The sequence below is a fragment of the Spea bombifrons genome, chromosome 1, assembly GCF_027358695.1.
Source record: "Spea bombifrons isolate aSpeBom1 chromosome 1, aSpeBom1.2.pri, whole genome shotgun sequence".
Classification (NCBI taxonomy): Eukaryota; Metazoa; Chordata; class Amphibia; order Anura; family Pelobatidae; genus Spea; species Spea bombifrons.
Window position 1 is genome coordinate 124,811,524 of NC_071087.1, and position 59,916 is coordinate 124,871,439.

At 39.6% G+C, this 59,916-nt stretch overlaps 5 protein-coding genes across 6 annotated transcripts; 2 read left to right on the forward strand and 3 right to left on the reverse strand.

Annotated features, from left to right (window-relative positions):
- Positions 1-4,344: 4,344 nt before the first annotated feature.
- On the forward strand, positions 4,345-7,377 carry LOC128502324 (uncharacterized). The gene is made up of 3 exons (XM_053472091.1): positions 4,345-4,771; positions 6,070-6,369; positions 7,118-7,377. Exons 1-3 carry the CDS (start codon positions 4,424-4,426, stop codon positions 7,250-7,252), a joined length of 783 nt encoding a protein of 260 aa, XP_053328066.1. The 5' UTR covers positions 4,345-4,423; the 3' UTR covers positions 7,253-7,377.
- A 414-nt stretch (positions 7,378-7,791) lies between these two features.
- On the reverse strand, positions 7,792-16,788 carry GTF2H3 (general transcription factor IIH subunit 3). The gene is made up of 13 exons (XM_053472068.1): positions 16,539-16,788; positions 15,596-15,675; positions 15,403-15,509; positions 15,144-15,304; positions 14,542-14,607; positions 13,685-13,714; positions 12,894-12,922; positions 12,697-12,771; positions 11,168-11,221; positions 9,888-9,956; positions 9,395-9,530; positions 9,001-9,037; positions 7,792-8,037 (listed from the first exon to the last, which is right to left on the reverse strand). Exons 1-13 carry the CDS (start codon positions 16,546-16,548, stop codon positions 7,968-7,970), a joined length of 924 nt encoding a protein of 307 aa, XP_053328043.1. The 5' UTR covers positions 16,549-16,788; the 3' UTR covers positions 7,792-7,967.
- A 30-nt stretch (positions 16,789-16,818) lies between these two features.
- EIF2B1 (eukaryotic translation initiation factor 2B subunit alpha) lies at positions 16,819-21,385 on the forward strand. Its single transcript, XM_053472079.1, has 9 exons — positions 16,819-16,956; positions 17,867-17,968; positions 18,270-18,409; positions 18,833-18,949; positions 19,617-19,729; positions 19,860-19,928; positions 20,010-20,085; positions 20,282-20,407; positions 21,201-21,385. The coding sequence occupies exons 1-9, from the start codon at positions 16,944-16,946 to the stop codon at positions 21,354-21,356; spliced, it is 912 nt and encodes a 303-aa protein (XP_053328054.1). The 5' UTR covers positions 16,819-16,943; the 3' UTR covers positions 21,357-21,385.
- Positions 21,386-22,030: 645 nt separating this feature from the next.
- DDX55 (DEAD-box helicase 55) lies at positions 22,031-29,328 on the reverse strand. The gene is made up of 14 exons (XM_053471990.1): positions 29,184-29,328; positions 28,456-28,506; positions 27,963-28,049; positions 27,536-27,627; positions 25,788-25,850; positions 25,265-25,414; positions 24,987-25,176; positions 24,303-24,385; positions 24,078-24,209; positions 23,864-23,956; positions 23,223-23,337; positions 22,931-23,099; positions 22,554-22,837; positions 22,031-22,399 (listed from the first exon to the last, which is right to left on the reverse strand). Exons 1-14 carry the CDS (start codon positions 29,289-29,291, stop codon positions 22,241-22,243), a joined length of 1,776 nt encoding a protein of 591 aa, XP_053327965.1. The 5' UTR covers positions 29,292-29,328; the 3' UTR covers positions 22,031-22,240.
- Positions 29,329-33,748: 4,420 nt separating this feature from the next.
- On the reverse strand, positions 33,749-39,489 carry TMED2 (transmembrane p24 trafficking protein 2). Of its 2 annotated transcripts, XM_053472117.1 has the most exons (5): positions 39,164-39,489; positions 36,302-36,494; positions 35,812-35,832; positions 35,134-35,241; positions 33,749-34,455 (listed from the first exon to the last, which is right to left on the reverse strand). In XM_053472117.1, exons 1-5 carry the CDS (start codon positions 39,341-39,343, stop codon positions 34,331-34,333), a joined length of 627 nt encoding a protein of 208 aa, XP_053328092.1. In that variant the 5' UTR covers positions 39,344-39,489; the 3' UTR covers positions 33,749-34,330. The 2 variants fall into 2 exon arrangements, with proteins under 2 accessions (XP_053328092.1, XP_053328102.1); XM_053472127.1 differs by lacking the exon at positions 35,812-35,832 and having other exon boundaries at positions 39,164-39,486.
- Positions 39,490-59,916: the final 20,427 nt, after the last annotated feature.

The window sequence follows — 59,916 nt, forward strand, 5'->3', positions numbered from 1 at the left end:
GATATTGAAATGTTATGATATGATATATGTGATATGTGTTGCTCTGCTCTGTTTTGAAAGTGGGCCAGAATACTTCTTTGTGTTATTGTTGTACTTCCAATCCCATGTATAGCGATGGGTTTCCTACACAATCAAGATGTTTAGACATCACTTAAACCCTAACTAGATTTAAGTCAGGACTTTGACCAGGCCGCTCCAAAACCTTCATTTGGTTTCCTACAAGCTATTCACAGGTGGGCTTGCTTGCGTGCTTCAGATCATTGTCCTGCTGCATAACCCAACTGCGCTTGAGCTTTAGCTCTTGAACTGATTGCCGGACATCACCCATCAGGATTTTCTGTTATAGAGCAAAGATCATGCCTCTATTAATTATGGCAAATTGCCCAGGCCCTAAAGCAGCACCAGACCATCGCACTACCAGCACCGTGTTTGACTGTTGGTATGATGTTCTTATTGTTGAGTGTTGTGTTAGCTTTACTCCAGAGGGTACAACCCATGTCTTTCACTTTTGATTCATCAAAACACAAAATATTAACGCAAAAGTCAATTCTCTCTTGGAGGAATTTCGGTAGGCCGGCCACTCCTGGGAAGGTTCAGCACCGTTTCAAGTTTTCTCTGTTTGTAGATAATGGCTCTAATTGTGATTCACTGGAGTCCTGGAGCTTTATGGCTTTGTCATACTTCCCAGACTGACAGATTTCAGTGACTTTGTTTCTAATCTGTTCTTGAATTTCTTTAGGTGGAGGCATCATGTGCTGCTTTTTGAGACCCTTCACCCTACTTCATTATGCAAGACAGGTTCTATTTATTTAATTTTAGATTCTCATTGCTTTTAATAATAATGCCTGGGTCTGTCAATTGAACACAATTATCAGTTTCCTTGCACAATGTGCAAGCTCCACAGCGTTAGGCTGAATCCTAGGATTTTGCTCATATGGCAAAAAGATGCTACAAGGTGGGTTGAAACCCACGCTGAAATGACCCATTGTACATACACCTTCTGTTGTAGATGAGATTGGAGTCCCCTCGAGGAATAACTAGGCTTATGCCAAGATTTCTTTTAGTAGTTCTACAGAAGGCACTGCTAACTATGCCTTTTACTCAACATTTCTAATTTCCCTTGTGTTCTGCAAAGCCGTTTTACAAGAATGGCAGCAATAGCAGTTGGGCTTAGGGGTACCGGAATGAAAATCTAACCTTAGTCATGGAGCATGGAAATTACAGATTTGTTAGATAATACATCATGTAACAAAGCTCGTGAATATCTGTATCCTTAAATGACAGATGCTCTGTTCAATCACCCTATCACACACACACTCATTGTTCTATAAATGGAACCAGTGATCCATTCACGTACATTTTTTTTTTCCCATAAAGGGGATTCTGCCTCTGTTTCCTGGTACAAATAGTCCATTGTCAATACAAAAGAATGCCAGTGTCCTTGAAAAGACACCCTATCTCTCCATCGTAGCTCATCAATAATTATTGCTAGGCTTTTGGTATGTGAAATTAGATACAACACATGCTTTTCTTGAAACTAGGTGTTTTCTTTCATACACTTTTTTATGGTGCCTGGTGTTAAGTGTTATATGACTTATTAAAAAGTAATTTGTTTTGGAAAAGCAACACCTAATAAATCAGGGCTCAGAGCTTTGCAGATTTTATTATTAGTTTTCTCCATGTAAATAAATAATGCAATGTTTTATGAGAGTTTTGATGTAAGATCAGGGCAGAGATCAGGAGTTTGGAAAATGGGCTTATGTGTTTATAACAAAAATGCTTTGTATGTTTGCATGTTACATTGCGGATATGTGTAATGCAGATGGATTCGTGGAGGAAGAGAGATGCAGAAACGCTACTCTTTCCCCTCGAATCCACCTGCAATGCCCTGGGTTCTTGGAGTACTTCTGCACAATCGTGTATCCTCGTCCTTTTGAGGAAGCGCTCCAGGAGGCCTGGTTAACGAAGCTAATACCAGGGAGTAGTTGAAGAAGACAAAAGAACAAGAAGAGGCAAGAGAGGAAACAAAGCTACGCAGAAGGAGACAGGGACTCAGAAGCGGTCGGTGGAGGAGGTAGGGAGACATTGAGAGAGAAGGTTAGAGAGAGAGTGTGGATCAGGGATATTCTTGTATGCATCATGGAGGTAATTCCAGGAGACTCCTGGAATTTCTGGGACCTCTGGATCAGAGTTATTTGTTTTCACATGTCAGTTACTGAATTGTTAATATTTACTGCTTATTATAAGCGGAGTGATCAATTGTCCATGCTGCTGAAAGATTACCTTGAAACGTAGGTTAATCTATATCTATAATACCCTATTTGGTATAAGACATCCCTGATTATAAGACGACACAACAAAATTTGAATATTAATTTAGGAAAAATAGAAAAAGTCTGAATATAAGACTACCCTATAGGAAAAATGTTGTACTAGTAAATATTCACATGTTTTTTCATATTTAAAAAAAAATGCATTTCTTGTTTTTATTTCCTTTTAATTGCCAACCTGCCCCCCAGCTATGCACATCTGCCCCCAGGATTGCCACTCTGCCCCCTAGATATGCCTTATACCCACCTATATGCCAACCTATAAGACAATAGATGTGCAACAAACTTGTGCCAGTTATTGACTATGAAGAGGTTGTATGGATACCAGCACCACAAATCCAACTTGGCAAACTCAGTACTTTGTATTGCTCAATTGCAGCTTTGTTTTCCAATGTGGTTACAGTACTCATCATATGCTTCAAGATCTAAAGTGACTGACGCGTGATTTTAAGTGTACCCCTCACCTTTCTTGCGTGTTGTGCAATCATTTCTCTACGGCTTCCTGTTCACTTCTAATAACTTACTCTAGGGCTTCATAAACATGGAACGCCTTTCCAGACACTTTGTCTTTGAGATCCATGAAAATGTCAGCCTCCTTTGATTTGGAGAGTCTCAGGATTAGCTCATTTAGAAGGTTGTGAAGTATAAAAAGAAAAAAATATGTAAAGTTATATAAACTTTCAAGACCAGAGATGTCTCCTTTTTAAGCCAAATTGTAAATGCACAAAGCCATGAACATATGTAGCAACCAGCCATATGATACGGTGTTGAAGCAGTAAAAGTGGTATCACTAGTTAAACCTGTACCTTTCATTTGTCCATTCCATATTGTTAATCCTCCATCCTTAATCCTATTTTATCCTGCAATATTTCACCTAATCCAATTTCAATTACCCCTACTTCCATCTCCACCTCTACTCTTAAACCCTGTTATTCCCCACCCCATTTCAGGCCCTTGTCTTGTCTTAATACCCCTTTTTCATCTTTAGCTCCTGCCTTCTCTACCCTTAATAACCCATCCTATATTTCTAATCTCCTTCCCAACCTTAATCCTATTTTATTTTCCTGGTTCCTATATAAGCAAAGTTGCTAGGAATCGGTAACACTCCTCTTTAGATCTAACATTGCAAATCAGTTCCACCATTTAGAAACAACACTTATTTTATGAGTCGCCTCCTACATCATACCTACATTAGTAGTAGTAACCATTGGGAAGAAAGATCTACGCCTTCCCTGACACTGACCTTTCTCACATTTCCCTCACTATTCACATCTCATGGAATATGCCTTCTGTCCAGAGGGAAGTGCCTTTTATGGCTTCTGATGCTTGTCACCACCAACAATGGACGATGTATGTCAGGGCACCCTTCATGGTGGCACTGAGCAGTGACGCGTGATGCTGTGTTAATATGTTGTGTTGAGGCGGATTTACTCGAAAGGGAAATATATAAGAAAATAACTTGAAGAGGGGGCTACAAGTTGCAAAAGGCTGGGTATTTTATATTTTATTGCATCACAGATTAGCAATACTGAAAAGTGGTCCTGGCATTTATCCACACCAGGTTAAGTAATATGTTTTCTGAAATTTGCCCTGTTTGATCTGTCCATTTGTGTATTTGCTCCCTGTGTGTCATACTTCACTGAGCGTAAGTCATCAGCGATCAAGCAAGAAGCCGAGCCTACGCAGTGCTAAGTGACCCTAAGATGGGGTAACTAAGTACCTCTTACAAAACATTTCCCCTTTTATATATGATGTTTTTCCAACTCAGTTGTGACTAAGTTTATAATTGGTTCCCTGTAAGTCAATACATTCGAATTGTAATTGTATATTTTTTCTTTTATGGAATGCTAAACCGCGGGAAACGCTGATTAATATTTAGCACAAGCCAGGGTGTGTGACGCCGGATTGCTTACTTAAATTGTTTACTTCCTGATCCCAAGGTGGCAAAAACATCTGATGCAGAAGAGAGTTGCCAGGAATTCACTGTTTGCTGTTAACGTGAGAAATGTGCATCATGTAGGGCTGCCCTTCAGTAATCAGATCCTCTGCTTCACTGCTTTTAGATGATTGCTTTACCTCCCAAAGGCTTGGTAAATGTTTGGCTTAGTGATGGAAGCAGCCAAGTCTAAGACAACTTTCCTGGGAGGTAAGGCAAGTTCCCACTGGATTAGACCGAAACAGATAGAGTTTCTCACACACACCCCCCTGGATCAGCTGGATACTTCTTGTTGTCTTCTTCAGTTAGAAGGCTGCCCTCTGTGCAATGCATTAATGAATGTAGCTCGTCGTTGTCAGGACTTAGAGATGGGTTGTAAAGCAGAGGTATCCCTGGCATTCCTGTACAAAAATGACCCCTTTTATTCTCTCTGCCTCTCTGATTTAATGACTGCCCCGCAGTCTGTGACCAACCAGTTCCTGAAGGAGCAAAGGAATCTAACCGAGGTGAGTTGCATGTGTATTATTCCTGTAACAGCCTCACGTCATGGTATACATTAAACTGAAATGGGCAGCCAGGTCAATATTTTATTGCTACAGTATCATCTATGTTTAAGTTAGGCAGCCTGCTGATGCCAACTCTTGTGATATGTTCACCGATATTTTATAGTCTAGCAAGATGATGTCATCAAGTGGATCGGCTTGGAAATTTTATGCCGAAAAGTACACGGTACCTATTTTTAACATTATATAATCTAAAAATATACACATAGCCCTTTCCTCATATTGTCTGTCGCATATGATGTATCACACATACATGGGTTTAAAGCTGAGGCCAGAGAATATGACCTAATGCTTTTACCTTCTGGTTCCAACCTTTACACTGGGGCCATTTTGAAATACCTGGGGACTTTTTAAATAAGTTGACCCTGAGTCTCTTTAAATATTAATCCTTAAATGGCCAATCATGGAAATTTCATGTAGCAACTCATCAAATTTGTTAACCAAGTGACTCTAATACCTGTCCTCACAGAACCCTGGACTTGTCATTATTTAAAGATACACTAAATTGGGTAACATACAATCAATCAGGGATCTCAACCATGACATAATGGTAGCAAAATCACTAATTAGAAATGTTAAGTAACATCAGATTAATGTGGATTATGAATAAATCAGCTCCAAACCGTGTGCCTGCAAGATTTTTGTCCCTTCACCTTCAGATCCTAAAATTCGATCAAAAACCCTGAGACTCGGGGACAAACCCTGAATGTTCCCAGTTATGCATATTAGTAGTTGAGGATCTCTTGGCCCCTTGCCTGAGTACACTCTCGCCAGAACCAATTATAAAGTACAAGGAAAGAGAAGACAAAAAATGTCCTAGGTGTATGTCTAGCACAATATATAGATTGCTTTGGGAGATCCATCAGTGGATCTTTAAATAGTTGAAACATTTAATAGTGTTTTGTATTCAACACCAACCATGAAACTGTCTTGTATGTGCAAAGACCATGCTAGTTAGAAAACACTTATGATTAGTCCAATGAGTTCCTTTTTATCAAATTCTGTACAAACAAATAATTTAATTAGAGCTGTCACCTAGGAGATAGAGCTAATTCTTTGGTGGTATAGCTGTGCTAGACCAGATACACAAAAAACCCATGTAGCAATGCAGCTATACCCGTAGGTCATAGGACTCCTGCTGTACTTGGTAGCAGTGTATGTACACACAGATATTTTTATTATCATTTAATACAATACTTAATGCTATTATCGTGTGTGGATTCACCTATTTTATTTTTTAGACACTGAAGAGGTTAGATCACCATCAACGGAGCAGATTAGGACAGCTAAATGAAGAGAAGAGACAATTTGCTCACTTGATGAGCAGGAGGTTAGCCCCAAGAATAAGCCAGTGTTCATCAATGGAAGATGAGAGAGTATCTAGAAGGACCTCCTCTGCCAAGACCTTCAGTGACCTAACTTCTGTTAAAGGCAGCTTCCACACTCTTGAGACGGCATCCACTGTATCCAGTTTAAGGAGTATTCCTACCATATCAGCAGCTTCTAATAATTCTGGATGGAATTGTACAGCACCTAGTAATGTGAGTATTCTTAACAGTCTGGCATTCAAATAAAGTAGTGTGGTGATACTAGAGTGTCCCAGACAGCCTTCTTATAAAGGAACGCATATTAAAGTGCTGTAATATGCAGCTTCTTGCTGGCTACAAACGGCTGCATGCCACGAGTATAAAAACCATAACACACACAGTCAGCCAAGGGCCACACTTACATCATTTAGTAGGCGGTGGCCTTAAAGTGCCAGGGCCACTTAGTCATCCCCAATCTGCCCCTGAGCTGCAGCAACAGAGCTGCAATTCCCCACCTCTTCCGTGATCCATTGTTTCACTCTTCTGATTGGCTTGTTGAATCAGCAAGCATACCAGGTTTGTGAAGACATCCCCTATAATGCCAATGCTAGAGCTGTCTGACAGTTAAGTATATCGCATGGCATGAGATCCCCTGCCCGGCAAATAGCTAATGGGTGGGGAAATGGCAAATACAAATGGGGGGATTTCACAAAATCCCCCAAAGTATTTGAATTGGGGATCATATGAAAATTAGGGACCACCCACCTAAGTTGCATATGAGAGCTGGAGTGCCCCTCCTAAACTTAAGGAAGTTAAGGAAGAGCCCTTGATGTTTAATTTACTCAGTTACTTGTTGTATTGTTGCCTATTAATAGTTAAAGTTGTCCCCCATATTGTGTAAATATTGTATGTGACACCCAACCTATGCTATAGTCAAATTCTTTATTTAGCTCAGTGTATAATTTTCTTCTATTTCCTGCAGGTATCGCAACCTTTTTTTATCACCGTATTACCAAAAAACAGATGTCACTTGAGAAGAAACGAAAAAAATTCCTCTGCTCTGGGGTCTGAACACATCGGCAAAACTATATCCCATGTAACTTATAGGATAAAGTAAAAAAACAAGGGTCACTGGCTGAAAAGAATCACTATTATCTCACATCTTTGCATTTTGTTATTGAATATGTGTAATTTGACACAATAAAAAATAAGATCATTGACAATGTTGATGTATCTCTGTTTACATCTGCATATTGCTTCTATTTCAAATGTAAAAAGTTTTTTTGACACTGTTCCCAGTGCGGTATGGCCTGGGGTCCCTTTGGTGGCATCACTGGGGCTCACAATTAATTTTATTTTTTATTTCATTTATATTCATTTTTCCCCGGGAAGGGAAAAACTACATTTCTCCCCATTTTCCTCCTGATGTCTTTGTGCTGATCACAGGGCTCCATAGCCCTGCATTGCTGTTTGTAATAATTGCAATGGGGAAGCCCAGCACAGTCTTCAAGTGATCTTCCGGTCGGTGTCAGCATGATCGGACTGTCCTTAAATGACAGCGTAGTGGCGCTAAAGCTAACAGCAAGAGCAACGTAGGTGAAAGTGTTGCTTTGAATGAAGACAGCTAAAAAATAATACCAAAAAGTGTAACAATAAATATAATATAAAACGGTTTATTCAATTTTATAGAATAAAAAAAAAAGAAAAATGTGATTTTGCTGGTATGATGGCAAGCGTTATTTCCACGAATATTTACAAAATAGTACATCAGATCTTAAAATAACAGTCCCATTGTAGTATCCTTGTCAGTCTGACAGTATTTAATATTTCTTCTAAAACATGGCTTTTAATTTCTTTTTCTTTGCTTTCATAACAGGAGGCAGGGAGATTTTAAAGGCGGTCCTATTGCAAAGAAGAAAAAAAAACAGAACATATCAAAAGCAGAAAATAAAATAAAGTATTGTCCTTTAGACATTCAAAATAGTATTGTGTTGACACTAAGGATTTCTGACAGATCGGACAGATAAGATTAAGGGCCAGAAAGATTACATTAAAGAAAAAAGTCTATCCCAGAAAGGAAGTCTCATGGAAACATATTTCTTTGACCAGTAAGTAGGGTATATTTTATATGGGTCGGATAAACCTTTTCTGTAGACCTTGTGGTGTCACTATTCTCTACTCAAACTCCCCACCCAGACTATTTTTCTAATAACAGAGCTAATGTAGTCGCTTACCCTGCAGATCTTTATTAGTAAAGGGGTGCCTTAAGGAAATTATATATATATATATATATATATATATATATATATATATATATATACAGCACGCAAATAAAGTTGATGCACTCAGTGTCAATATCTATATATTGTGAGATAGGTCTGGGATCGCCCCTCGCTGAGGTCAAGGGACAAGTTCCCGTCTTCATTCAAACCAGGCAAACAGCAGTAAGTTCGTGCAATCTGACACAGGGTCAGGTTTATTACAAAGGTTGCAAAGACAATAGAAATATAACAACACAGCAACAAAATAAATAACTTGCCTGTCCAGCACTTACTATACAAGGGAATGTCCCTCACTATCAGCTGGAGAGCTTCTCTCTGCCAACTTAACATAATAAGTCCAGCAACCTTTACTCACATGTCTCTCCCACAGACAGGCTTTCTGTGTCCTCAGCCAGAGAGCTACCTGCCCTCCTGGCTTCCCTTTTATATCCACCCTCTCATTCACCTAAATTAATCACCTAGCAGGTGGAAGACTCAGGTGTTACTTCACATAGGAAAGGAATCTAGGAGAAACATACCTCCCTTCCACCACCAATCCTACATGAATGTCACAATATATATATATATATATAAAAATACTTACTCGCATGTGGTACAGATGGGACTGAAATTACAAAATACTGTAAAAGAAACAGAATGACAAAATTAGAAACATACACCCATATTATACTGTAATAAATGTCAAATAGCTCCCAGAAAAAAAACTTCAGAATATGAACAGTCAGCTCCACACATAAATCTAGCCCTGTAACATATATGGCGCTTAGTGTAGTTCTTTCCATTCATTCTACCATATAGAACTCCACCACACTCAACTAGATTGTCAAACAGCATCTGAAGTTGGTGGAAGACATCAAAGAGTGATAAATGGGCTGCTTTAAAGGTTAAATCTAATTACCGTAACGGTTGAATGCCCAATAAAGCCAGCTGCACTTCACTCATCAAAGGACAAACAAAATGCAGCCCAAAGCTCTTACTTGATAAACAGACGGAACACACATAGCCAATCTCAATCAAATTTCGATGGCAGAAGCATGCAGCTCGGTAGTCCACGTGAACAGGTGGAGGGAGATTCAGCTGTGATCTTTGATCCGGATCGGGAAGGAAAACCCACTGTGACAGAGGGAATGATTTGTTTATTCAACTAATGCCAGTATGCATTCTCTCAATGTATAAAATAACCACAGAAAGTGGGAAAACTTGTATAATATCTGAACATCTCCTTCCAAGAAATTTCTGAATATTTAACCATAAATGGTGTACAATCCATAGTGCCACCACCTGCACTTAGATGGCAATGGATGTTGGACAATATCACAATGAGATATAATAACTGCATTACAGTTGCTTTATTAATTATTGGATAGCCTACAATGTGATGGTTACACCAGAAGTATCAAAGAATTGAGCAACACTTCCCCCAGACATTGGTGGACCCCTTATTCAAACGTTTGTCAAATGATGACTTACCAACAAATATTGCAGCAGGGAGTTGACTTGTGGTATCTTCAGATAAATCCCTCCTGTAATATCACAGGCCTGTGGTCAAAGATAAGAGTAGCATACAAATATCCATCACTGTGTAATCTTGTAACAGATCTTTAAAGATCAATTAAACCGCAATTTTTAAAGTTATAGTAAGGAAACAGAAAATTAGCCGTATAAAATGTTTGTGCTGGGTGCTGGCAGAGGGTCTGGGATGTGTGGTTTTAACTCCCACAATTCATTATCCATTATCAGTGGTCAGGGAGGCGACTGTCAAAGCGTCACTCAAATAATGCTGTATACAGGGTTGGCTCTTCATAATGTAAAGTGAAGTCAGTGAGGTAAAACGGAACTCGTGCAAACTCCCTGTCCTGAAAAGTATGATTAATAGCACGGCTATGGCTTGGGTTAGTACTTTGTTCATGTCCCCCTGAAACAGATGAATTAATAATGACTACCTCCTTATGAAGAAAAGGGCAAGTTTTTTTTCTCTTGGGTGGGGGGGGATTACCACAATTTTTTTTATCTAAAAAATGTATGTCCCCTAATCTCCGTGTTGCCTCCTGTGTACTTGTGTGAAACATGCTTCAGAGCTCCTTGGACCCTACCTCTTTGTATGATCTATATGTAAGACATGAATTCATTTTGAATAATAGGATTTGAAAAAATAAATTTATGCAGTTTTACAGGTATACAAATTCTGAAAAAATATATACTATTTTATATAAACGTATACAAACCTATCCATAGGTAGTATAGATGAGGAAAAATACCAAAAATATATTAACTTCATCAGTCAGTATTCATGCATGTGATTGGCTGTAGAAGGAGATGGAGCCCTACGGTCACGGAGCAGTCGGCAACAGCGGTGACCTTTGGATCACAGCAATGTAGCATTGTTTTGTTGTTTTTTTTTTGTTTTTACCGATGACGTACCAGGTATGAGATTGTTTCTGTATACCTCGTACATCATAAACACATGTCCCAAGAGGAACAAAGGAAGAAGAAGCACAAAAGGAGCCCCCAGATCTACAGTCGCTTGGTGCTATTGGCCTGGTTGACCCAATGCAGTGGCTGAAAGTTCACAATCCGCTGACCTATAGTTTCTCATTCACAAAAATAAAACTGTAACTAACCTTGCATGTCAATGCTAAGGAACAATTTATTAAGAGAGTTGCAAGAATATTTTCTAGTAGATTGATATTTTTCACCCAGTTATCAGACATGACTACACAATTTTATAAAGATGAAAACATTTCTTTTACCTGCTGTAAAAGTCCAGACTCAGAGTCTAGTACACATGCATCAATAAGAACACTCTGGAGGGAAAAAAGCAGAAACAATGTATTATATTATTTAAAATTTTTAAATTAAGCTAAAACAAGTTACCACCATCTCCTGTTGGCCACTGTGTAAATTGATGCCTAAACGCAAAACTGATGCTTACTAATCGCTATAATTACTATTATGATGATTCTATTAGCCTCTCATTTGCATCACACTGGCCACATATATGATAATCAGCAGTGTTCCTTGCCATGTCTTTCCCGCTAATTGTATATATTTTTAATGTTCAGTATGCTTTATGTATCCTACGGCAATGTATGCAACTTACTTTCATGTTTAATAAATCTTATTAAATCATATAGTTACAGGAATAGGTGAACCCCTTTGGGATTAACTTGATTTCTGCACATGTTGGTGTCTTCAGTTAAGTCACAATAGACAGAGTCTGCTTTAACTAATAACATACAATTATGTTTTTATGTCTTTATTGAACACATTGTGTTCAACATTCACAGAGCAGGGTGGAAACAACTATATGAACTCCTAGGCTAATGACTTCTGTTAAAGCCAAATGGAGTCAGCTAACCTGGAGTCCAATCAATGAGACAAAGTTAGAGGTGTTCGCTGCCCTGCAAACACTGACAAGGTTTGAGAAGCACTGCCTGTTAACTATGCCTCAAGTAAAAGATCTTTGAAGGCCCAAGATTAAGATCCAATTCAGCAATATCCCTGGGAGGTCTGGTGTGAATCATTCTCTTGAGGTCATTCGAATCTCAATCGGGTTGATGTCAGAACTCTGACTCTGTGACATATTTCTTCTGTTGTTGAATTACTTCTGGTGGGTTACCCAACTTCTGTTGAGCTTCAGTTGGTGGAGAGATTGCCTTACATTCTGCAAAATGTCTTCACAGACCCTTTCTGTTACATGCTACTTCCTATGAATGAATCTGTTTTATTTTAAGCCACTGCTGTCACAATGTAGCGCCACATGCTGTTAAGCGGCTCAGCTGTATTGTCGATTGATAACTGTTACTTTGTCATATTGTCATTTACGAATTCTTATGCTTCTTCTATTCGTACCAATAAATATTTTAATTGAAAAACATGTCTTGATAGGACTTATTTTTTCCTTTGATGATAATAAGGTGTCCAGGCCCAGAAGCAGCAAAGAAGCCGCAAACTATGATGCCCCTTCCACCATAATTTACTGTTGGGGTGCTGTGCCTTTTCTTCTGCACACACAGAGTTCTGTGTTCCTCCTAAACAACCCAAGTTTTATTTCATCTATCCCCAAGCTTTTATGCCACTAGTGTTGTGGAACATCCAGATGCTTTTTTCACCCTGTACATGTAACCTGAATGAAAGGTGTGTGCAATAAAAACATGAAAACATAATTGTGTTATTAGTTGCAGCAGGCTCTGCTTTTTGTGACCTAGTACATATCCCAAATGGGGTTTTCTTTGAGTGAGGACAGTGCTAAAATATGTTGGAAAACACAGTCAGATACCTGTTTTTGAGCTGCAAATATCACATTCATAAAATTCATGTACTGTAATGCACTGTCTTCTGCTGCTTTTATTACCTACAACAAAAACAACAAAAGCAAGTGATTATATGGCACATAATAAAAATATTTTATTTTCAGCCACTACTCAACTGTTATTTCACTCTTTCCAGTGATTAAAAGAAATCCCATTCTCTCACCAATATTCTGGATTTTATTTCCTGTCCAGCTGTGGATTAAGAGAAAACAGAGTCATTTTTAATACGTGATACATATTTAATATATTTACTATGAATTCTAAATAAGACAAATAAAATGAAAAGGATACAAAAGATTAAATTAGTGTTATCATGTGTGTAATACAAAGTTATTTGCAACCTTCCCAATTTCTTCTATTTTTGCTTATTTGCCACATTTCAATGTTTCAGATCATCCAACTAATGTCAATATAAAACAAAGACAGACAGCAAACACAAAATGCAGCTTTTAAACAATCTTTTCATTCATTAAAGGTAAAGAGTAAATCAAAACCTATATGAGCCATGTAACAAAGCAACTGCCCCTGAACCTAATGGATGGCTGTGACAACAAAAGTTTTCAAGAGAGTTGACGTTTTAGCTCACAGAACATTATGAATTATGAAGCTCACCACAGTAAGACTCTCATGCATGAATAAATGGGATTGGCCTGTATACTGCATATTTAAATGAGTAAGATTCCTTGAAAGTTTCCTCACACATTGAACTATACAGCATGCAGGATCAGCCAAGTCCATAGGTGCAAGAGTAATTTTTCAGGCTTGGCCCTTTATAGTTCACAGTGAAGCTGATGAGTTCAAAACTCAAGCCTCCTGTTAACCTTCTTCCCTAATTTCTACATCAGGCACCACTTGCTCTTCTTCGATTTAACTCCCCCTGGCATGCCAAAGCAATTATTGTGCCCACCTCCCACCAGAGATTCATCTTCCTGGGCTAGGAACCCAATTACATACCTTTGGCCTCTTTGTTTATCTTGTTAATATCTGGAAGTATCAGGGGTCAAGAAAAACACAATAAAGAAGTATTGCCAGAATACGTATAAGGCTATAGCACACACCCCTTAAACAATATAGCAGATTCCAAGGAAAATTGCAGCAATTAACTATAGGTGAGGCACTGCAAGTTCCTGAAAACTCACTTCTAATTTGTAAGGAAGTAGTTTCCAAGGTGTTATACATCTTGAAGAGCCAGATAGAAAGTAGTGATTGCCCACTTCCCCTTTCTATAAATAAGATATGTGTTCTGTAAGAGATGGCCAATACCCCCCGTTCTCTGAGAAACCCGGGGGGTGTTTATGAATACATAAAGGAGTTGAGTTTATTTTACCGTCCCTAAAATGTTTATTATAGCTCTATCGTCACAACACCAACAGAAATTTGCTGAATCTTTTCTAAAATCTACAGCCATGTGTGATCCCACATCTTTCAATACTCCAAGCAGCCACCTGGACATGCCTAGTGCACCGAGCTGCGCACCCAATCCAAGCTCCAAACTGGTACTTAGTGGTATAATAACTTAACAAGGTAGTATTGCTTATCAGAAAATGTTGGGAAATAAGAGACCCTGTAACACCTAGCTCTGTGGTGTCCTTCCATGAACACCGCTATTGTTTTACTATGGTAGACTCATCAACAGAGATGTTAACATGTTTCAAATAATATTATTACAGATGACGGCAAAAGACATGTTGACATCCAGATTTCACAGGGGAACTGCAGCAGTGGTAGGCAATCACTGCAGCTGTCAGTGTGCAGACCCCAAATTATTTCTTATGAAAGTTGCTTTTTGATTGTACATTTAAAAAGGATACAACATAAGGCTTTTGCCAAGGATCCTGCCAGTACTGTGTCGGTCCTCTGTCCTTTCATTTCTCCAGCTGCAAATAAAAACACAGGTTAAGATGGAGGTGATAAGTTTGTTGTGCATAAGAAAAGACTGAATTGGGGAAGAAAGCAGTTGAATCACGGCTGGGTTTAGCAAGTTAATTTTAATCTGTATTACGAGTACAAATTTACATAATGTATTTAACAAAAGCACAAAAAGTTTACAAGTAAGCAAAAAAAAAAATTAATAATAATAATAAGACAGGTGCACAGCGCTGCATAATTTGTTGTTGCTTAATAAATAAAAAATAATAATAATAATAAATAGAGATAAAGGCTAAAAACTTAAAAGGTAGGTTTAATCATCATCTACTTAATACCCAGCTTGCAAAATGGGCCGCATGATTTAAAGGTTAAATTTTAACTATTAAGTTATGTCTTTGCAGTTTTCATTAATTTGTATATGATTACTCTTAAAGTAATATCCTCAAAGTGTGTGCTATTGCAAGATTAGTGTTCACATTCCCTGAAAAAATAAAGGTATGATAAAATGAATAATAAATGCCAATATTTTGTTGTAGTAGCTTACTTTTGGTCATGAGATCTTTGATGTCATCCACAATCATATCATTTGCAGCTGTCAGCAATTCATATTTTCCATCCTTGCTACCAGAGATGTTATTTTCCAGAATGGAGGCTTCCGTGGAGAGGTCCCCACATTTCCACCGCTTTCCCGGGAACAGCAGACGGCTGAGGGGTTAGGATCAATGAATAACACTGATATGTAAAATCTCCATTTTTTCAATCTTTATCCAGAAAGAACAGAACAAGTATCGGGTTTAGATTACCTTTCTTGTATGTGGCTAGCAATTACAGCTAGCTTGTTATTACGTCCCATAAATAGGTGAGAATTCCCCATCACCAACACCGCATTGATGCATTTTGGTAGCGTCACCTAATGGATAACGAGACAGGAGATCATATGACAAGCCTCAAAGCTATAAAAAAGCTATGGCCGCAGAGCATTACGTCACACTTTACCTCAGATTGCTTAAGAGCCTGCTGTCCCCACCATATGGGGTTTACGTCAACCACAATCACCAAAAGATTTACTTCATCTTCTGCAAGAAAAGTACAAAAAATAATCAGGGCGCAGGTTTGGAAGAATTCTTTTCTCACATATATGGCATGAATCATGATTCGGAAGTCTACCAACATCAAATTTCTCTGGGGTAGAGAAAACATTTGATCTGTTTGCTGTGAGAAAAACCTTATAAATGTACCAAAACCTTCGGGGGGACAGGAAATAAAATGTGAAACTACATTTTATTCATTTTTGTTGGTAGGTCATTGGGTTTGTCCACAGACAACTTGAAATACTCTGCAGGGAAGTTAGAAAGCCTTTAATTTTCCCCTTTAAAATTTTGTTTGCTCTTTACCAGCAACTAAAATAATAGAAACCAACACTGACATGAATAAAGATATATTGGGGGCTTTTCCCATTTTTTAATAGACATTTCAAATGACCAAACAAATGTTTGGTTTTAAAGGCAAGATTAGGCAATAGTTACCATGACTACCTTCACAGAGTTTTTGTTTTGTCTTTAGGACTCATTGAATGAAAAACGAAAGTGTTTTTCAGTCATTTACAAAGGTAATTCTAATATACCAGACAGTATTACACTTACACTGATCAAACATTCCGAGCTCATAGAAAAAGGGGAGCACCAGGAAATAAGAAGTGACTAATGAGGGGGTATGGCGGGAAATGTCCTTAAGGTCACCAGCAGATATGTGCTTGGGTGCCTCAGGCATAGACATTTTTATAAATTCTCTGACTGGCGTTCTATATAGACGAACCTACATGAAGTGCACGATGACAAATTTGTTCACCCATTTACATCATAGTAGATATGTCTTCCAATACTCCTATAGCTATTAATATTATAATATATTAACATTGTTTACTATACACAGCACTCACCACAAGCCATAATAAGTGAACTCTTCCCAAGGTAAATTCGCTTGTCGCTCTATGATGACGTCATCAGACCGGTATCCCTTCAAAATACAAGAGACCGGCAGAAACGTTTATTCGGCGTTTCTGTCATAAAACCTATTTCTTCAGAGACAGTCGAATGCGTTTACATTTTGCATGGGCACGATAAAGTTATCGGCACCATTGAAAAACGAAAGATTAATTTCACTCTGAAGCCACACAAAGGTGGCATTGTTGTCTCTCGTGTTTAGAATCCAGTGGGTGGGGCGTACGAGTCGCCATGCTGCAGTTAACCCTGTCACTGCTGCATGACAGGCCCTTCGCGTGCGTTAGTGACTTCTCTCTTGTGCGGTGTGTTCGTGAATTCCGACTCCGGGTCCGTTCACAGCCATGAACGAGGAAGGTAAAGAGAGAAAACAGCGCCGTACAAAATGAAACAGGGCCAGATAAAGACATGTGGAGGGGCCAGCAGAGCTAACGTAATAGAGACAACAAGGCCCGGGGCGGTTGAATGAGTTAAATACCACTACAAGTGTCTGTGTATTTCATACAGCTGGGTTTCCTACTGTGTGTCTGCTGTGTGAGGTCGCTTTATAAATAACACCATTTCTATAATGATTTTAGATCTGTATAACATATGTATGCCCCTGAAACATATATGTACAAATATATATTGTATGTGTTGTACCCAAACGAATAGGTGTATATCTATTGTATAGATCATACGCATTGTTTTACTAGAGACGCAACTTCATGCATCCTTACCCATTGTTTCTGTAAATCCAAATTATTATGTGATGTGCTGCGGAATATGGTGGCGCTATATAAATAAATAATAATCATACGTTACATGAGTAATCCCTGAATTAGCCAACAAAAGTTAGTATAGACGCTTACATGGTTGTGGATAGGCAAGGTGTCCATGTCCAGACACAAGCGGCGTGGCTTGTGGAAGTCATTGGTACCTATGGGACACTATTATTATTATCGTTTTATATAGCGCCATCAAATGCCGCAGCGCTGTACAATGGGTAAACCGGATATAGCAAGGAGTATATAACATGACAATCTGACAGTAACAGTAGGTACGGAGGGCTCTGCCCAAGTGAGCTTACAATTGTCAGCCACATAGATTGTTATTGCTCATATCTTCCTGAAATAAAAAGTTATGTAGCGAAGAAATAAGCAGACTATCCAGTTATTATCAGCCATCTGTGTTAGAGTTCATATGTGTTTTACTTTGTCTTATTTTTTTCATTACGTCTCGTTACCACTCGTTTTATTGATGCGTGTATATTTTAACCTTTGTTTAGAGGTCCTTAAGTATTTTGAAGACCAGTTAAAAAAGGATTGCAATGTTGCTACTGCAGTGGCGGCTATCAAAACCTTGTTGGAGTTCTTAAAGAGGGATACAGGTATGATAATACTATCTAATAATTTACCCTTAATCACCAAATGTTCATTCAGATGCACTTAGTAGATGCGGGTAGATCTGTATGCAGTAGTTATTTTTTCGCAGTATAATATACTGAAATAACATTACAGGACACTTTTTCTAGTAGTGTAAAAGCCCTTTCGGGCTGCAGATATTTTATAGTTATGATATATAATCGGATTAATATCAAGCACATTATTATAAGAACCTTTCGTCCTGTTTTATTTTATTTTTATTTTTTTTTACAAGCTCCAACAATAACTGTTTTTATTCTTCTGCAGGTGGAACCATCCAGGGCCTTATAGGAAGTCTAAAAGATGCAATTAAAACTCTCTCTAAAGTGGATTCCTCTGTCTCCGTGTCATCCGGAGGAGAACTATTTTTGAGGTTTATCACACTCACATCCGAATTGGAGCACTCTGTACGTCAAGAAATTCACTAATCCACTCGTTTGGTCAGAAAATGTACTTACTGAGAGGGTAGTAGATAGAGGGAACAGCTTCCCATCCCCTTTTCCTCATATGCTCAGTGTTTATAGAGATCTTAGCAAATGTTACTGGAATGGCAGAAGAACATTGAGTTCCCTTTGCTGTCTCTTTAGGGTCGTTGGAATAACTCACAGGTTAATGAGGCACTTTAGGTTTACCTACTTCAACATGCTTTGGGCATACCTGGACCTGCCGTTCTAGTCGGCCTAGGCCGGGATACATTACTGGTTGTAGCTATTAAAATGTCAAGTCATAAAGTCTTGGGGGTTAGAATTACAGTTGTTAAATAATATAAATGATAACTGTAACAGTGGAAGTAGCATTCTGTGATAGGTTTGTTGTCAATTTTTTCACAGGATTATGACAAATGCAAAAAGATGATGAGCGAAAGAGGCGAGCTTTTTCTGAAGAGGATCTCGTTGTCTAGAAACAAAATAGCAAAGCTTTGCTGTCCTTTTATAAAGGATGGAGCTGTAAGTAACAGACCGTGTATTAATTATGGTTAAACACTTAATTCGTTTGGAACATAAAAACTGCTTCATGGGAACACTTTGTTAACACATGTATACAGGTTTTTTTCCCGAAATAGAGGGTAACATTTTTGTCCGAAATAATAATACAGTTGATAATGTATTGCTTATTATATAGAAAAAAATAAAAGTTCAAGCGCACGTAGTTTTGGAATGTCAACAGCATATATGACATGCAAAACTTTATCACGTGATCTGATTCAATATATAATCACATGATCCATGGTCACCAAAGAGCAATTGACTGCTGCATCCCAAACCATAACCCGGGGAATGAAGGGAAGGTAAAAAGTAAGGGGTTGGACCTCGGAACTTATAGCAGAGCCCAGTGCATTCTCCATGAAGAACTCGCCAAGACCAGGGGCCCCTAGGTAAATTAGACACATTCTGACCAGTAAAACCACCTGCGGCCATGCTGTAGGCCAAGCCCATGCACCAGCTCCTCCATTTTTGTTTCTACAGTTGAAAATGTGAAAATATACAATGAGCTAAAGAAACCCCCTGATTTGTCCCTTGGTCGAGAATGTCAAACGAACACATGAATATTGTTGGAAAGTGTATCTCAGTCTGATGTTTACTCTGTCCAATGTATATATTGTAACTTTTTCAGAAAATTCTCACGCACGCTTACTCCAAAGTGGTCTTTAACGTTTTGAAAGAAGCTGCAGATGCAAAGAAACGTTTTAGTGTCTACATAACAGAATCTCAACCAGATCTTGCAGGGTAAGTAAAATGATTGTCGCAAAAACTACACATTTGCATTGTAGCTTCTCTGTGAATTAATAGATAGCTGTGTTGTTAATAATAATGTTAGCAGAATATCCGGTACCAATGGTGACATCTATTTTTACAGGAAGAGTATGGCCGAGGCTCTGAGGAATATTAATGTCCCTGTGACTGTAATCCTGGATGCTGCTGTGGGGTAAGTAGCATATCATTTGGAAATGCAATACTCCGTAGTATAGAGATGTGAGGTATCAAACACTTACTTCTTACTTAACAGTTACATCATGGAGAAAGTAGACCTGGTCATCATAGGAGCTGAAGGGGTAGTGGAGAGCGGAGGAATCATTAATAAGGTAACTGAAATCCTGAATATTTCTGACCTAAAAGACCTTTACTTCCATTAGAGTAAAATAGAGGTATAATATCTGTTTTGTGGGGGATTGCATCGAAACATTAACCAGCAGAATGTGGCTTTTAAAGAAAACTTTCTTTGAATGATACATAACTGTATATTTACTTTATTTATTATGTTTGTTTTTTTGTTCCCAGATTGGCACCAATCAGATGGCTGTATGTGCCAAAGCTCAGAATAAACCATTTTACGTAGTGGCAGAAAGCTTCAAGTTTGTCAGACTATTTCCTCTCAACCAAAGAGACGTTCCGGATAAGTTTAAGGTGAGATGTATACTGTTAAGAAATCTTTTTTTCCTTAATCACATTCCCTAGATGTAAAGGGGATCTGCCCCCTACGAAAGCCTGTTAAACCATGTCAGATCTGTTTTGTGAAAAGGGTGCAGTTATGCTGGAACAGGAATGGACCTTCCCCAAACTGGCACCATAAAGTTGGAAGCATACAATTGTTCCACCAAGCTTTACCGTAGGCACTATGCATTCCAGTAGGTAGCATCCTCCTGACATCCACCAAACCCAGATCTGTCCATCAGACTTCCAGATAGTAAAGCTTAAGAGAACTACACTTAAGAGAACAAGTTGCTCCTGCTGCAGTGGAGGTGTTCTTTACTCCACTCCAGCTGACACTTGGATTTGCACGTAGTGATCCTTGGCTTGTGTGCAGCTGTTTGGCCATAAAAACCTATTTCATGAAGCTCCTGACACTCAGTACTTGGGGTGATGTTCCTTCGAGGCATTTTTAGTGAGGGATGCTACAGAGCGTAGGCAACTTTTATGCTCGGCCGCCCCCTCTGAGTGTGCATGGTTTATTCCTTCATGGTTAGCTGCTGTTACTCTTCCACTTCACAATAATAGCATTTACAGTGGACTGGGGCAGATCAAGCAGGGCACAAATGTCACAAACTGACATGTGGTAAAAGTGGTATCTTATGCTACCAGCAATTGCTTTCTTTTTTGGAGAGTAGGTAGTAGAATACAGCTGTATCTGCTATGGACACAGCAGTACTTCAATATTTTAGTTTGTAATGCACCAAAACCATCTTTGTTTCTGTTTTAGTACAAAGCAGATACACAGCAGCAGAACAAGGACCTTGTGGAGGAGCACCCCTGGATTGATTACACCTCTCCATCACTGATCACATTACTATTCACAGACCTTGGTGTCCTAACCCCATCTGCCATAAGTGATGAGCTCATAAAACTTTACTTGTAACATTAAAAAAAAGTTAATTTAAAAAAAAAGGGGGTTGGATATCTCTTTCCTTCATTGTATGTTTCTCCATGACATGCCTGGAACATCAAGTCGTGAAAGGGTTAAAAACTAAAATTTTAGTTTAGTCGGGTTATCTTTGTCTAATAAGATCAGTGTGACAATCTGAAACATTTAAGCTTGAAACAAAAATAGAAGATAGAGGGCCACATACTTTTTCACAGCAATGTATTTAATGAAGGTCTTATTACTGCCTAAATATAGTAAAGCAGAATCTTTACAAAAAAACAATTTAAATTTGCAATAAGACTTGGCCCATCTTAGCTTATAAAAGAGCAAGACAAAGCAGCTTCTCATGGGCAAGGTGGGTTTATATTTTTTGAAAAAGGAATAATTTTGTTTTCCCATGGATTAGAAAGAACCTGCATAATTAGGAGGGGAGGCTGCAAATGTATAAAATCCCCATGTATTGGGAGTATTTAAAACAAACTAATATTTACTGCTGCAGCAAAAAAAAAAAAAATTGTCAATTACTCATGAAGTGTAAAACATGCTGTTATTGTGATTTCATTCCTATCACCTGTTCCTATACAAGGCAGTATAATTTTAGGTTACTTTTCTGTATTCAAATGCCTCCCAGTTTTTTATGGTCTGTGGACAGAATAGCAAATACAGTCTTTGTTGGTCAACAATTTACACTTTGGCTTGTTAATTATAATTCATTAAAATTACCATAAACCAGATCCAGAAATATACTTAGGAGGGACAGAAGAGATGCTGCCAGATTTCTTTTGTGGCAACAGCTTTATGGACACAGGGATTTGTCCTGTAGGATTACCCTGTCTCACATTTCTCATTGTCACAATAACGATGCCAATTGCACAAATTCAATCCAAATCCTCAGATCCGTCTTCCATCTCCTGCTTTCCAGATGAAGTCAATTGTTTTTCAAACTCTTCTTCTGTGATTTTTCCCTTTTTCAGCCTCTTTAACAACCTAGTGTCCTGAAGCAGTTCATCCACATCTTGCTCATCTACATCTGAACCCTGCGTGATAACAAAAAACAATATCGATTCAGTTTTGATGAACTAGCCCATTGGCCAATGAATTTACAAATGCTCTTCTATCTGTTTAACACATAGCTTGTTCTGCTAGATATAGATATATATAGAACACAAAGTGCAATATATTACGTTTTACCTCATGATTTTTCCTTTTTAAAGCAACTTTTTTTCTCTTTTCCTTCCTGGCTTTCTGTTTGGACCATGATTTGTTTTTTGTGAAGGTTCTCCTGGTCTCTCCTGTTTCCTTCCTCTGCTGCAGCATTTTCTGCCTCTGTTTCTCTCTATGTTTGTCCTTGTATGGGATGGAGTCCGTATGAACGAAAGCAGGAACAAAGTCTGACAAGTCTTTCCCTCTCAGTTCTGGCATGCGTGGCATTTTCAGAAGACCAAAGCCACGGGCGAGAGAAGAAAAATCCAAATCTGAAAAGAGAAAAATGATCAGAGCTACATAATGTCCATAATGCTTCAGGGTTAGTACAATAACAAATACACTGAGAAATAGCTGCACGGTACCTTTCACTCTGAAAATCAAGTTGCACTCGTGTTTGGCATAAGCCTGCACATAAGATACAAATGCTTTCATCCCTTTGTCGAACATCGCCCGGTCAGACATTGCCAGAGACTTCAGCTTTGGCAGATGATCCTGTGAAAACGTCACCTCCGACATTTCCTTCAGCGGGCACTTCAAGAGAGAATCAAGAGAAGAAACAAAAATGTAAATAAAAGCAACAGAGTACTAAAGAATAATACCAGTTGTAGCAATGCTTGTTTTAAAATAAAATGGCTTTTTTGGCACAAACCTCACCTTTTGGTTTATTGAAAGAAATTCCACATATGATTCTTCCATGGGAAGCAAAAATACAAGGGCGCTGCCATGATGGCCAATACGTGCTGTACGCCCGCAACGGTGAACAAAAGAACTGAAAGGAAAGAATATGATGGGAAAAGAAAAATGATGGCAGCTTAATCCAGTGCGACGAGAACAATACATCCCGCACAACTGCAGCAACAGTATCCCACCTAAGCAAACAGGTTATGGCAGGGCTTGACGTCCCATCCCTCAGTATTAGCCTGTCCAGAACTAGACTGGACTGCCCTCCGCTGGAGAGATCATGGCTCTCGCTTTAAACTTGCCCAAAATACAGGTAGCGCTGGGTCTGTTCAGACCTCTGTCTCATTGCTCTCTCACTATGCTGCTTGCCGGGATACGACATCAAATCCCAGCACTCAGCAGGGAACACGCTAAATAAATACTACTGGATGACATAGCGGAACAAATCCTTTGAGGCAGGTAGCCAAGGCAACCGCAACTGGCGTCTAACTTTTTTGCCGTCTCTCTGATCTCTAGTTGCAGCCATTCTTCTACAAAATATCAAATTTACGCCTGCAAGCACACATTGCAATTTAGATTATATAGTTAAGCTTGGTAAGATCAGATCAATTTACCTAGCACTGCTTGGTGGGTCATACTGTAGGACCCAATTCACTTCTGGAATGTCAATACCACGAGCCATCACATCAGTACAAACTAAAATGCCACTGGAAAGAGAGATAAAAGAAAATCTAGATTATAAAGGCTGCTAAAAAGAAAATTTCAAATTGGTTAAAAAAAAGAGAAAAACAAATAGTTTTGTTATGTAGTAAACAAATGTCCTCCTACCTGTCCAACTTCCGAAACTCAGTGAAGATCCTGTTGCGCTTGTGCTTCATTTTGCCATGAATGGACATGACCTTCACATTTTTTACAAGAACCTCCAAGGCTTTTCCATAATACTCCACACATGCACAGGTACTGTGTAAACATTGGGAGAACACCATTGTAAGAAGAAAAAGCAATTTTCAGTTTAAATGAAAAGGCCATTTTTTCCCCCAAAACATGACTCACCTGAAGAACACAAGGTGCTTTTCCTGTTTTCGCTGCCGCAGGAAGCTTACAAGATAGTTGAATTTTTCATCAGTTTTGCAGATCTACAATAAAAATGTACATTTTGATTGGTTCATTTATCTTCGCACAATTGGGAAAAGACAACATTCATGTCACCTCTGTATAATTTGAATATATCATTACACCTGTACATCTATCCAGTGTATATTGCACCTTAGCATTCATCATGCATACAAAAAAAATAACTAAAAGTTTTTATACTTCTTAAAAATTCACTGGCCTCTTGTATCCACAGGTATGTAGCAAGGAAGAAATCATATATCTGCTACCAAATGTTAATTCATCACATCTCCAAAGAAAAATTTTAAAAAATGCAATGGAACTTGAAAATACATGATTACACCTCCAAACACTACTCCTACAAAGTAAAGCAATAATAAAAATTAAAGGGGCACTCCAGTCATCACATGCACTTTGACACCCCCCCCATTGTTGAAGAATCTAATTTAACCCCTTAAGGACAATGGGCGGTCCCTAAACCCATTGAAAACAATGCATGTACGGGCTGTGTCATTAAGGGGTTAAAGTGCCCACAGAGTACTTTTATTTAACCTAAAATGTTACATTATATTGAAATGACATTTACAAAAGGCCAACAATTCAGCCACAGCATGATTTCCTTACCATATAATAATTTTCAAGCCGAGTTGGGGTTTTCTGGGTGTTTGTTGCGGCCACTCCTTTTTCCTTTACATTGATGCGGACAGGGTTCCGCAAGCCCGCTCTCACCAGATTCTCCAGCTCCTGAGTCTGTGTCGCTGAGAACAGTCCCGTTCTCCTCTGCTTAGGTAGAAAGCCTAAGATAGTGTTGATGCTGTAAGAGGAGGAAAGAATAGCTAATTAAGATCCATACATATGTGTAAATGTATTCAAAGTTATGTCAATTAAGTAAAACACAACACCTTGCTTCAAATCCCATGTCTAGAAGACGGTCAGCTTCATCCAAGATCAGGACCTCCAGACTTTTCACACAGCTTACTAAATCCAGCCCATCTGCCTGCCTCCGGAACATATCTTCCAGTCGCCCTGGTGTAGCCACGATAATGTTTCCCCTATCAAAACCAATAACTACAGTATTAGATCAACTTAATTTAAACAGAGTGTAGGTGATCAACAAGCAATGGATTTGTATAGTTATTATAGGTAAAACTGTGACATTTAAATTTTTAATATTTTTCCATATTAAATTTTTTTTTTATATATATATGTTTTTAAAATGAAAACAGAAAGTCCTAATTGTTCAGAAAAATATAAAATTTGTGTGGTTACACTAAATAAGAGAAGGAGAAATTATGCTCGATAACAAGACAGCAAGAGTGCTATAAATAGACTTAGTCCGGAAGGGGTTTATAAGGGTTATTAAGTCTACGGCTTAAAGTAGACATAAATGCCTAGAGAGAAAAAAAAAAAAAGAACACAACCTACCCATGTTCTTTAAACTTTTGGACATCTTCAACTGGATTACTACCCCCGATAAGAAGAATCTGGCTGAAGAAAGAATGGCAATAACATTTTGCATGCAAATCATAATAATGCTTGTATCTGCTTTATAGACATTAAGTCCAGAACACCAAATTCTTTTTTGAAATAAAAAACTCATAAACCAAAGTAAAAGTGAATGGTACTGGAACCTGCCTTAAACAGTAGACCACATCTATGAAACAACAGACAATATATTTTATTGGGGTTATATAAGACTACCTAGAACAGGCAAAAAAAAAAAAAAAAACAGTTTTGTGGACTTAACATCAAAATCTCAATAACACACTCATAAAACTCCCTATTACCGTATTGGCCCGAATATAGGCCGCACTTTTTTCCCCCACTTTAAGTTTTTAAAGTGGGGGTGCGGCCTATATTCGGGGTCTAGCGCCCGACGCCAGGGACATGCAGTCCCGGGCGCCGGGCAGGCAGCGGGGTTAGGATACAGATCCCCCGCGGCGGTGCAGGGGACCTGTATCCTACTCTCGGATGTGCTCAGACAGCCTCCCCTGCCGGCACTTTCCACGGGGGGAGTACCGGCACGGGAGGTTGTCTAAGCGCATCGCACGGACGTTCACCGGCAGCGGCGATGCGCCGTTGCCGGTGAACGTCCGCACGATGCATTTTATCCCCCCGACTTACCAGGGCAGACTCCCGGGTGTCTTGCAGGGCCGGCAGAAGACATCTACGCAATACGCGTATACAACTTCCGGTGCCGGCACTTCCGCTGAGTGTCGGCACTGGGAGTTGTATACACGATGTGCATAGATGTCCCCCTCCGGCCCCGTAAGACACCCGGGAGTCTGCTCTGGTAAGTCGGGGGGGGGACAGAGTGGCAGCATATCTCGGGGGGGGGACAGAGTGGCAGCATATTTCGGGGAGGGGGAGAGGACAGAGTGGCAGCATATCTCGGGGAGGGGGAGAGGACAGAGTGGCAGCATATCTCGGGGAGGGGACAGAGTGGCAGCATATCTCGGGGGGGGAGAGGACAGAGTGGCAGCATGTTTTTTGGTGTTTTTTTTTAAAGAAAAAAACTTTTTCTTTAAAAAAGCACCAAACTTTTAGGGTGCGGCCTATATACGGGGGCGGCTTATATCCGAGCCAATACGGTATTACTACATTATTATTTTGTTTAGAGGATCACAGTTTTATGCACTGTGCGTGATCCACACTGAGAGACCGTTTTTAGATACAGCAGCCTTTTGGTTTGAAGTAGTATCTCCAATATTTTCACGCTTAGAGCCATTATGATTATGGAGTTTAATGGCTCCGTAATTATTTTTTCTACATTCCGTTATTGTATCTTGTTAGGGTTCATGCCCATTAGTAGCAATTACAGGTCATAACAGCGAGATGCCAAATACTTGTCGCAACTTGTATAAAGATGCCCCAAGCTAGAAAATGCTAATTATTTTTAACTAAATGTAAAAGGGACACAAATCAGGACTTTTAGAAAAGCGATATATTATAAATAAGAGACAAAGTTTATAGCACAAGCTAAATTTTAATCCCTGCACAGGACTTTGATCAGACACTTTTTATCCATACACAACACTAATAATACAAGCAATTCACCTCCTGAAGCATGTGGACATGACTTTGTGGTACACATACATAGTTACTGCTACTGGGAATTACTAGGGGAATTAGAGGAGGTACAAAGCATACTTGGGTAGAATACACAGCCTTACCTAAATTGAGGGAAATGTTTAGTAAATTGAGACAACACTTCATCAATTTGCACAGCAAGCTCACGTGTTGGGGTAACGATTATAGCTCCAACCTGAACAGGGGTAGAAAAGGCAAAACATGAAACGTCACAACAGGAAAGTTGCATTTTCAGGTTATTAATCTCACAATTTCACTGATTTTGCTGTAAGAAGAGCTTTAGCCTCAGTAAGGTTTCTTGAAAATCAGACCTAATAAAATATGCATTTATGAGGGGCAGGTAAAGCTTTCTTGCTGGGCTATCATGGTTACTCTTCATAATGCATAACGATGCCAACTGCAACCTTCTCTGCAAACCTAACCAGCCAATTCCTGGGTTTGACATTAAACCTTATCTTTGTAACCAATAAGGACACAATCAGTTTGATTGGTTAGTATCTTTTCCCTTACCTGATTTCTTTTCAATTTTTCTTCTCTTTTCAGAAGAATTTCCAAAAGCGGAATTACAAATGCCAGGGTTTTACCGCTTCCAGTTATCTGTATTACAAATAGATCCCAGAACATGTTATTAACAAAACAGATTTAAAGGCATAAATTGCTTCATTTAATTTCTCAAATATTTGATTTCTGCAAAATCAGTAAACTAACATTACAAAACAGTTACCCAAACTGACTTAAATGACGTAGCTAGTGCTTTTACAGCATGGTACAAATAAATGTCTAATCCTTTTCAATAATTTCTGCACATACATAGTTTCACCAGCCGTTATTGTTGCTTTAGGTGTCTTTTATTAAAAAACCTGCTAATACAGATTTAATTACACACCAATAATTTTTTTAGAGGGAAGGCTGCACAATCTAAAGTTACAGTGCGATAAGTCAAGCAGTTAAAATCAACGAAGATGAAATGATCAACTGATCTATAAGATAAGCACATACTCACCGCCTCTGCAGCTATGTCCTTGTTGTTCATAAATAGGGGGATAGTTGCAGACTGCAAATAAAACTCCAGTAAATACAATGCTGAAAATCAATACGCTTGCAACACGTAATGTGGTATGGAAGGAATACAAAATATTTTCAAAGCCGTCAACCAAAGGCAAAAGCGGCTTGCTCGTAAATGGCTTGAATGTGCATTGAGGAATAAGTTTTAATATAGAGTACGCAAACACACAGCAATTGTGGCTGGACCCATACATAAGACAAACAACAAAATAAAATCAGTTTATCCAGTAGCCCTGTGTCTTTATTCATAACTTTAAAAAAGTAAGGCTCTAAGAAGTTTCTTAAATTGTCGGAGACTGTTTACGTCAGCATGCAATCCTTAGCTTTTAACCCACTTTATCCAGCTTATGATACAATGGCAATGCATTATCCCAACTGAAGGTTAAATATAACTCATCAAGGTGATTACAGAAAAACACTTAGCAATATTCTTCAGCTTTCCCAACTTCTTAAAGAATGCTACATAAACCTGAGTTAAAACATAAACTATGATATAAAGGGGGTGTTATAAACACGCTCGTGGTCTGTATTTGCGCTCCACAGAGATAAATAAAAATGAAATGTATAATAGGCAATGATCGCAGCTAGCGCTTATTCTGCTCTCTGGGATTGCGCCTAGAAGAGATAGCTGGATCCTGGTAAAGATGACATCCCCCGGACTTATACCTGCACCGGAGTCATGTGAGTGAACTTTAAGTCTCTCAAGGTCTGTCGGATGTTTTCATTTAATTTTTGAGGCAAAGAGTCCCAGGTCCCTTCTGTTACATTCTCCATATTTCACTGCACGTGCTTCCTGTCCGTGCGCAAAATGAGTCCCTCGGCAACAGCAGAGACATTTAGTTCCGCGCTGGGCTGTCATCCAGTAACTAAATCATTGGTTTATGTGGCCGCGTCTCCCTTCTGATATTCCTGCAGTGCACGTGCAATGTAATTCCATGCTACAGCCAACCTTGATTTATAACATGACCAGAATGTTCACTAAAACTTCAATCAAACCTTTATATCTGCATTTCATAAATGGAGAAACATCAATCAAGAAGCCAACCCGCAAACATGGGACATCTTACATATTTAGAAAAATAATATGCATTATTATTATTATATCACATAAATTACAATTATTTATTTTAAAATCAAGGGAGGGCTAGCATACTCAGCCCAGAGGGCAAGTTCAGTCAGTCCTGTAATAAAGCCCATAAAGGAGCAGAGAACGGATAAAGTGTCACGAGTGTTACAAAGTGTAAAATAAATGCATTGTTTAAAGCGCATACTGGAGTCAGTCAACTAAATAAAGAAGTCTGCACAAAATAATACAAAATATAATACAAACAACCCACTCAGTGCCTCCTTAAGACCCCCTCCAGAAAATAAATTACGGGGTTAGGTTGCTCCCACAGCCCCCTTTTTTTTAAAAAAAAAGAGTAGAAATATCCTAAATTCTTTACAGGGATTGTGTCGAGCAATTTGTATAAGAGCCAACAAGGAAGGAGGCTGTGCTGGATTTAATATTTCAAAATGGAGACTTCATTTCGGATGTCACTGTAGGAGAGTGCTTGGGCTCCAGCGATCATCAATCATTGTGGTTTGGTATAAGGAGAGAGAGGTTGAGTTTGCAATAAAACGAAGGCTCACTTTTAAAAAGTGGAAAGCAATTATGTGAGTCTGGACGTGTCTAAATGGAGTCCAGGAGAAATGGAACCATTTAGGAGATTTCCTGCTAAAGGCAGCTTTAATCTTTTCCGAAGCAGGTAATTGCAGACGCACCGAAATAATAAAATAGAGTGTTCAGGTCTCCACCGCTCTCCGTGGAATCTCATCGACATGCAGCAGAACAACAGAAAGGCCGTAGACTTCCGCAGGAGACAGCAAATAAAGATACAAACGCTTCGATGTACAAAGATGTTTATTTATTGCAGGTTTGGAATCCACCGCATAGCACTCAGCAGGGGTATATCAGCCATAGGAGGAAACATGAAAATAAAAGCTTAACACACTTCACGCTAAACTTAGAGCGCATTTATAGCCTATAAATAAGTGCTGCGTTTAGCGTCACAAAAAGGGTAGCATGGAAGATTCAGCCAACTACAGGCAAAGTAAGTAATATGCATACCTAGGAACCTTTAGGCTCTGGATACCCAGAGCCCACTCTTGCTGACATCGTGGGTGTTCCCATTGAAGTCACAGGACACCCCCCATTTTAGGGGATAATGGGTGGACAGTGGGGTGTGTCAGGACCCTGCTCCCGCAACCCGGAGGATTCTGGCATCAACCAAGGGAACTGGGATCAGTGCTACTCCCGGGGTCTCTGGGCAAAACCCAAAGCATTGGGTGGTAGTTTTACAGGCAGGTAGGGCTTTAAGATGGTGGCATGTTTCATAAGACATTTAGGGTTATGAGTAACATTCGGTGTTTGGGAGACATCTGGTTAGCGTTCTATGCCATGAATGGAATCATGAATGTTGTGAAGAGCAGAGGTTGTGGCTACGTTCTCAAGAGCTGATGCAAGGGCTGGCATTGTAGAGATATGGCTAGGTACGGGAAGGCTGAGATGTAGCCTTCCTGCATCATAACAAAGAGCCTGCTTGCTACCATCTCAAGCCAAGCCCTTGCAAGATAGAAAGGGTATTCAGACTCATTTTGGACCACTGTGCCAGATCTGCAAGTTTTCAAATCAATATTTTGTATAATTATCCATGTTTTCCTGTATATGTGCTAAATATGTATTTTGGGCAAATTTTTTTTGGACAAATGTTTGTATTTACCCCTTTTCAGATTCTTTTGTCCTGATCCCCTCCTGGCCTCCTACAGCCATAACTCTTTGTTAACTTTAACTCCTCCCTCTCAATTATCTCTTTCTCGTGCTTACTACCATCTCCACCCAAGCACTAATCCACCCACCGTTCATCTTATTTATACATCCTTTTCTGCATCCTGAAACCATTTAGCCCTAATTACGGCTACAAGCCTTCGTTTTGTTTCAATTACCATGCTATTCCTTTAGATCAGGGGTGTCCAACCTGCGGCCCTCCAGCTGCTGCAGGACTACATCTCCCATAATGCTCTTTCAGCTCAGGGGCTGGCTGAGGAGTATGGGAGATGTAGTCCTTCAGCAGCTGGAGGGCCGCAGGTTGGACACCCCTGCTTTAGATGGTAAGCTCTTGAGCAAGGCCCTCAAAAGCCCACCATTCCTGACTGGAACTTTGTTCCATAAGGCTAGATGGCAAGCTTACTGGGGCACGGTTTCCATCTGCCGATGTGCCTGCATATATTAATGTATATTTATGTGCGATAACCACCCAATTCAAATTGTACAACACTGCACTTATAAAAATATATTAATAATAAACAGGTAAATGAGTAGCGAATTGCTGGAGATCACGGAATGGAAGGTCTCTGATTGAGCATGGGTGTTCAAGTGGTTGGGAAGGATTAATGGGAATGGCAAGATAGCAGGTGATAAATCAGAGAAGAGGTGTTCTAGAAGTTAGAGTTAAGGCATAGACATCAGGATAAAGATTTTAAATAGCATTTGAATGTTCATGGGTTGAATCCACATTATCGCCAGGTCACAGTATGATTATGCAGATCCTCAGGGTTAGAGAGTATTGATCTGGCTGCTCCATATTACATCATGATATCTGACCCAATTTCCAGGCCAGTGCATTTTTCAACTCTACACCAATGTATTGTTTTAGACCACATATATATATTATATTATATAACAAAAGTTATTGTATTCTTTACAAACTGCACGTTCAAAGTTCCATTGCTACAAAACCTTTAGCAGAAACTTGCTTTCCTGGTGAGATATTGGCATTCTATTTTACATATACAGTGCAGGTATCATCTTACCAGTCTGATACCTCAGGCTTTCACATTTTAATTTATACCACAAAGCAACATCACTCAGTTTACGTAAATATTCTAAAAAAGATCACTGGTTTTCTAAATATCTGTGCACAGTAAAAAAAAAAAAAAAAAAAAAAACCCCGAAACATTTTAAAGAATGTTGTATTTATTTTTCACAGAACCTGGGTAATAGACAAGCATAGTTATTTTAAAAATGTACATCTTTGAAGTCAATTCAGACAGTTTGGCAGGCAGCAGCATTAAAATTAAATCCGCTGCATTGGTGATTTTGCCCAAGTTTGGAAATGTTACTTACAACATGAGATTGGTAAGAAAATGGAACCTAATTGTACAAAAACAGCTGTGATACCTCTAAAGTAGTCTTCTGTGTACAGATGTGGGAAAAAAGATACAGGGCACTAAATTATAGCATTCACTACATAATTCTGATCTGCACCAACACCAGAAACCATTAGTTCAATCCATTATTAAAGAAAAAGAAAGGTGAAAAGTAAATTGTTCCCCCCTCACAAAAATCTTTGACATCTGCATGTAACTGATCCGTAGCAAGAAGACAGCGGAAGTGTAACGGTGAAGGATTTGTCGCTTGAAGAGCTCCAAATGTGCCCATTTAATTCAAGTAAAAAAAAAAAAAAAAAAAAAAAAGGATTCCTAATTAGTAACCACACACACACAAACATTGGGAAGGAACCAAAAAAGGTTAAACATATAACCTCACTAAATATAAACAATAGTCTGAGAATCAAGCAAACAAAAAAAAATAAGAACAAATCTGTGTAGAAGCTGATTGTGGATGTGCTCTAATAGACTTGTTTGCAAGGTCATGCAATCTTCTATTGGGCCAACGTAGTAGTCCCTAAATGTCACCAATTCGATATAAATTTGCAGATACTACCTACAGGGTCCTACAACTTGCAAACATGTTGTTTATATTATCTAGAGCATGTGCTGGAATAATGTATTTCCCAATTTACCGCTGTCCCATTTGTTTGACAAATTTGGATTAACCCCTTCATGTACAGGCTCACAAGGCATTGTTTTTAATGGGTTTAAGGAGGTAATGCACCATTGTGTATTAGTTGAGAGGTGGGAAGCCAGATGGGAAGACCTCTTTGCAATGCTGGATTACAACTCCCAGTCTGAGATCTATAGGTTGAACCCGCATGACACTCAAAATCTAGATTTTCTTCAAAGTGACATGAGAAATCATGATGTTTACCATATTTGCTGTCAAAAGTAACAAAGAGGTAAGCGAAGGGAAACAAAAAAAAGGATCTTTCATGGGCAGAAAAGTAATACACTACAAGTCCCCTGTTTAGATTTAATATACAGTTCCTGAATAAAAGAGGCGAGCAAGTGTATTTCCGCTTCCTGTACCAGATGCATTTATTTACACATCTTTCCGCCACTGAAACCCTTTGACAGAAGCTGTTACAAGTTGTAGTACTATAAAATCTTAGAAAATGCAGGTATCTCAGTCATTCTATAGATTAAAGGGATTTTTTTTACTTTCCAGATCACTACATCTCTTGATCTTGCAAGTTATTTTTCCTGTGTTTATTTCCTGCACTCGGGTTTACGAACACTCCTTTGACCTGGGTTTTAGCATCCGTGTGACATCATTATTGCAAAGGATAAGGAGTAAGCGATACAAATGCGTTTATATTTCCCATCCGGACGGGTACCACAATATGTACAATGTTTTCAATTTTTTCGGGTCTTGTTACATATTTCATTCCAGTTTCTGAGGGAAACAGCTGTGAAGCAAAATATGCAACAAGACATTCTCTGGCCAATAGTAAGTTGTTTTTTGTTTAAAAGGAAACATATCTAAACTTGAACTTGTTCCGACCAAGTCGATTGTTTAAAAAAATTAAGTTATGACTTTGGGGTCATCGGCTAGGATGACAAAACAAAAACAATTCCCACAAGAACTGACATTTCTAGACCACTCGTCGGACTTCGAAGAATCGCTTCAGGTAATAGATCTGTCCCAGTGTCATAGCGACAAGAACAAGAGCTTCAAAAAACGACCAGAGCACCACTCTGCTGTTCGTGTTGTCGTTAACTGTAGAGAGAACACAGCAGGTTTAGTACCAACAACACTTCGATGTAATACATGTCTAATTGTTTCTGTAATCGAAGAATAATCAATAAATACATTAATAACCAATAGAACTAGCAGCTGAAATTAAGGTCACACTACAACATTAAACAGCAAAGCTGTTCCTGCTAGAAGTGCCATTAAACCAAAAACCACATTCTGGAATCTTACATAAATACGCATGTGCTTTAAAGCACCCGCTGGAATAAAATAAATAGCCTGTAATATACTAAATAAAGCTTTTGTTTCCGCTCTTCATACAAGCATTGCTAGCAGACATTCAAGTTAGTCGGGAATACTGTATGCCATTGAATTAGGAACTTGTGTAGTCAGACAAACAGCAGTTTGGTCGCCACGGCTTTCACTCCAATAGTGTCTGATTTTAAGGAAAATTGGAAATCTCAATAAAGAAGCAATTACTAAAAGTATATGAAGAGAGAATAAAAGTATTATTTAAGGTTTTGTTCAGTTTGACAGTTCAGTGATCATCAAGCTGCGCATGTATAAACCCATTAAGGTTGTGGCTGCTCGGACATTCAGTATGGTTTTCCTGCCAGATGGAAACCCATGGCGTTCAAACTTTAGTTTCCATACTGCTTATATCTCTGGCTTGCGAACAGTTTAAGGATTTAGGTTACTTACTTGCTCTATGTATCCTTTCTCGTACTTCCATGTATTCCTGTTCATGCTTCACAGCCGTCATCGCCACCGCTAGCTCGTTGATCATCTCTTCTAGCTTGTTCTGATGTGCTACAGGACATTTAAATACAGAGAAATTAAATTAAAAAGACTACTAGTGGGAAACCGCATTAAAAAATGATAAGAGTCTAATGGGAGTTTATGAATACATAAACAGCACCACTATAGCCAAAGAGGGAAGGTGCAGGTCTCTAAACTAAGACCCCTTAACAGTCCTTTGAAAAAGATAAAACAAACTTATGATAACCTGTTTGTAAAGCAAATCTGTTTGTATTTAGCAGCTAAAATACTTAAAACTGCCAATAATTTCTGAAAAAGTTTAATAGACTTCCAGACTAAAATATGGTTCAAAGAAATCATATTTATGCAGAAAAGAAGCAAGAGCTCATTCTGGAACACCTTATGGGATGGGACCCAATAAAAAGCATGCTGACTCAGCAGCACCAAGGTACTCCAAAAGATGCAATGTTAGGCCTTGTTAGGAAACTACTAAACACGGTCCTATCAGTCTATAAATCAACACACATCGTTCCCATGCCAACACGGAGAGGTGTTAGAGAAATAGATGCGCAGAACATTATTCTCAACAAAAAGCAAGTTCTCACACGGTAAAGCACATACCATCCCATGTATCACGACCACCTATGAGAAGTGCAAGACGTTAAAACAGATCATTTGTAATCTCTAATACGTAATTAGGACAGTAAATCTGAGTCCCAGAGTGAAATTCCTTGCTGAATTACATGAGGTCATCTTGCTGCTGGTGTACAAAACTCGACAAACCAGAATGGTGTGTCCACTAAAAGCCTTGCTGAAATTCGGTAATTATTTTTTTTTGTATTTAGAGTTTCTAATAACTGTCTAGAAAGTATTTTTACTTGCGCCTGATTACAACACTGCAGAATTTTCAACATGTGTAAAGCTATCAAAACAATCTATCTGGTAAGAGTCCTAACCCCTTAATGACAAAGCCCATACATGTCCAGGCTCAAAATACATTGTTTTCAATGGATTTAGGGACCGCCCATTGTCCTTAAAGGGTTAAACAGGACACGATCTGACAAATATCTGCTGTTGTATCTACCACAACCCAAATTAAAAGCATCCCCACCTTCTGTTTCCATATCTTGGCCTTTTGGTGCTTCTCCAATGTCAATAGTAAACATCACTATCTTGGGAGTCATCGTCGACATTCTGTTACTAAAACAGAATTTGTAGGTTCCGTCCATGTGGGCAGCAAACGTGTATTTTCCGCTCGACTCTCTATCGCCTTTATATATGCCTTTATTGTCTGGCCCAGTAATCTGAAACAAACAATCGGTATTAGTGTTTTACGCTAGTATATAAATACTGCAACTGTGAAAAAAGTAACCAAATCTGCGAATAGTACATAACTCTGAAAAGGTAGATTTGCCCAAGTTTAGATACTTTTTACGTATGGATATAATACTCTGACATTTCTCCAGCTCTTCCTATATGCAGATAACTCTATACTCAAGCAACAAACAGAGAGATTATATATATATTTGCTTGGGTTTTTTTTTTTTTACAAAATTACATTTTATTGGTTTTGGAAAGCGTGGTGTACCAATTTTCATAGCCGGTCCACAGAATAAAATGTGTCACATAAAAAAACAATAATCAAAGAAACAGAACTAAAAAAAAGCACAGATCCAATCAAGTGTATACGTCCATATAAGTCTAAATATACTGCTTACATTTTCATATCCTGGCATAAAAGTAGTCAACCAAGCACATTCCCCCCCTCCGTGTCAAAAAAACAATCCAAAACCCCCGTTATAACCTCTCGTTACCAGCTTTGCTCTGCTCATTGGAGCCGCCCTATTTTATTTTTGAATCAAAAAGTCTACCAGAAGCATTGTGCAAAAACAATTCTGTTAAAATCGCATTTATTTTTTTATAGTATAGCTGCATCAATGCATTTTTTAATCCTGTGTTTTAGAGCGTAATGCCATGTAAGGAAGGCATTAAATGGGGATGTCCAAATGCCTTCTTTTTAAAAGAAAAAAAAAAGTAAGAAATGTATTAATAGATTTTTATATAACCTCCAAATGAGCGACTGTCCCCAATCCTGTTTAATTTGGATTTAAACATATTTGTCAGGAGATAACCACTTGCTACCTATAGAAAACCTCAAACCACATTTAATGCTCTTTATAAGACTCTTTTTCCTGTTCCACAAACGCTTAAATTGCCTCAGCCTCTCGACAAAGGCGATAACGAGGATACTCATTTAATTCACTTTCTAACTCTCCTACAGATGGAGTTCAAATCTTACCTTACTTTCTACATCTGGTCCTATATCACAAAACATCACCATCATCTTCTACACTTCCCTTAGACAAGAGCCAAGGTACTTTGGTAATAAAAAAAAAAAATCACAAAGCGGAGTAAAAGGGATACCTGTAATGTTTCCCATGCCTGGTAGATTTTAACACATGCTTTTAGGGCGTCATTCAGACGTAGTTAAACCTATTCCGTGCTATCATGGATCTACCCTTGTAGGACTGTCAGCTCTCTATGGACCTCCTTTCCCAATGTATTCATATCTACTGTAGCCTTTAGACTACTTGCTGAGTGCTCTTATTGTACCCCGTTTTATTACGCTGCAAACTTTAAAGCACTACAGTGCACCTGTACCGCAATTAATAAAAGTATACATATCGCATACTAACGAAACACACAATAAGAACATGTGTGACTGCTGTTCAAAGTAAGAAAGGGGTATGTCCAGTCTACACGAGGCTGTGTGGACCATGAAACTGCGCATGAGAGGAAAGACTGGGGTGAATCTATGTATTAATCAAAACTGTCAATGGAGAAGCCTTATCCACTGACAGTTTTGATTAATTCATATATTCACATGTATGCGTATGCGTTACATACACACGGTTCTGTCATCTAAACATAATGCATTGATACTTGTAATAATTTCAGATGACCCTGTTTTAACTTGTCAATAATACGGCACCCAATAATCTGCCATATGCTGCATCAAAATATTAGCAATTCTCAAGGAGTCTTGTTGGCTATGGATTAATTGCTTCGCGGGGATGCACTATGCAGGGGCACAGGAGGCTGTGATGCTTTAGGTTGGGGAAAAAAATCCCGTACATGTCTTTTGCATTGGCTTCTAAGAACTTACCTCTAGGATCTTCCGCATGACGCCACTGATGTGACAGTCACAGTACTTATATGTCAAATATCCCCTAAATGACTCAACTGCTAATATGCAGCTAAATAGACCAGATAGGACCAATTATTCTGGAATCAACACATTCTTGAATCGTAGAACACTGGAGTAGGGGATTTGGGAAATCCAAAGCATATCCCTTGTGCGAGGCATAAAGGGTGAAGTATGGAAGGGGTTTTGGGATAACTGTCTTATTGCCCATTCCAAACCACAAGCATAGCTGTCCTCCTACCTATCACCATCGCATTGTGTGGATTATTATTACCGCTAATTGTTTTATATAACCACCATCAAACTCCGTACAATGATGCTTCTGTGTCAGACCGCCTTAAAAGAACCATTCAATATAGGAACATCAGTGTTATTAGCTGTGAAACGGCCCTTTGGACAGCCCGGGGTCAGAATGCGTTAGACTGAGAACCTGTAGCTTGCAGGTAACTGGACCATGCAACCAGCAGCACAGTTTACTATAGAATGATGTAACTTGTATAGAGATATACGGGCCATATGTATTTAATCTGAAAGCATTGCATCCAACTCTGCTTATTCTTGTATCCACATTATACAGGCGATAATTACCGTACCGGATCATTGCTATTCTAACGTACTGATAACACATTAGACGAGCCGTTAGACCGGTATCCTCCAGGTAAAGCCAAGCACCGACATTATGGCCTCTATACCAAGGGCTTAACGTCTTACATAGGAAAGGAAGCTGAAGGCCTCGCCGTTTAACGAGGCGTTGTGAGCTTAACTCACCTCCACGTCAATGTCTAAAAATCCTCCCTCCGCCACCTCGAAGATAAGGCCCATCTTGGTCCCGGACGTGACCTGCTCGAAAAAGCATTCTTCGGCATGGGCGTCAATGCTTACGAAGTATCCATTGGCCGTGGCGGAGAAGAAGGCGACTAAGGCCAGCAGTTCTGAGAGGGTCAGCATAGCGAGGCGGTAAGAAGTGAGCAGAAGCCGGGAATCTAGCTACAAAGTCTGGGCCTCACTCCGAAAGAGGCGTCACCGCTCTAGACAGCCGCGGAACGAGCAGCGAGTGCCACGTAAAGGCTCTACGGAGGCCTAGCTGGAACAAGACAGCTTCCGGGTTACCCACTCTGATGGGAGACCTGGCAAACGAAGGCTGCACGCTCTCACCTTACGTCATATCCCCGACGAGAATAAGCGTGAAGCCATTTTGAATGAGGGCAAATGTGTTGTAACAGCAGTGAGTGTACAACCTCGCACAGGCCAAATACTGTAACGTAGAGTATAATACTAGCTCAGTATATGGCAGCATTAAGTTTAACTGTGCAGTGCAGTTACACATGCTAACAGCTTGTATCTTTAAACCATCTCACGGTAAATGTATCTAGACATTTCATGTTTCTGACCATCATAAATTATGTGCTACCGTGCTGCAGGATACATGGCTGTATTCTGTGAATGTATTCACCTCACATACTCCAGGGCATACTTTACACACACTTTACATATATGGGGTTAAAAGGCATATCATGTAAGCTTTGAATGTGTTTTTCTTTTGTTATTTTATTTGAACATGTCTTGAAACATTGTAGTGCAATGGTGAGAGTGAGGAAGGGAGAGAGGGAGATGGTAGACAGATGGTAGACATCTATAGACATCTCCCTCTCTCCTCACTCTCACCATTGCACTACAATGTTTCAAGACATGTTCAAATAAAATAACAAAAGAAAAACACATTCAAAGCTCTATGCCTTTTAATCCCCTATATGCCAGAGTGGCATATAGGGGGTTAACAGGCATATCATGGGGCAGAGCGGCATATAGGAGAGTATAAGGCTTATCAGGGAGGCAGAGTGTCATATAGGGGCAGGTTGGGGGCAGATGTGCATAACTGGGGGGCAGGTTGGCAAATAAAAGGAAATAAAAACAAACATTTCTCAATCATAACTTTTATTAAATATGAAAAAAATAGTTTACATGAATTAATAAATAAAAGTTTCTTACAAGAATATCGTGAAGAATAATGTGATCACTGTTTTGTTCCACTGAATAAAATGGAACTTTTTCATCTCTAAAAATGTTTGCAGTAGCAAATGTTTTGATTCCAAAACCAAAGGGCATTGTACAAGTATATGTGTGTGTATAAGGGCAGTGTACATGTATGTGTGTGTATCAGGGCAGTGTATGTGTATATGTGTGTGTAAAGGCAGTGTATGTGTGTGTAAAGGCAGTGTATGTGTATATGTGTGTTTATGAGCAGGTGTGTGTAAGGGCAGTGTATGTGTATATGCGTGTGTGTGTGTAAAGGCAGTGTGTAGGGGTCCTGGGAGGGAGGCTAACATTAGCCTTTTTTAATAAAAAAAAAATATCTGCTGCTGTGGACTACTCTTCCAATGATGCTCAGTCAGCATTATGACACCTGGCTGGCTGAGAATAATATGAATTTTAGTTCACAGCTAGCATCTGCAGCTTTACTTCCCATGATGCTCAGCCAGAATCATGGAAGTAGTATGTCTGGCTGAGCCTTATGGGAATTCAATTCAATATGTTAGTTATTTTTAATATGCATGACTGTGCTGACAAAAATGAAGTGTGTTTTAAGTGGCGATGCAAGCGCAACATTTTAAATTGCAATTGTAGTGGTGAGTTCCGCGAGTTTAAAAAAAAAAGTGTCCCTCTTTCGCTTTTTTAAATGGGAGGTATATATATATCGAATATTAGTTTATTATTAATTTATGTTAACAGAGTTGCCGGGAGGATAGTCTCAAAAATAGTGACTTACCACACCTTTTCACCGCACTGTGGCACAGAGGGGACTGTCTGAGCACTTCACAGAGAGCACCTGATTCTACACTACTTCCAGAAGAGCACTTTATCTTATGGAGCTGTACGGTAACCCTAATTTTATCAATGCGCATTTTGCACTTGAGCTGGTCATCAGTGCATGTTTATTTGCGAGTTTATTTATAATAAATTATATACAGAGATTTTTTAAAGAGACAGTATTACACTATTTTTGTCCATTTTGTCCTTTCTTGCATATGTCCACCCGTGTCCCTGAGGGGGTCATCCAGTCCGGCGTTACCAAGAGAGCTATTTTTGTTGAGATATTCTGTTTTTTTCCTGGCTAAAAAGTATTTGCCCCTTCCCAATTTCTTCTATTTTGGTTTATTTGTCACATTTAAATATTTCAGATCATCCATTTTAATAAAAGACAGAAATAATGTGCATAAACACAATGCAGCTTTTAAACAATCATTCCATTTATTGAAGGTAAAGAGTTAATAAAAACCTATATCAGCCATGTGAAAAAGTAATTGCCCCCTCAACCTGATAACTGGTTGTGCCACCCTTGGCAGCAACAATTGTAATCAAAGGTTTACAATATTTGGCAATGAGTCTTTTGTATGGTTGTGGAGTAATTTGGGCCCACTGTTCATGGCAGAATTTATTTAGTTTAGCCATATTGAAGGCTTTTTCAGCATGAACTGCCTTTCTAAGGTCATTCCACAATGTCTCAATTGGATGAGAAGTCAGGGCATTGCTTAGGTCACTCCAAAACTTGCATTTTGGTTCAGTTGAGCCCAGGGCCGTAGGAAGGGTGAGGCGAGAGAGGAACTCGCCTCGGTGCAGCTGCAATGGGCCGTGTATATGTATGTTTATGAACAGGTGTGTGTAAAGGCAGTGTAAATAAAATAACCTCTAAAAAATAGCTGGGGGCACAATTTTCCATCCTTGTCTTGGGCGCAAAAGGAGCTAGCTACGGCTCTGTTTGAGCCATTTAGAGTTGAACTTGCTTTTGTGCTTTAGATCATTGCTGTTGCATAACCGAGCTTTAAGTCACAAACTGATGGTCGGACATTATCTTTTAAGATTTTCTGGTAGAGACTAGAGCGCAGAATTCATGATTCCATCAATTATAGAAAATCGCCCAGGTCCTGAAGCAACAATGCAACCCCAGACATCACACTATCACCGTTTGACTGTTGGTATAATGTTCTTATTGTGTGATGCTGTATTGGCTTTAAGCCAGCTGGAACAGGACCCATATTGTCCAAAAAGTTCAATTTTCAACTCATTAGTCCACAGAATATTATGCAAAAAGTCTTGGGGGTAATTAAGATGTTTGTTTTTAGCAAATGTGAGATGAGCCTTTTTGTTCTTTTTGGTCAGCAGTGGTTTTCGCCTTGCAACAACAAATCTCTTTTTTGTTGTAGAATTGGGAACGCTGGCCTTAACTGAGGCAAGTGAGGCCTGCAATTCTTTAGATGTTAGTCTGGGGTATTTTGTGATCAGCTCAATGTGTCACAAAATGACACAAAATTGCGCTCCTGGACAATTTGTGGTAGGCCAGCCACTCATGGGAAGGTTCACAACTGTTTAAATTTTTCTTAACTTGTAGATAATGGTTTGCTGGAGTCCCAGAGCTTTAGAAATAGCTTTGTAACCCTCTCCAGGCTCATAGATGTCTATGACTTTGTTTCTCATCTGTTCTTGAATTTCTTGAATGTTAAATCAGCTAGGCTTATTACTGAAGACTAAACATACTTTATTTAAAGTTTGGCAAGTCTGTAAAGTCCACCCAAAACACTGAACATGGATCCTACTGACTAGTTTGTGAGATATAACAGCTGTTGATGTCATTCAGTTATTTGTAAACTTGAGTTGCTTTGAGACTCTTCATGATAAGAACACCTGTTTTCTACATAGCAACACCTTCTGATAATCATTGAATGAGTAATGTTTCCATGCTGGCCAAATGTGTGATTCTATCACACTAACTTTTCTTAGCACCAGTCATGTTTTGAACCTCTTCCAAACATGCCTGTATACTCCCTGGAGTTCTTGCATGAGCCAGCTTGTGGGCTGGCACTGTATTTATCACACATTTCCAGTTACATGCACAATACAGGCACCAAAGAGCTGGTGTGTGTGTGTGTGTGGGGGGTTCTATCTTAACTTCTAACACTATGTTGCTATGTTCTCTATCTGTGATGATTACATGTTCCCTAAAAGTACCTTAAATGAAACCCAAATATATGTGTGTGTTGTGATGAGGTCACCTTTTGTGAATAATAAATCAATAAAACCCATATTCTGAAATTAATAACTGAAATGGGGGTTTGTATTCTTTCCAACCCAAACAGATAATTTTTTTTATTGAAGCTGACATTTTTTGTTAAGCTGTTTGGGGACAAAGTTGGCACTATTAAGCTATTTGAGGAGAAAGATGGTAGTGTTAAACTGTTTGGGTACAAATATGGCACTCTTAATAAAGATGGCATTGTTAAGCTGTTTGGGCACGACAATGGCACTGTTAAGATGTTTGGGCACAAAGATGGGACTATTAAGCTGTCTATGCATAAAGATGGCACTGTTAAGTTCTTTGGGCACAAAGATGGCACTGTTAAACTGTTTGGGCACAAAGATGTCACTGTATGTATGGTGAAAATGGTATGTGAATGTAAAGTAAAAGTTGTTCTTACACATATCATGCTCACATCATTGACTGACCAAGTTTAAAGTTTGAAAGCATTTGCAACACAAACCACATGTAAATTTAAAGGGACCACTCAGTATTAAAGTGTACATGATGCCCCTCTACTCATGTAGAGTGTTTTAACAGTTTCCTGTGTTGTGCGTTTATGTTATATATGTTATATATATGACCATTTGTGGAATGGCCCATTTGTGTTTATATATAAACATTTGTGGAAAAGTACTGTTAGACTAGGTAACACTAGGGTTAAGGGGTCTGTGAAGAACTGCAGTTGAACTAGGTGACGGTTTGGTGAAACTGGCTATTGTGAATGTGATATATGCTTATATATGCATCTTAATCATCTCTAGCTAAGATTTATTATCTATTCATAACAGGTTAGTAGCAGTGCAACTACTTTCCTTATCTATGTCCAGCCATATGATATCTCGTGGTAATAGGTGGTTTTGAATTAAGAAATTAAGACTAAGAAACCAAACATGCATTTATCTTTTTTATTTTCTATTTGCCTGTCATTCATCCATAAAAGTTGATGCTTATCCTTGCTCAGATCCCAAGCCGAATTAACAAGCCGAATCAAGCTGTTGGTCTGGAGATCATACACACAAGTATGACAAACTAGCTAAAAAAATTAGCTTCATCTCAAGATACCCAAAGATTTTTCATAGAAAATATTTTAACTGCACACCTGGCACTTTACTTCTAATAGTGAATAACTCATATTTGGGATGATCGTGCCTAGGTTTTGATGGTAGACATTTCAGAGCGTATTAAAGTAGGGGCTGGATGTGTGTGTAGAGCAGACAATAAACATATTTCATAAACTAACATGAACTTAAGCAGGCTGTTTATAGGTAGCTCCAACCAAACAACAAAATAGATATCCATTTAATGCATTGGCAATGGCAACAACATAAATTGGGCAGGAGTCGACTGGATGTAGGGGACAGACCAACTTGATGACCTTACCTGAGAACTCTCCCGGAGACTCCCGGTTCTGACTCAATATATGGCCGTATAGTGTAACAGAATCCCCTATATTTATATTATATTATATATATATATATATATATATATATATACAGTGGTGGTTGGTCCTGCTGACATCGGTGGGCGCTCTCTCTGATGTCAGTGGATGGTCCCACTGACATCGTGGGAAACACCCCCCATCTAAAGGGGAAATGGGTTGAGAGTGGGGCTTGCCAGGACCCTGTTCCCACGACATGGTGGATTCGGGTCTCTACTCAGAAGCACCAGGGCCTAAGCAGGTGGGACGAGGACCCCCGCAGGAACATGACTCCGTTACACGCGTCTCGTGTTGGCCGTCTGAGTCACATGGTGTGAGTACTGGTGCCGAGAGGGCGGCCCCTGGCGGAGGCAGCTGGTACTGCACACAGGCGTTCCCTGATGTATCTGATAACACTGTGCAGCTTAAAGTTTGGGGACTCCAAATCATGTAATGCTCAGCCAGTTATCAGATGACACATTTTTTCGAGTCCACTGGTTGAGGCTCTTTTTCTCTGTTAATGTCTCGTGAATACCTGTTAGTACTAAAATTAACAATTATTTAAAAATGGAGCGCCATAAAGTCCAATTATTCCGGGTAGTGCTGTTTTTCAGAGCGCCCCAGACCCAAAAATAAATAAATAGTATATAATATTAATTGAAACAAATTACCAAATACCCTGTATCCTTTGCAGCTGCAGATTCATCTAACAAACGTTTATAAAGACACCTGTTTGTCTAATTCTGTGTAATGATTTTCTGTACCTCCTAACAGTCCTGGTTTTTTTTCTCATATCCTCTGCATGAAAAAGCCCAAACCTCACTTGCCGCTCCTGCACCCCACCTGGAAGCATTTCTGTCGCATCCCACCCTGGCACAGGAGTGTCGCTTCAACTAGATTGACTCGTGTCCGTTGTCAACCCGACCATGTAATTATAGAAGATCGTTGATACCGAGGAGCGATAAAGGCAACATCAGGCTTGGAATATATCAGCTTTACGGCTGTTTGAGAGCGCTCACCTTTCTGTAAATGCAATCTGGTTTTATTCTATCCTATTTGGGTGAGATACTCCTCAGTCCTGTCCCTTTTCTCTATCACTACATTCAGATCCAAAGAGTTGGAATATCACAGAATACTTGTGAGTGCGATACTTACCAGTGACTGATAAATCACACATCACACTAGCCAGTTTTTTTTTCTTTTTCCTCCCCGAATTGACACGAGCGCCCCTAAGTGGATGTGTTTTGGCAATTCTGTTACAGCCAGAAATGTCCTTGTTTTCCATAAAAACAGCTGGGTGACCCGAAACTATTGAACGGTATTAAAGGGACAGTCCCCCTTTTAAATCTAGTAACAATTAAATATAAATGAAAAACATAATGCTTCTATTAAATGTTTTTTCCATGTACATAGATCAAAAGGCCACTAACTCCAAAGCCCCGGCCCTTAATATGCCTTATTGAGATTAAGGCTAAATGCCAGCGATGAGTCCTGTTAATTGCAAACTGTTAGTCTAATGTGCAACCGCGAGAGGTTGTGATGTAATAAGGTGATACATTGTAGTACATTGTTACTGGTTTGCACGGCCGTCGGGGGAATAGGACTGACACCTGTAATGGATTTGTGAATAATATAATCTAGTTAAATGTATACATATAGGAGGGATGTGGCCCCCAAAATGCGTCACTCGAGGGCCGATGATACCGGGCTCAGCCCTGGGAATAAGAGATGCTGACGAGGAAGGATGTGCTGGATTATACTTGAAAGCTATTAAAGACATGCTTAGGAATCAAAGACTGAACAGCATTGATTAGCGGGAGTCATTTTAAAATACATACTTTGATAATTATGGAAAAATAAAAAACCTTTAGAAATGAAGAATTATGGGGTCTAATATCACGTGAATGAAGTTAGATTTGGGGTCACATTAAGTGAATGACTTTAAAAGTAGTTTTATTTGGGCCATTCCTGTCTCCATAAATTACAATATACTATCAGCTTATGGTGTCATAGAAGCAGAAGCTCTCTTGTGAGGTCATATGTATGTAGAGCTATCTGTGGATAATGGCAGCTGTAGTTATACGAAGTAAACAATAACAAAAAAAATGTAGGTGTTTCTTGAATTTATTCTGATTTTATGCTGTTATTTGGAAACACTCTTGATACACTCGGCCAGGGCTTAGTCCAAACTTCAGGCCATCCAGTCTGGAGTCACAAAGGAAAAGCCAGAAAGACTCTGGCTGCTCGATAACGAGGAAGAGTCAGATGAAGATGAAGAGGACGTGTCCTCTGTGCTCAACAAAACTGATGGAATCTCCTGAAGTGTCTTCAAGCTTAGATTTGATGTCGGCCGGTACGGGGGAGTTGAACGGCGGCTCTCTAAATCCTCCCAATGAATGTCCTGAAAGAATGGATGCCGCCTAATACACCCCGTGATCCAGAGGCGATGCTGAGGCTCTTTCATCAAAAGATGCTTCAGGATGTCCGCAGCATCTTCAGAGATGTCTTTGCCGTACCGAGGGCTTCCATTTACAATGGAACCCAACGCTGCCCTCTTGCACTTACCGTGATAGAACGGTAACCTTCCGTTAAGCATGCGGAAAAGAATCACCCCAAATGACCACCAGTCCACGGCAACACCGTATGCTTCCTTCAGATGTATTTCGGGGGCCATGTACATGAATGTTCCGCAGTGTCCTTTCGTCTCTGCTGCTCCAAAAATGCCTTCTGCGACAATACCGAAATCGCAGATCTTGGCATGGCCCTCTCCGTCAAGCAAGATGTTGTCCGGCTTCAGGTCTCGGTGTATAACTCCGCGAGCGTGGAGGAACTGGATGCCGCAGATTATTTCGGCTGAATAAAATGCAGCTGTGGTCTCAGGGAGGCGGCCCACCCTCTTCATATATGACTGGAGGCTCCCACCAGCCATATACTCCATCATGAATAAGGCGCAGGTCTGTGTTTGGAAGCCTGCATATCCATGGCAAAGGAACGGGCTGTCCCGAGCCATCTCCAGGATTCTTCTTTCCTTCAGTAGGTACAGGGGCTTTAAGGCTTTCTTGCGGATGATTTTGACCGCTACCATAGAATCTCTTTTAGGTACAGAAGCCAACATGACTTTTCCAAACGCCCCTTGACCCAGCACTGAATGGAAGAGGAAGCCGGAGGGCGTCATGGGGAGAAGGCTCCTATATCTTTTCGCAATAACACCACTTTCTACCTCACTTCTGCGTCTTTTCATGGGAACCATTCCCCTTCTGCGCTCCTCCAGATGTTCCTCCGCTCCTTCTTTCTCCTGCTTCCCCAGAATCTGGATGTTTTTCTTGTTGGATCTACACCGCTTTTTCTTCCGTTCGGAGAAGCCTGTGCTGGTTCTTGGGCGTCTTTTTGTCTGCTTTGCCCTCAGACACAGGCTGCTCTCCTCCCTCTCATTAGCAGTACGTTTGTTCCTCTTCCTCGCTCTCCCTCTTTCTTCCTCAGTACTGCTGCTCTCTTTCTTCCTTTTCAGGACAGGGTCTCTACTGGCCAAGTGCTCCTCGTTCTGATCCATATTCTTTTTAGCGGTGTCGGCGAAAGCTGTTTTCAGTCGTTTGAAAAACTTCCGCACTTTTCTGGGGCAGCATCTCCTTCCAATCCACCTCAGTCCATGGAGTAGACAACAGTCCTCCATAGCTCTCCTTTTAAAAGGTTCTCCTTTTAAATCTCCTCAATCTCTGATGTCGTTGGTAACAACACTTCAAGCCCGCTACGAATAGCTGCTTACCAGTGCCGAGCGCCCAACTACACTGAGCAAGCAGGTGAGCGCTGTACGGCTTTACAGTGGTGTTAATGTCACAGACGTGTATGATGTCACAGTTCACTCACCCGCACTGTGAGAATTCCGTGCTACTGCTTTATGGACGTAAATACTCTGGTGGATTTCTTTTAATTTATTGATGGGGCACTATTGTATCTATCATGTAAAATGACCAGGGTGTTAATGTGTGCTGAATTTAAATGCTGCATATAAATGTTTTCCCTCCTGCGTGAAAAACCCAAAAATCCCATTGCCTTATATTTTACCGATTTGCCTCTTTTTTTGCAGTCCCAATTTTCAGACCTAAGTTCTTTTAATCTCCTGTTCGTCATGGCATTAAAAATGCTTTACTAGTATTACAGAAACAGTTTGTTTTTTGGTTTTCTTTATATGTCCGTAGCAGCTGCATATTCGCCGTTTGTATGTGTTCTGTCTCTGTTATTTTAGACAATGTGCTTTAGAAGCACCCGGACTCCTTCATCGTACGGCCTGCGGAAAACCATACAATGTCTTACAGGGAATTGGATTTTTAGATATTAAGGCTTTAGTTCCACTGCCGTAAATACTCAGCCCATAGAACAACATGAGATAAAACCCACTTTTCTTTAATGCTAAGCAGCCTTATTATATATCCGGCCCGTGACATATTCTGGCCGAGGCTGACAGTCCAGAGACAGTAATAGAGGCTGTTGGCAGGGGCGAGTTATGTAAATGGTATAAATGGGCTCATTCGGCAGGGATTTGTGTAGTTGTGGCAGGGAGGGGACACCAATTTCGGCATTTGACATTTTTACAACCTTATTGACCATGATGGCGCTATATCATTAAAACATAATCATAATGCCACTCGCGAAGTTAAAAAGGTCAGAGAATGCTGTCTTACCCTGTGCTCATTTTTTTTAGGGGTGAACAGGAATAAATTCAATAATTACACATGAGAAAAAAATATATATAAAAATCTAATTTTTATACATTTATTAAACCAGAATTCTCAGTCACATTTCAGCCACATTTCAGAAGCATCGTGTCACCATGTGTGCGCGTATATATACTTCCCCCTCTATAACTAACACACATATGCCAACACACACCGTACGCTTTCACATTTATATATACACATTCTCTCTCCCGCTCCTCCTCTCCCCCGAGCACCACAAACCTAAGCTGACAGAGGGAGCCTCTTATTAAAGTCAAATGACGGAGTGCGTATCTATATATTTTAGTTACCAATTCAAATAAAATTAGAAAACACAAGGATTAAGACTCCGTGGCCTCCTGGGCATTAAAGGGACACCCCAGTACCTAACTTATTCCATCCTCAACAGGCCCCATAATGTCAAATAAACTGCATCAGCCCTGCATTCTCCAAACCCAGGAGAAACTCAGAGGACGGCAGATACATTTTTTCTGCTCCTATTACTGGAGGAATTTGGAAAACCGGTAAACATCTCGGCAGATATCCGGTCGCAAAACAGAAACAAAAACCAACAACATTATGCTATGAATTATAGAGAGACATTGAGAAGCAACTTCATTTTTATATTCTTTTATTGAAAATATCGTAACTTTCCCCGCTAGACAGTTGCAATAATAATTTTAAATCAGGGCTGGAAAAAGTTTTTATTTTTTTTTCAATTTTGCCTCCAGTTTTGAAAGCGAAGAGAATTCCACAGCGATGGCCGATTCTCCGTGGCAGGAGTGCAGGGAAGTCCAACTCAGAGACCATAATATGTTCTGTCTCCAGACGGCACGGCCAAAAGGAATTCCCAGTCTGCAGGAGACGGTAACCGGAATGTTACTTACAAATAAAGGAAGTTATTTTTGTTACATTGCTATATCGTGTGATAAGTGTTACTGAATGTTGTAGCAGTTGGAGTCCAGTATGTCACCTGCCCTCCAAGTTAATGTTGTGTAAATTGGAACCAAGCTGGCTGAATGCCCCCCTTACATTTTCGGGTAATTCTTGTGTTTTCTGGAAGGACTTCAGCATCTGGACATCTTATGTCCTGACAGTACATCGATAGTGGCTCACAAGGTAAAGCTACGGCAGGAGAAGCCAACAGGCGATGGTCCAGGTGGTTTTGTTACAATGGTTCCCACGATGCCGGGATGGAAGCATAGAATTTGATGGCAGATAAGAAACACTCGGCCCCTCTTTTCTGCCCATTTTTTCAATGTAATTAGGTTCCGTTCATAGTCTAGTCATATCCCATGCATGCTTACATTCCCTTGCTGTATTAACCTTTACCACGTCTGCTGGAAAGTCGTTCCACTGATCTACCACCTCTACCTTCTCAGTAAGATACAGGAAGAAGCCTCCTGGCTCCAACTCTAAAGGTGATGTTAACCATCTCTGGAAGACACCAGCACTGCAGTTCTGCCTGACTGCGAGGGACGCCTCCTATCTACAGAGCAATTCTTTAATGATTACAGACCAAATACAGCGACACGCCATTCCAATAAATGTAATTAAAGAAGACACTGCACATCGGTGGTCGTTTAGTTTAATATTGATGTAGACGTCACCTGAACAGGTAAACTCTTATACTAATATCTGTATTCTTATTTTCTAAAAGCGGACATCAGCTGTTTGAACGGGTATTTTGTTTTTTTTTAAAAGAGGACGCTGGCAGGCGACTACAACCTAGTTGTTATTGAGCTGAGCCTCCCAGGCCAGCAGAGAATAATACAACATCGTAGTTTAACAGCTATAGTGCAAGAAGTTATCTGTCTCTGAATAACTTTTGTTCAAAGGTTTGGGGTCACTCAGCAGTTTTAATAGAAAACTAGGGCATTTCTGGCTGTACCATACAAAAGGATTTCTAACTATCAACTAGCCTTTTAAACTTAAACTTGAATCGGGGAACAGAACGTGCCATTGGAACACAGGAATGATGGTAGTGATAAGGGGCCATTGGAACACAGGAGTGATGGTAGTAATAATGGGCCATTGGAACACAGGAGTGATGGGAGTGATAAAGGGCCATTGGGACACAGGAGTGACAGGAGTGATAGAAGGCCATTGTAACACAGGAGTGATAGGAGTGCTAAAAAGCCATTGGAACACAGGAGTGATGGGAGTCATAAAAGGCCTTTGGAACACAGGAGTGATGGGAGTGATAAAGGGCCATTGGGACACAGGAGTGACGGTAGTGATAGAAGGCCATTGTAACACAGGAGTGATAGGAGTGCTAAAAAGCCATTGGAACACAGGAGTGATGGGAGTCATAAAAGGCCTTTGGAACACAGGAATGATGGGAGTGATAAAGGGCCATTGGGACACAGGAGTGACGGGAGTGATAGAAGGCCATTGTAACACAGGAGTGATAGGAGTGCTAAAAAGCCATTGGAACACAGGAGTGATGGGAGTCATAAAAGGCCTTTGGAACACAGGAGTGATGGGAGTGATAAAGGGCCATTGGAACACAGGAGTGATGGAAGTGATAAAGGGCCATTGGAACACAGGAGTGATAAAGGGCCTTTGTACACCTATGAAGAGATTACATTAAAAACCAGCCGTTTCCATCTATAATAGTAAGTTCCAACATTAACCCTGTCTGTGTTGGATTTCTGCTCCAGTTCATGACAATTCTATGTGACTCTAAACCTTTGAATGGTAGGGCAGCTCTACGAATAATAGGGATGATGTAAAAGGAGTCTTCAGAGAATGTATTGGAGGATCTGTTTAAATTTGATTCACAGGCGTCGATGCCTAGTACAGGAGATATTTAGATGAGGCTTATTTTGGGGGGTTTTGGTGATATTGTAGGCGGTATTCTAAAATAATGTGAATAGAATATTTTAATAGAGCATTAGTCCCTAAAATAAAAATACCTAAACATGTTTATATTTTATTTAAGATAAATGAACTGAGGGAAGATATCATTATTCCGGATTACTGCTGCCTCGGAGAAGATGATGAAGATGACTTTACTATTAATGCTTGGTTTGGTCCATCTGGAGCCGTTTCTCCTCTTCACCAGGACCCCCAACAGAGTTTCCTGGCTCAGGTCTGTTACCCTCCTAAGGCTTCCTTCCATTAAATTATTTTTAAAAAAGAAATATCTTCTTTTGCTACTTCCCAATATTATCATGTTACATTATTTGAATACTTCTCTAACCAGATGGTAGGAAGGGAGTATATACAAATTAGGGCAGTTAATCCTATCCCCGCACAGAGAAGACGTCATGCATGATGTTTAATCAAACTTTTTATATTTCACTCCTTATTTTTAAAATAAATTCAAATCCCAGGTCAAGCAGATTGGCCGGGTAATATAATCCGTGAAATCGATTTACAATATTTGTATATATTACATTAAATCCTCTCTTAAAAACGTAATTGCGGTACATTTATTATACCTAATCCATAAATATTGTACTATATAACCCCCTAAAAGGCATAATAAAGTGCATTCAATAATTTGATCCTTTACATAAGATAGTTCTGGTGTGTGTGTTTGTGTGTGTTTCATGGATGTGATATAATGAATATACACTTCTGGTATCCAATCTACAAATTGTACTAAAGGTATCTCTTCTTATAGAGCCTCCTGCTTTAGAAGAAAGAAGAAAAATAGAACTTCTACCAAACCAACCCTGTAATTCCCTTATACAATGAAAAAACATTTTGACTTCTTGTTTGGTGATACTCAAAGCTGCAAGTTGCTCAGCGTACGCTCCGGCCACTCGGTGCCGTGAAGTTCAGAGTTCCTAGAGGTTGGTAGGGATTTTTCACATTCTATGAAAACCTTCACTACTGCTTGTGACGGCCTGACCAGGGACCTCAGGTTGTCCCTCTCCGCCAAGAGTCGACTTCTCCCACTAGGACGACAAACCACCGCAATCCGTCGGCAATATCCCTAAGCAATGTTAAGGGATATCGCTATCCAGTACCCAAATAACCAGGCAAGACTAGTCTTTAGGTACAACAAGAGGAGAACTGATTTATTTTAGACACAGACGGCTGGATATATCCAGCAAAACACACATTAACATAAAACCAGATACTGGGATACAAACCACCCCCTTAATCTGCATCCCAGAGACAACAGGGTCAGTAAAGGGATTAACAAAACAAAAGGACACAGACGCCACTAACATAAGGAATACACATTGTCTTGATTCGATTATCTCCCAGACCTTAGTGTGCCGTGTGTAAACAGTTAGGAAATAAGGCAATAATAAAATACATTTTTATTAATAACACACAAAAGGGCTTCATGTCACTGGATAACATTGACTGAGGGGTAGGATGACTCTAGGAACCGTCACAGTCCCCAAATCTGTTTCCGAGCTCCACAGTCTTTAGAGTCTCTTATGATTTGGATAACATGGCACTCCTTACCAGGGCCCATAGTCTGTAGGAAGGAGGCTGGCGCTCAGTCCCCTCCAGGTGCCCATGGCACGGAGGCTTCTGTGACACTGCTCTTTTCGGAAAGCCCTCGGTGTCCCTGGATAAAATATCCAGGAGATTTGGTGAAAAAGCGAGTATAGCAGTTTCCGACTGTAAGAGATTGCAAAACATAAGCTATTCCTTCAGGCGCCCTACATGGAGAATCACAGCTTTCAATAAACCGGAATATAAGATCAAGTAATGCTCTTTAGTTATAAAATGTGTAAGCAGTTAATGTACCGACCTCTTTGCTCATTGATTCCCTGGACATAGGATCGCTGCATTTCCCCAAACATAATTCTCGGGATCTTTTAGAAGATCCAGGAGCAGCTGTGGGACACCCGAGGAGTTCAGCGCCTGCATGGATCCTTCTTGTTCTGTCAAAGGAAGGGGGTTGAAAAATATCCATAAAATTAAGTGTTGGCTACAGAAGAGAAGTTTTTATCAATGAACCGCTAGAAAAATGAATTATTATCCTGAAATATGGGACTGCATCTCAACAAAACATGCCTAGGAGGAAATACACATTTCAGGAAGTTAGTCGTAAGCGGGCGATACCTTTAAGACTGTCCACGAGTTTAGTGACTGATTCTAATGCCACAGGGCTGAAAAATATGTTGCAGAGACGTGATTACAAATTACCTGTAATATACAGAATAAATATTATATATATATATAGATAGATAGATAGATAGATATAACATTAGACCCTGCTGCTGATATGTATTAATATTAGACCCTGCTGCCCATATATATTAATATTAGACCCTGCCGATAAATATATAAATATTATATAGGTATACATAAACCCCTAAATTACAGGCATAGATCACAGGCCGCACACCCAAATTGTGCCAACCCAAATTATACACATAGGACTTGCCCCAAACAGCCCAGCACGAGTCAACTTTGTCCCCAAACAGCCAGGCCTGTGCCATCTTTGCCTTTCCGCAATTATACACGTGATACACACAAACACTTTTACTCACTAATTCACACTTTCATTCACATAATCATTTATTCTCTCACACATTCACACAAATTATTTACACATATTCATTAATACATTCTGACAAATTCATAAATTCTCTCCCTCATTCAGACAATTCATCCACACATTAATTAAGTCTCTCCCTCATTCAGACAATTCATCCATACATTAATTCATACTCACTCATTCATATTCTTTAGTTATTTCAATATTCTTACTACCCTCTTTCTCACTATCCACTCCTCTCCCTCCTTTACACATTTTTTTACCCTCTGTCCCCCTTTCTATCTACCTCCTCTCCCTCCCTTATCACTTTCTTCCCCCTCTCCCTCCCTTATCACTTTCTACCTCCTGTACTTCCCCTCATCACTTTCTACCCACTATCTACCCTCTCCCCCTCCCCTCCCCACTATCTACCCTACCTTCTATCTACCTCTCCCCCCTATGTAGTTAACCTTGAAATCCTGCGGTGGGAGCACAAGGCCTCCATCACCCTGCTCTGCCACGGTGCGCACTGCTTCACTGCTGAGCGCCAGAATATGACTTGAAATGCCGGCACCGCAAGGGAGGTAGAGGCCTAGTGGAGGAGACTGAGGGGCGCCGAGCAAAAAAAATAAAAAAAAAATGTTGAGAGGTATGATACGGTAAGTTTGTACTATGAAGCATAAAGAAATATCAATGAGTTGGCTGCTAGGTGTGAACACCATTCCTTTTGGTTTGTAAGACAAACTATGATGGTTTATTGCCAACATTCCTAAAATATTGATAAACCTTCTCAATGCTGGTTTGAAGGACTGTCTTCTGAAGAATGTGGAGAAACATGAGATCAGTTACATCTCTGAATATATTGGTTCGTTCCAGCAGTTGAAACTGTCTATAATGGCATTGGGACTATTAAAATAACCATTACACAAGTCTGTGGCTCATTACAATCCTTAACGTCACTGTAGTGATAAGGATTCTGCCTGCAGTTCCTGTACATCAGCTATTCTATGCAGATATTTTAATTACGTCACTTGTTTAGATGCTGTATAAGCAACCAGATATGTAGCTATGGGGCTTAACAGGCTGAAGTCCTGGGGCTATTAGGGAAACGATAGTCCTCAGCATTCTCAAATCTGATTTAAATAACACGTTGTTGAATGGTTTGCATTTGCAAGAAGGGCAGAGATGGTCGCATATAAAGCATACTGTAGTTCAATTGGTGAGGTGGCTTTAACAGATTTAAGCATTTATTATACAGAGTCAAGCACTTCTTTGGCCTTCATAATGTAAAGTAAAATACCGTATTTGCTCGATTATAAGACGACCCCGATTATAAGACGACCCCCCAAAATCAAAATATTAATTTAGGAAAAAAACAAAAAGCCTGAATATAAGACGACCCTATATAGGAAAAAAAGTTTTACCAGTAAATATTAATTCATGTAAATATATTTTTTAAATTTCCTTTTATTTGCCAACCTGCCCCCCCCAGTTATGCCACTCTGCCCCCAGAAATGCTTTATACCCCCCCTATTTGCCACTCTGCCCCATGATATGCCTTATACCCCTATATGCCACTCTGGCATATAGGGGGTTAAAAGGCATATCATGGGGCTGAGTGGCATATAGGGGGTTAAAATGCATTTCTGGAGGTATATATGCATATCATGGGGCTGAGTGGCATATAGGGGGTTAAAATGCATTTCTGGAGGTCCAGAAATGCATTTTAACCCCCTATATGCCACTCAGCCCCATGATATGCCTTTTAACCTAGCATGTACTGGCTGCCTTGGCTTGATAGGAGTGTGATTGCTGCTAACAGCAATCACACTCCTATCAAGCCAAGGCAGCCAGTACATGCTGGAACCTGGGGATGATAGTAGTGGGATTACAGCCTCCCTATGCCATGCTACAACCCCCACCCCCCTTACACATCCATGCTATCACACATAAACACACATTCACAAACATTTAAATACTCATTCATTCCATTAATCACACATACTTCACACATTAATCACACATACTTACCCAAAAACCCTCCCCCACCCCCTTACCTGAACTGCAGATCTCTCACTCGAAGACTTCTGCAGGGGACCGGCTGTACCAGCAACTTCTCTGGCCCCGCCCCCAGAGGAGGGAGGGGGAGATAGAGTTCTGTGAGGAAGCTACAAGCTTCCTGTCCTCCTGCTTCTAACGGAAGAGACGCTGCTCGCGACCGGTAAGCAGCATGGCCCCAGCCATTTTTTTGGGGTCTGATTAGAAGACGACCCCGATTATAAGACGAGGGGTATTTTTCAGAGCATTTGCTCTGGAAAAAACCTCGTCTTATAATCGAGCAAATACGGTAGGTGCATTTAGTTCATGATTTAGTAGGTAAAGTCAAATGTTTAATATGTGTATGGGAATAATGATAATTAGAATAACAGGGAAAACGCTGACTTACTTCTGGTACAGGCTTCTCTCTTCATCAAAATGTCTGTGTTCAGCTGTGAAAGGAAACACAAGGTGTACATTAAATGTTAATGTTCAACAAGAGACCTACCATGTTAAGCAAGAAAAGGAAAGCAGAACAAATGCCGAAGACCCAAATACTGTATTTTATTTGTGCTTAATGTCTAGAGCAAATGCAGGCAACACATTGGCTACCCAATCCATTGAAGGTTGCCAATTGTGATTCCTTGGAAAAAAGTATCAAACTAAGTGACCCAGTCAGTAGGGTGACCACATCAGCCATGTTTTCCAGGACTCATTGCTGACCAGCCCAGATAAAATGCTGCTCTGCAGTATGTGGGATGTATGGACTGTATGAAGGGTATCAATTACTCAGTTATACATCCCCTATACTGTAGGGCAGCATTTTATCTGGGCTGGTCAGCAATATGTAAAAATTATATGTGTCCTGGGAAATATGGCTGATGTGGTCACCCTACCGATCAGGCTGGTCCATGGTTTTCTGAGCGCTTGTATTAGACAAGAGTATAAGTCATGGTAGGCCAGCAGCCTAACCTGTTTACCATTAAAGAAGGCGTGAAAATTTTTATTTAGTATGTACTACTAAGCAGGCATTGTGTATACAGGCGGGGGGGGGGGCAATACACCTAAATGACATTTATGTTAAAACATATTATACTTCTAGTTTCATAATCTGAATACCATATAAACATGCAAAGTATGATTTTGCATGCCACTAGTACGCCACCATTTAAAGTTTTAAACTAGCAGCATTTCCACAGTGATTAGGTCCTTTAAAGTGAGTAAACTGCCACCATAACATATACTGAATTATTGGATTGTTAGCAGGACCCTCCTTACCTAATGTATCGTAAGAAGGACTACACAAATTGTTGGCGCTATATAAATGAAACATATACACATGTATTGCTCTACTGCATTAGAATGTTTTCTTTCTTTAGTTTGTTTTTACATTATTTAGTTTTCTACTGGAAAAAAAACCCGATTTAACTACTAGCATAGGCATCCACAAGAATATTTTTTAACCCCTTAAGGACAATAGGGGTTTTTACTCGTAGTATATTGTGGGACAATGGCTATTTTAACATTTTTCGGTGTTCCTGTTTAGCTGTGATTTTCTTCTTTCTCATTTCGTGCTCCCACACATATTATATATTGTTTTTTTCAGGACAAACAGGGCTTTCTTTAGATACCATTAATTTTATCATACCATCTAATTTACTATAAAAAAAATGATAAAATATGGGGATTTTTTGTTAAAAAATTACTTTTTCTCACTTTTTAAACAAAAAACTTTTACTCATCTGCAAAAACGAATGAAAAAACCTGCTAAATAGATTCTACTATTTGTCCTGAGTTTAGAAATACCCAATGTTTTTATGTTTTTTTGCTTTTTTCTGCACGTTATGGGGCAATAAGTACAGGTAGCGTTTTGCTATTTCAAAACCTTTTTTTCCAAATCTGGTAATTCTTCCCCCCATGTGCCATTTCGGGTATCTTTGAAGCCGGCCAATGCAATTTACCCCATCAAGTCATATATTTTTAAAAACTAGACACCCCAAGATATTTCACATGCTGGTAATTTAACCCTTTCCATGCACTAATTTTACCACCAGCCTTTGTGAAACTTTATGGTAGTACATTTTTTTGTATTTTTTTCACACACGTTGTACTTCAGGTATAAATTTATCGCTCCTGGTATATGTCCCTGTCAAACAACACCCCAATATGGGTTCAGTAACATCTCCTGAGCGCAGTGATACCCCACATGCATGGGTTTGTTGGGTTATTTGGGAGGTAAAAGGCCGCCTTTGTGAGGTGTGTATTTTTTGGCCATTTAGACATCTGATCCTACTGCCCCCATGTCCCATATTTGGGACACCTTTGAACCCGGCCAATTCAATTTATCCCATCCACTCATGCATTTTTTAATACGAGACAACCTATGGGCATTTGTAATGCCAATATTTTAACTCTTTCCATGCTGGAATTTTTGTAAAGATAAAGAATTTTAGGACTTGCTTATTAATTTTTTTTTATTTTTTTTTGGTGACAGTGGGGATTTTTATATGTTACCATATTATTTTTATTTTTTTTAAACATTTTTTAAATTTTTTTTTTTAATTTTTTTTTACTAATCACTCATTAGTGAGCTGGGCTCCATTGACCTTGCATGGTTGGATGCAGTACCTGCATTCAACCTGCAGGAGGAGCTCGAGAGTTCACAAGAGGGTCTGGATAGACCCTCTATGAACTCATATTTATTGTTGATGCCATCCTGTGAATGACGGCAACGTCATTTACAGGATGGCACTTGTGGTTGCTCTTCGGAGCAATCACAAGGTGATCGGGGTAGGGGGGTAGTGTTACTGACATGCCTCGATATCG

Bases quoted from the DNA above. Each gene is read 5' to 3' on its own strand.
- TMED2 (XM_053472117.1), bottom strand. From the start codon at position 39,343: ATGCTGACCCTCTCAGAACTGCTGGCCTTAGTCGCCTTCTTCTCCGCC. The intron at 36,495-39,163 runs GTGAGTTAAGCT...TGTTTGTTTCAG, and splicing joins TTTTAGACATTGACGTGGAG to ATTACTGGGCCAGACAATAA. The intron at 35,242-35,811 runs GTATGTGCTTTA...AATGTCCTGTAG, and splicing joins TGGTCGTGATACATGGGATG to CACATCAGAACAAGCTAGAA.
- LOC128502324 (XM_053472091.1), top strand. From the start codon at position 4,424: ATGTTTGGCTTAGTGATGGAAGCAGCCAAGTCTAAGACAACTTTCCTG. The intron at 4,772-6,069 runs GTGAGTTGCATG...TTTATTTTTTAG, and splicing joins AGCAAAGGAATCTAACCGAG to ACACTGAAGAGGTTAGATCA. The intron at 6,370-7,117 runs GTGAGTATTCTT...TATTTCCTGCAG, and splicing joins ATTGTACAGCACCTAGTAAT to GTATCGCAACCTTTTTTTAT.
- DDX55 (XM_053471990.1), bottom strand. From the start codon at position 29,291: ATGGAGAATGTAACAGAAGGGACCTGGGACTCTTTGCCTCAAAAATTA. The intron at 25,177-25,264 runs GTGTTGTGTTTT...CTCCTCTTACAG, and splicing joins GACATGGGATTTGAAGCAAG to CATCAACACTATCTTAGGCT. The intron at 24,210-24,302 runs GTGAGTCATGTT...ATGTTTACACAG, and splicing joins AAGCACCTTGTGTTCTTCAG to TACCTGTGCATGTGTGGAGT.
- GTF2H3 (XM_053472068.1), bottom strand. The intron at 15,305-15,402 runs GTAATCTAAACC...CTAACCCCTCAG, and splicing joins GCTAGCCACATACAAGAAAG to CCGTCTGCTGTTCCCGGGAA. The intron at 11,222-12,696 runs GTATCTGACTGT...TTTTCCCTCCAG, and splicing joins TATTTGCAGCTCAAAAACAG to AGTGTTCTTATTGATGCATG.
- EIF2B1 (XM_053472079.1), top strand. The intron at 18,410-18,832 runs GTACGTCAAGAA...ATTTTTTCACAG, and splicing joins CATCCGAATTGGAGCACTCT to GATTATGACAAATGCAAAAA. The intron at 19,730-19,859 runs GTAAGTAAAATG...CTATTTTTACAG, and splicing joins TCTCAACCAGATCTTGCAGG to GAAGAGTATGGCCGAGGCTC.